The sequence below is a fragment of the Dipteris shenzhenensis genome, chromosome 22 (genome assembly GCF_047967505.1).
Source record: "Dipteris shenzhenensis isolate YYH24624 ecotype China chromosome 22, Dip_SZ_1.0, whole genome shotgun sequence".
Classification (NCBI taxonomy): domain Eukaryota; kingdom Viridiplantae; phylum Streptophyta; class Polypodiopsida; order Gleicheniales; family Dipteridaceae; genus Dipteris; species Dipteris shenzhenensis.
The window spans coordinates 17983157-18055245 of record NC_141617.1 but is presented as its reverse complement, the minus strand read 5'-3'; the positions used below and the strand labels follow the sequence as shown (position 1 = coordinate 18055245).

Here is a 72089-nt window from a genome sequence, read left to right as displayed (position 1 = left end):
ATCCACCATTTATAGGCCTTGTTTTCAAGGGAAAGACTTGCTTCGACGACTTAATTTTCAGGAGGGGTATTCCTGAGTCGATGGAGGTCTTGCCACTTTTGCAAGAACGTATTAATTGCATCTTTATTGTGCTCTTTTTCTTCCCCATTGAAAATTGGTGGTTTCTAGTCCTTAAGAATGTTAGAGATTTCTCTAAGTTGAGAGGTAGCCTCTCAACTTGATTAGGAGAAGTCGGTGATTTTTTCAGAGGAGTTACTGATTGAGAATTAGCTAACTTGGTTATGGGTTTAGCTAGGATTTTCAATGTATCACTAATAGTTCCTAACTGTGTTTCCATATTTTGCGTTCAAGTTTCAAGTTTAGTGAATTCCGTATACAAAAATTCGATAATTACCATAGTCTATGTCCTCTATTTCCATGTTATCCTCCTCAGTTTCATTTTGTACTTCCTCATGTATTTCCTCTCCAGCTATAGCTTTTCCTTTTCTAGCCCTTTCCTCGCTCTCCCTAACCATTTCATCCCTTTCTAGAGTTGTGAGTTTTCTAGATGTTTATAAACTAGAAAGCTTTATTGAGAGAAAAATATGATTGCCACTTCCCTGGAATTTGCTAGATGGCCTTGGATTTGCCTTTGAAGTCGATGCGTCCTTTTACTTTGCAAGTGATCTTCACTTTCGATCCTGCTCTTTGCCAAGATACCATGTGTCAAACTTCTTGCTTTGATTTTTGAACTTCGTCTTTGAATTCGGGGAGGTTAAGAATGTTGGAAAGGACAAGGGGTAGAAAGAACTTTGAAACCTTAGGGAAAAGAGGGGTAAAAAGAACAAAGATGATGTGCCTTTTTAAAAGGTTCATGGACCTTTATATGACATGGAATTTGTAGTAATTCCTTCCATTGCTCTCTTTGCCGATGACAAATTGGCTTTCGTTCTTCATTTCACTAGTCTACTGCTCTCTTGAAATCTATTTGCAGTTGTTAGGGATACTGAGCTCAATTCTTGCTTTGTAAACTATGAGGTTGTAGATGGATGGGATGGCATTCGTGAGAGCTAGTCAACTAATAATAGTAAGCAAAACGCACAAACAGTAGGCTGTCAGGACTCAGGGAGGCTGAGGCATGAACCGTGAGGTCATGACTCCCAATAAAAAAGAGGCAAGGGCCTTAGAACATCAATTAAGAAGCTTGCTATCATATCTCATCGATTCACAGGCTACTGCAGCACCATCTCTAGTGAGCAATTACTTTTGGGAGGGGAGATAGGCTAGTCGGATGTTGACCAATGACGTTCCTTACTTGGCAGAACTCATCTGAGCAGGCTTCTACAATTGGATGATGATGCAAACAAAGGTAAAAGCCCTTCACGCTCCTATCTACTAATAATGGTGTAAGCAACATGCATATGACAAAATATGAAGAGGGGAGAGGAGAAGAGTGGAGATGAGGAGAGAGGGCAGAGCTAGAGAGCACACCACAAATGACTAATTGTACACTAGATTTAGTTGAAAAAATAGAATATATACAAACCCTTTTAGGGTTAGGGTTAGGGCATCTAACCCTTTCCTTTATAGCACTCTATAAGGTTAGTGCTATGCACATATGATCACGTGATGGTACTATGCACACATGATCACATGATGTTGAGCGTGAACTCTCAACATCTTCCCTCAAGATCAACATCATGAAGTAGGCCTTCCCTCAAGATGATGATTCTAGGGAATCAAAGAAGGACTGAGCATTACATTCCATCACACCCCTTTAATGGGAATGTCCTTCCTCTGCATCAAACCAAGAGCTAGTCGGTGTTTCTCAAATAGCTCTTTACCGAGTGGTTTGGTAAAGATGTCTGCAACATTTTCGTTGCTATCACAATGTTGCAGTGTGACATCAGTAAGTAATACTCTTTCTCTAATGAAGTGCTCTCTGACATCAATGTGCTTTGTCCTGGAGTGATATACTGGATTTTTGGCCAATGCTTGAGCCAATTGGTTATCACAATATATTGTTGTTGGCTTGACTCTGGCTTAGACTCATCAAAGTAATATGTTTCTGACAATAGTCTTCTGAGCCATATAGCCTCACATGCACCTGTAGTGAGTGCTCTATATTCTGCTTCAGTCAAAGACAAAGAAACAGTTAGCTGTTTGTTTGACAACAATGATATAGCACCTTGACCAAGGAAAAATGCATATCCCTATGTCGATCTCCTGGTCTCATGATCTCCAGCATAGTCACTATCATAGTATCCCATGCAACCATGGATGACTTTCTCTATATTCTATCCCAAACTGTCTTGTACCTCTTATGTATCTCGAGACTCTTTTGGCTGCATTCTAGTGAGACTATTTTGGATTTGCCATAAACTATGCTAGTGAGCTTATTGCATAACAAATATCTAGCCATGTGATTGTCAGATATATAAGAGATCCAATGAGCTACCTGTAGTATCTGTCATTGACTGTAGGCTTTTCTGAATCTTTAGTAAGTTTCAAACTCTATTCCATGGGAGTGCCTGCAATCTTGCAATCTGCCATATGAAACTTCTTCAAGAGACTGTCAACATACTTGAGCTGACTCATGAATGTGCTATTTGAATCTCTCCAGAGCTCAATTCCAAGACAATAGCGCATAAGTCCAAGATCTTTCATGTCGAACTCTACAGATAAGTCTTGTTTCAGTTTTTTGATGAATCTATCCTTGCTTCCTATCATAATGAAATCATCTACGTATAACAGTGCAATAGTAATGTCTTCCCCTTGAACTTTGTAGTAGAGAGTATGATCTGCATTGGACTTTATGTATCCCAGAGCAGCAAAATACTTGTCGATTCTAGTATACCAACTTCTGGGTGCTTGTTTTAAACCGGAGTCTTTTCTTGAGATGGCAAACCTTATTCTCCTTGCCTGGTTCAACATAACTTGCTGGTTGTTGCATGTAGACTTCCTCGTCTAGATAACCATTAAGAAATGCATTCTTGACATCGAGCTGATACACATTCCATTTGTTGAGTGTCGCTAGTGATATCAAGAACCATATGGAATCCATCTTTGCTACTAGAGCATAAGTCTCACCATAGTCCTAACCATATTGTTGTGCGAATCCTTTTGCAACTAGTCTGGCTTTGTATCTCTGAATACTACCATCTGGATTGTACTTCACTTTGTATACCCATTTGTTTGCTATGGCCTTCTTTCCTGCTAGAAGGTCACATAATTCCCAAGTATTATTCTTATACAAAGCATCCATTTCTTCATTCATAGCAGTTTGCCATTCTAGCTTGTCTACTGCATCTTCGAAGTACACTGGCTCTTCTGTAGCCATGATGGTAGTCATAAGAGCATAATTGGTGGTTTCCACCTGAATTGCTTTGCCTTTCTGAGCATATGTCAATCTGGCTGGTGGTCTGCTTTCCCTATCTACTTTCCCTAGTAGACCGTCTGACCTACTGTGGCTCTGCTTGGGGTGTTGTTGGCAATTCTTACTCTTCTTCATCAACCTGTTCTGTAGATGACTGTGAAGCTGATGCTTCCATCTCCTGTATAGGTGAGGTTTTCCATTCTGATTCCTCATCAAAGATTACAACTCTAGAGATAATAACCTTACAGTTGATGGGATCATACAATTTGTATGCTTTGCTTTCTTCATTATAGCCAACCATGATGCATTTGCGTGACTTCACATCCAATTTCCTACGATGATCATCATGTATGTGGGCATATGCTATGCACCAAATATGCAAAGATGCCCAATGTGTGGCTTGTGTCCAGTGAATGCTTCATGAGGAGTCATACCCTGTATCGGTTCGGTAGGAAGTCGATTAAGCAAATAGTTTGCAATGGCTATTGCTTCTGCCCAATACTGATTCAAAAGATGCTTTTCACTAAGCATTCTCTAGCACTATCTGCTAAAGTCCCATTCTTCCTTTTAGCTCTTGCATTCTGCTGAGAAGTATCTGCACATGTGAATTGTCTTTGAATGCCGTGATTTTTGCAAAAGTTCATGAATGCTGAAGACATGTATTCACCTCCTCTATCTGAAATCATGACCTTGATCTTTCTGCCTGTCTGGTTTTCTACCATGGCTTTGAATTCTTGAAATGTGGAAAACACTTCAGATTTCTCTATCAGAAAGTAGACCCAACAATATCTGCTGTAGTCGTCGATGAAAGTCAAGTAATAAAGTGAACCATTGATGCTACAGGTCTGGACATAACCCCATACATCTGTATGTATCAAATCAAGAATACCTCATGCACGAGAGGTACTTCTAACAAAGTTGGTTCCCTTTTGTTTGCCAAAGCAGCATGCTTCACAAACTTTTCCAAGAAACTGTAGCTTCAGAATCCCAATTGCCATATTCTGATTCCTGAGATCTAACAAGTGCTTGAATTTGACATGACCATATCTCTTGTGCCATTTTGTAGATAGTGCCATCTATTGCGGTTGAGCTGACATGGCATGCTTATCTAGTACTATAGAAACATTCTATATAAGCATTCTTCCTTGACACCTTTTGCTACTAGTTGACATCTTTTGGATTTGTCTTTGCTAGTGCAAAAACTATTTGTGTAGATGTAGATCTCGTTGTAGATCCCATTGCTAATGACAACAGATGGAGTAGAGCTACTGGTGGCTGGATTATCCAATGGTCTAGGTGTAGACCCATCGACATACTCCCATTTGTCCTAAAGTACAAGAATGGTCTCCATTCGGTATTTCCATGTACCATAATTGGAGTTGTCTAACTTAGCAGATGCCTCCAGATTGAGGTTGATAGTCGTAGACATGGTGCAAGAAATGTACTCAAAAGTGTCATGAAAATCTCTGTATGAATCAACTGCAAATACATTGACTATGCCAAGTGAAATCTTTGAACCATCGGCGGTGAAGATAGAACTGCAATATATAAAATCTAATCTGTATTACAAGGCTTGTGGCAATGATGTCGGGAATAGCCAAGAGGCTTTACAAGGCTGAAATGACGTGCACGATGCCGTGAGATAGCCGTATAGGCTTTACAATGGTGGCATGTGTGTGTGAAATCAAATGCTATCTGCCCACTGAAACAATCTACAATGCCTCTGAACTCTGAAGTCTGCTCACTGAATTGATGAATGTAAGGTTTCAGGTAATGTAATGGTGTGAAACTGTATGTGAGCGTATGCACTGACTCCGAGTAGGTACTAGTCGGGAATTTCGAGCATGGCTTAGATTGGCAACTTGGGGAAATTCAAAGCGTCCACTCTATGGTGATCTAGTCTACTCTGATCTAGATCTATACCAACTGTTGATCAATGAAAGAATAGCAAATAATTCCTTTTCTTTTGTTCTTTTTAAGTGCTGGGTTAGATGCGTCGATGTAGAGGAAAATGTGCGTGAAGGAAGTGGTTTTGTCGATGAGGCTCAAATGTGAGTGTAACTTGTGCTGAAATGTGCACGTGATGTGATGTGCGTAGAGCACAAAAATATGAGTGACTTTCCTTTTGGAGCACCCTCAAATTCTTCCTAGATCAAGAGATATGACTTGATCTAGGTGGAGGGGCAAAGGGAGTGCAAATGTGCTCAATGATTATGTGTCACTATGGGTCACATGCAGTGATGATGTGGCACTGTGCTAGCAAGAGATATGCCAGTGGAGCCTATGCTCATGTGGCAGGAGTGGTCACATGAAGTGACTATGCAGCACTGTGTGTGCCTGTAGAGGTCAGTGTTGATTGGACAGCTGAGGTGGCACTACTAACGTGGCACAAATGATGATGTCAACAAATCACATGGCACTAATGATGCAGTAGATGATGTGGCATTGATGATGTGTCCTTGATGATGTGGCAAGTGATGTGTCACTGGTGATGTGGTAGGTGACGTGTCCCTGATGACATGGCTAGTAGCTTCGCGTCGCTGGTGTGGAGAAGTTGGCTGTAGGACTTCGCTGTCATTGGAGTGCGCTATAGTTGTTGCACTAGTCATGGCTGAGCTCTGTGGAGCTACTTTTGCAGTAGGGTGTAGGAGCCTTGTGCACGGGCTGTTGTTGAGAGGTCGCGCTACTAGGGAGCCGATTAAAAGAGCCATCGGTGGGCTGCCTTAGAGGTGTTGCAAGGCCTTTGCTATCATCTATTTTCCATTGAAGGAGAAGGCCCGTGAGTACGTGGGCTCATAGAAGGCCGCTTGGAAGGCGAGAGCTGTTGAGGTTTGTTTGATGCTTTGGAGCTTTGTAGAGGTCGCTGCTGTAGTCGGAGGTGCTGCTGAAGCTTGGGCTTCAAAGGATATACCATCATGAACTTTGGAGCGGGCTAGAGGAGATACCGTCCTGAAGGCGTTGCTTGCTACCTAGTGGCCAGCCATTGTAGAAGGGTAGAGCTTGGCTATGGATGAAGCCTATCATTGGTAGTTCAGTATGTAGTACCTGTTTGGAGAGTGTTGGCTATTGGAGCTAGCTGTGGAGAGCTCTCATGGGCTTTGAAGACTAGTCCATAGCTGAATCAGTGCTTTGAAGGCTCGAGGAGGTGCACAGTGTATTGCTTGGAGTAGGAATCATAGATGCTAGAGGTCGTAGTGCAGGATAGTACTTGCAAAGAGACTCTCTGTCTCTATCTCAAAGACTCTCTCAAAGTGAAGTCTCTCTCTCACAGTAGAAATCTCTCAAGAATCTTTCAATCTCGAAGAATGTTATATCTCACAAACACTCAAGAAGTGAAGAAGAAATACTCTCTTTCACACACATAATATGTCTCTCAAAGAAGGAAACCTTTCAATCTCACACGAATGGAAATATCTCTCAAACGGATAGATTTTCTTTATCACTCTACGGAAGTGAAAGGATGGAAACGCTCGATCTCTCTCGATCTCTTACACTCTCAAGAATCGCAATGCCTCAGCAAAAGGAAAGGGAGCTTTGATACCATGACAAAACATGAAGAGGGGAGAGGAGAAGAGTGGAGATGAGGAGAGAGGGCACAGCTAGAGAGCACACCACAAATGACTAACTGTACACTAGATTTAGTTGAAAAAATAGAATATATACAAACCCTTTTAGGGTTAGGGTTAGGGGATCTAACCCTTTCCTTTATAGCACTCTATAAGGTTAGTGCTATGCACATATGATCACATGATGGTGCTATGCACACATGATCACATGATGTTGAGCGTGAACTCTCAACAGCATAGACAGCAGGCTGTCAAGACTCAGGAAGGTTGAGGCATGAACTGTGAGGTCACAACTCCCAATAAAAAAGAGGCAAGGTCCTTAGAACATCAATTAAGAAGCTTGCTATCATATCTCATCGATTCGTAGGCTACTGCAGCACCATCTCTAGTGTGCAATTACTTTTGGGAGGGGAGATAGGCTGGTCGGATGTTGACCAATGACGTTGCTTACTTGGTAGAACTCGTCTGAGCAGGCCTCTATAGTTGGACGACGATGCAAACAAAGGTAAAAGCTCTTGACACTCCTATCTATTTCTGATAGCTTTGAATTCCAATTAGTATGCACGTACCATGACGAAATCAATTTGATTTGGCTCTGATACCAATGTTACGACTCTGACAACAAAGAAGGAGGGCTCTGCTCCATTAAGCACCCTGCCACAAATTCCAACCTGAGCCTACTTGCCTCCCTCTAGCCTTCTTGTATCAGCTTCCTTCAAGCTCCCTCTAGAATCCTCCCTCCAAGCCTAGCAATTGCCACTTGTAACCTACCTAAGTGACATGTGTCCATAATGTTCCTTAGTGTTTCTATGCCCCCCTTTGGGCCTTCACATTGCACTCCATACTATTGCATCTGTTGTCGAGCCCTTTGGTTTTCACTTCACCATAACCAATCCTAAGACTTTTGTGATTATGGTTGACGTAACACTATGTGCTTGCCTTTTCATAGCTCACCTATGTTCCTTTTCCCTATCTGGGTAAGATGATTGTATCCTTTCATTTTTTTCACTCCCCTTACGTATTTCAAGACAAGAATTGCCTCCTTGATAAATTTAAAAATTAATGTTCTTGGAGCTTTTACTAACATATTTTCTACCTAAGTAGCTCTTATGATAGTTTCATTAACAAAACCATTCATAAAGTTAGGTGCATAGATACTTGAAATCTATTGAAGCTACACCATCACTCTATCATTGAAATGTGTTTCATCCTTTGCCTACCATTGATGGCATTATCTATTTAGAATCCATGAAGTGCCTACCAATGAAAAATATAAAAATGGACATTCGTGGTGTATTACTATGAATGATTTTATACCTAAATAGATCTTAAAATAGTTTTACCAATAACCATCCATGAAGCTAGGTGTATAAAAAGTTGAAAATTCATCAAGATTCCTCCTTTGTCATTGAAATTTGTTGTTGGTTTTCTTTTCAAATGCTCCTTCTCTTGACTTGTATTGCCTTCCCTATCTATAAGTCAAGAAAAGCCTGCTTGACAAACATAAAGAAAGAAGCTTATCTCTTTGTTTAATTGTCAACAATTTTCTACCTAAGTAGCTCCTAGGACAATTTCATCAATAGAACCATCTATGACGCTAAGTGCAGAGATAATTGAAATTTGTAGCTCAAATAATGGCTTATGATCAATTTTGATTGTGAACAACTATTACCTTGATTGTAGCAATATTGATGCATATTTGAGCATGACTATTCAAAATTAGGATACTTTAGATATAAGGATCCTTTTTAATCTACCAAAGAAAAATTTTACATTTTTAAGCCCAACAAAATTTAATGTCATCCTTGAGCACGTATTGTAGTGGATGAAAAATGTGTAGCTAGTAATCTACCTAGAAATTAAGATGCAAAATTTTGCCACCTAAGTTTCTCTCATCATACTTCCATCTTGTGCAAGAAGCTCCAAGCACAGTTCTATAAATATAACTATGAGATGGAAGTATGCAATTAAATGTTCTATAAGAAGCCTTCATTAATTTTATCAATCAAACAAAAAGTCAAATATATTTCATTGATCATGAGGAAAAAATGAGGTGCTTAAGATAGAATGTAAGCAAACATTGACCAGAACATGCAATTTCAAGACACATCACAAATTGATTGGTTTCATTGAACATATCAGCTTGGTTCATTGACCATACATAGCACATCAATTGATATCCCCTGTAGGACTACCAACACTATGTTGGCATAGTCCTTATTTTTTAGCATTAGCAGGTTCTTTTTTGGCAAAGAAAATTTGATTATATTCTAATCATATAATTTGTACAATGGTGTCAAATCTTAACAAAATGTTCTCCTCTAGAGGGGAATAACTACATACAAGAAAAGCACTATCTAGTAGTGGGAAAAATAAAAACCAATAAAATATACTCAAGAGTTGATGTGCTTGTTGAAGGTAGGCTATGCCACGTACTATGATCCCAAGCTGCATCCTTGACTATCCAAGAAATTATTGTGCTACAATGAACTGCATGTTCCAAGAAAAAGTTGTTGTTCTAGCAGCCATCATAGTAGCAACATTCACGAGTGTAATGGGCCCATACACAAAAGATCAATAGCAGGGAAACAATAGCCAGTGGAGGTACTCTAGTCTGTAGGTTTTGATTTGACTAGAAAGAGTGAAGGGAGGAGTTGAGCTTGCATGTGCACTCTTAAGTTGGAGCATTTCCCTACCTCTTGCATGTGCTCTTCCAGTTTTGCTTGAAGTTGAGATAATGGTCATTGTAATTATGATATTCTTGGTCCAAAAGAAACTTAGCCTGAACCACAACAAATAGTGATCAGTTAGTAAGAGCATAGCATTCATACCATTTAACAAAGTGTTGTTCAGCATGCATGACCTCATCATTGAATTGAAAAGCATTTTTGGATATCCATATAAACCATAGTGCATATGCTCTGATGTGTGTCCATGTAGCATAAGGTATTTTGCGAGCATCACCCAATAGAAAAGACTTCCAATTTATAGGTTCCCCTATTCTTACTTGAACATATTTCCAAAATTTTCTTGCTCTGGGGCAAGCTATGAAGAGATAGAAGATGTCTTCCTAAGTACTCACATAGCATTTGCATGTGCCATCTCCCTTACCAATGTTGAGACTTCTATAGTTGATCCAGACTGCCTTATGTAAAGTTAACCATAAAAGTGTAGCCATTTTCTCAGGGATTCTTCTATCCCATATCAGCTCAAATCGGATTGTCCATTTTCTTTCATTATTAGAGCCATCCCACCTAGAGTTTAGTTTGGCAACAATCTCCTCTATACCTTTAGATGGTGTGGGTATAGGTAGGAGAGTTGAGCTGCCAACCCATCCAAACTCTCTAGAGAAATTAAGAATTCTACCCCCCTTCCAAGTGATGTCCCCATCCCATAGCTGGATTCTGCCCATAATCAACTCTTGGTCTACATTAAGCTGTTTGAATTCTCTTCTTATCTCTAGCCAATTCTTCCATCTGAGGTTAGTCTTGTCCCATAAGTCCCCCCAACAAGAAAGCACCTTCTTCACCAAGTGCCATGCTCTCAGAAAGTCATTGTCACTTAGTTGTTGTTTTGTGAAAAAAGTAGAAACCCATATGGAATATAAGGTCATAAAGCTTCCTTTCCCAAAGAGAGTAATGTGGCATTTTATCTGTTCAAAGGCCCCCCACAAAGATTTCCACAGCTGGCTTGATGGAAAAACAGTAAGAGATCAACAAATGAAGCAAAGAGAGTTTATTCAAGAGAGGAGAGGCCCTTATAAGGGAAACTGATACAATGCATGTGCCCCAAAGGAGAGCATCTCCAGATCCACAAATCACTCCACTGATCTCTCAATCAAGCCCATGAATCTCTCAATCACACCTAATAGAACCTTCTACCACAAAACCTGGTCACACTAACCAACAAACAACCCTTGTACCCCTTGGTACACCCCATTACATCAATTTGTCCTTCATTCCCCCCCACAAATTGATGACCTCATCCCTCAGCAGTAGTACATGGGATGCTCCATGGCTTGCCCACCATCATGTGGCAACACACATGGCCCCAACCTGTGACTCACTCCTAGGACTCTTGGTTTACAACTGGAGGATTGGACAATGACCATGTATGGAAATATCTATGGGTCCAACAAGGTAAAAACTCAAACAAAGGACTAACTATGATTTAAGGATGGACTATCCATGGTAGAGAACCATTAGTGACACACACATACAAAAAAATCTACTTTGAAGATGTGGGGAAATTCCCCCCTTTGATGGCATATCTTCTCCTTTTCCTTCTTCTCTTCCAAGCTACCATAGTGTGAGGTACATTGTCATTGAAGAGTAGCCCTTTGTCACTTTTCCTTCTTGAATTTCATCAATGTGAATCATCAAGCAATCTTTCTTCTTGTGATTCTTCATAATTCCCTTGGAATGTCCTATCTTCTTGTACATTTTTTCATGTTTAACTCAAGGAAAATATTCATGGAGAAGAGGGTCTTACCACTTGTCATTGCAAGGGTAGTGTCTACTCTTATACAATGATAAAGGATATTATCAAGACAATGCTCATATGCAAAGAGCATATACCACTTCAAAATGATAAATGAAACTCAAAGAAAAAGTGAAAAGATTTCCATACTAAAGTTTTTCAAAATGCCAAAATGTCATAAGCATCAAATGCTACAACTCTAATAGCATAAACTCCAAAATCTCTCAAAATTTGTTGCAAAAAAGTTCTAAACTTGGAGCACTCATATCTCCCCAACCATGGATCCAAATAAGGGGCTTTTTGAACCAAATTGAAGCTTATATATATATTACTACTCACACAACAAAGGGTTGGCACAATTCCGCATCAGAACGTCAGAGAGAGATGCGCCATTTTCAATTGGTTTTTTCGCATTTTCTCCTTGCTTAGTGGACCATATCAGCTCAAATTTGAACTATGGATTGCTATTGGTGTCTCCCAACCTACTCTAAGAGGAATTACATAATCTTGACTCCAATAGGTCGCATTGCTCGAAATGGTGTAGACTGTAGATAGTGTTGGCACGGGTAGAGGAAGCAACTGTTCCCTAATTCCTCCTAGCCAGGGATTTTCCCTAACATGGAGATGCTTGACCTCAAAGGGCATTGGCAATGGCTCAGAGAATGAGAAGAACAAGAATAAGGAAAAAATGTGGAAAGAGGGAAGAAATTCTTCATTTTGAAGAAGATGATGACATGGCACTCAAAGAGGGCTCAAGGAGGGTGAACATGGCTTTGATACCACATGATGGAACAATAGCAAGAGATCAACAAATGAAGCAAAGAGAGTGTTTATTCAAGAGAGGAGAGGCCCTTATAAGGGAAACTAATACAATGAATGTACCCCAAAGGAGAGCATCTTTAAATCCACAAATCACTCCAATGATCTCTCAATCAAGCCCATGAATCTCTCAATCACAGCTAATAGAACCTTCTACCACCAAACCTCATCACACTAACCAACACACAACCCTTGTACCCCTTGGTACACCCCATTACATCAATTTTTCCTTAATGGCTCCCTTTGGTAGTGCAAGGTTCTGGGTTCCCAATGGTTGCTAAAAGGGGATAGTCCTTCCATCTAGGAGCTCTGAGAGGTCTGACATGCTTGAAGTTCCTAAGAAGGAGGTTAGCCCAATCACTTTCAAGATTAGTGATGGCTTTAATTATCCACATAGCTGCTTGTTGGGGTAAAGGGCAGTGTGCCCACCCACTTGTATAGTGCCCATGTATACTCATATATATATATGATAGAGGAATAAGCTGGAGTAGCTTTTGCTCCACCACTTTTGGTGTCTCCCTATCCCTTTGTGTGTGCTCTCCTCTCCCACAACTGGTATCAGAGCAGGTCGTGGTGTTTGATCTGCGGGGATCTTCGCGAGGGCTTGTGGTGTGTGTGAATCGAGCATTGAAGGAGCTTTAGATCGATGTCTCTCGTGGAGAAGACGGGGCAGCCATAGCTATGCTGATCTGCTGATCTGAGCTCCGGGAGCTTGAGGAGAAGAGCCTGAGGAGAGAGTTCAATGGAGTCATCGAAGCTGCAGAAGTGGGCGTTGAAGAAGGAGTTGTGAGCCTAGAGTGCTAGAGCTTAGGCTTTGCAGGCCGCGGAGGGCGTTGGAAAGAGGCATTGGCCTTTTTTGGAGCTGCACTGTGGAGGTGTCATTAGAGAGGCTCCCGTGAGCTATAGAGTGAGTCTTGAAGGTGGCTGGAGCAAGCAGTCGTTGGAAGCTCTCGTATGAGTCTTAGAGACAGCTTGTGTCTTGGAGCTCAGTCGTAAAAGCACCATTTAGGCTTGCTGCTACTGCTAAGGCTGGAGCTTTGAGCAATGCACTCTTGAGGCTGAGCCTTCATTGGAGAGCGTTGTTTGGAGAGGACTGTAGGGAAGCTCTTTGGCATGTATGCACGCAAGCACTTGGCTCCAACTTGTGGGTTTTAGAGGTCTTTAGACACTCTCGATTGTTTACTAAGAAATAATAAAAAAGAAATGCTTTGAGGACTCACAGGATCCATTAGGCTTTGCCAAGGTTCTATAGTTATTTGCATGCTCTCACACTGAGTGCAAAGCCATTGCCTTTTATTTTTTTAAAACTATAATTTAAAACTAAAAGGTAAATAGGTGATATTTTTTCTTGAAGGTTTTACGAATGATACATGTGCAAAGTTTTGATGTCAACTTTTTTTTGGGGGGGGGGGTTGCTTTAATTTTTTAAATAAATTCGGAAGGCATAAAGCCTTTCAACAGGAAAATGTATTTTTAAAACAGGAGAACTTGCTTTTCTGGCAAACGGCTTTTTGGATAGCAATTTTTTTTTTCAAGCAATGGCTTCAGCAGCAGTTAATAGGTGAATCGGCTTTAGCGCCTTGCTCACAAACAAACACGTGAGACCTAGATGAGCGACCAAAAAGCTTGAAGTGACTTGAAGACTTGTAGTTCGAGGAAGCCAAGGAAATCGTTCTAGGGAGAGCTCAAGCATAGAGGGAGAATGGAGCCCCTGAATTGATTTATAGCCATGTTGGAAGGGGTAAAAAGCACACACAAGCTAAAAGTTGAAAAGCCAATAGCCATCTAAATTTTAGAAATCCTTAATAAAAATTCCAAAAAAACTAAGAATAATCACAAAAATCCCACTCAACTCAATCCTAAAGCATTGTTTCTAGGAGAGCCAGTGCTAATAAATGTAGCCTATACTATATAGGCATCTTAGCATGAATGCAAATGGGGAGTGTGCTTTCTTTAGCAATATGCATCCTACAGGCAGTGAGGTGAGAATTGATTCAAATGGAATTATTGAGTTTGTAGTGCATCTTGGGTGCATCTCTACTCTATTTTGCTCATATAGTAATGTCCATTCACAGAGCCATAGTTAGTTGATAAGCAAATGATTGTCATAGTATGATACATTCTTTGTTGGTGTGAGTCTTTCTTACACCTTGAAGTGTGTTTTTGCATTTTATTTTTCTAGTTAGAGTAGAATATCTAACATATGGTGCAATCCAAGAACAAATTATTTTTCTAGGTAGGCCATGCATTACCTAATGGTGAGCCTTTTGAAACTCAATGCTACCACCACTTGAACAACTTTGAAGATGGACTTAAATATGCTTGTGATGTTAGATGATCAATCGTGGAATTTTGCTCTCACTTGATGTATACCACTTGCACATGACAAAACTTGACAATGAGCCAAAAAGTGGTAAATACCTTACCATGCAATTCAATGCTTATCATTTGTCTTGGACCTACCAGATAATAAGATGGAATCTCCTAGTATCTTCAATCTTGAGATCCCTATCTAGAGCACCAAATGCAATCCAACTATGAGTGCCTTCCATTCAATTGATCATGTTGGTGATGTAGCCCTAGCCTAATAGGACCCAACCATGAAGTTTCCACTCTTTGTGAGCAAAACCATGCCTATCAAACCATTGTTCTCAGACCTCAAGAAGCATCATCAAATGTAAGGATGGACTCGTATTGTTTCATCATCATCAAGTCATCATAGAACAGGGACATCAGTTTCATCTTTATCATTACATGGCATGCTTTTGCTTATGCATTTAAATTGGGAATGAAACATGAAAATAAAAAAACATGACTAAAACAAGGACTGCACACACATAGTTTTGGGGGAAAGATGTTGAAAATGTCTCAACAAATGAGAAGCCATGGTTTGAGAAATAAGAGAAAGATTGATTATTTGAATATTGTTTTATGCATTGTTAAACTCATGTTTCTTTAAGTTCAAAACAAAGAGTAATTCAAGTCAATTAAAATGCTAGTCACAGGGTGATGACTATGTCTCGAGTGGGACCTACCACTATGAGAGTTTCATGTGATACAATATTCTTCATTTGAAAATCTTCTAACCCCAAGAAAGATGTTAGACTTAGAATAAGTGGGAGGACTAGTGCAATTGTGAGTGGATAGTCTAGTGCTAATTATTGCGCTTGATGGCAAATTTCAAGCTAAGATAAGAACTTATAGGAAGTTGTCTCGCATGTATTCAACACGTTGTCATTTCCAAGTACCAAAACTCTGTCAAAATCTCTCTAGCTCCCTTTGCAATGAAAACCCTCTCTTCTCAAATTACCTCTTTTGCTCAATATGGTGGCCAAGACCTAAGCAAACTTCACATTGAAGGAGCTTTTAGTTGATGCATTTCCTCACCTTATTGAGAAAATTATGAAAATTTTAATGATGTGGATAGGATATCAGATATTTCACTCTATCGCGTTCACCTAGTGAGTTGTATCTATGGTGCAAAGCAATATCACATCTATAATGTTTTCGTCTCCTACATGTTAGGAAGCAACACCTAGAGCATTACCATGTCTAGCACAAGTCATCAAAGATATAGCGAGGCCAGGAAGCATTGGAAGCCAACATGAAATACTATGATAATGGACTCACTACTCTACAGAGGATCACCTCTCGGATATTAGGTGGGGGTATGAGGTGCAAATTATTTGGGTGCAAATTGACTACAAGACTTGTAGGAAATCCCCAAGGGATTCACAAGAACTTCCTTATGGTACCATGTGAAAAACATGAGGGGGATTTTTTAGAGGGGGCACAATCCCCATTTAATTTTCATCCTAAATTTATATATAAGTTTTTTGTCCTAAACTTATATATAACCCCCTTTTAATTTTATCCTAAACTTATATACAATTATGTAAGTGGGTTTTGAGGAAAAAGGGATTTGGTGTCATCATGGTACAAGGGGTCCATAGGAGGTATATAAACTAGAAAGCATGTTCAATATAGGGGTATAAAAACTAATAATGATTTACATAATAAAATTAACCTTAGGAACAAAGGGGAATTTAATAAACATAGACCTAAGCCATTAGATAACCCTTGCACATTTAAAGAAGGGTGAATAAAAGCCTAAAAAAGAATGGAGATTTAAGGAAAGGGGGTTATAAGCTACTGTAGGGGTGTTTTATTATGATCACAAGGAATGTAGACTCGGGGTTTTCTTGAGGATTATGCGCATAGGTGATGTTCTCTCTTTCCTAGGATAAACCGTTGGGAAAAAACCTTTCTAAAGTCAGAGAGCAAGAATCATGATGCAAAGGATCTTGCCATTTTGCTATAGCAGTCTGAAAGACAATGGTAATGTGCAGGGCTATGTTGGTTATTGAGAACATGGTGCTTTTTATTAGTTGAAGGAAAAGGAAATCTTAAGGTGTGTATTTGGTCTCAACTAAGGATTATTAGAAATTGAGCGCTTGTATGTGAGCAAGGTATGGACTGAGTGAAGACTTTTGTAAAATTTCACCTTACAATCTAATTATTTATGTTCCAAGTATATCATCACTATTTCATGTTAGGGTTAATGTCCTACCCATGATGTTTTTGAATATCAAAGACTTCAAGTATACACATGTGAACTATTAGTGTTCTTAGATACAAAAAATGATAGTGAACTTAAAGGCTAGAAACCCTGTTGAGAGACCACGCTCAACATCCTGTGATTACATGTGCATAGCACTAACACATATAGAGTGCTATAAAGGAAAGGGTTAGATGCCCTTATATGAGTTTGTATATATTCTACATTTTCAACTAAATCTAGTGTACAGTTAGTCATTTGTGGTGTGCTGCGCCATCCTTGTGAGAGAGATTGAGCGATTGAGAGATTGAGAGCTTCTCGAGTGTTCTTGTGAGAGTTCACTTCCGTAGAGAAAAGTTTCCATTCATTTTGAAAGAGAGAATTTCCATCTATTCATTTGAGAAATTTCCGTCGATTTGTTTGAGAGATTTCATTGTGTGAGAGAAAGATAGGCTTCATTGAGAGCAAGTTATCTTGAGAAAGAGATCCCTTAATTGTGAGAGGGAAATAGAGAGAGTTATTCTTTGCAAAAATTTGAAGTTGGAGACCTTCATCTCAGCAAGCCCTACAAGCTATCTACAAGCTGTAATAGCAGGGGCTGCTGACTCCAGCAAGCCACCCTCTATCAATGAAGGCCCTCTCCGACTGTCGACCAGTGCTCCTTCCTTTGAGCCATCCGATTATGAGCTCCACCATCAACTATGCGGCTGACCAAAGGCACATAAAGACCCCAGCTCCAACTACGCATCCAACAACCAGCCCCACACTCTAGTGCCTCGCCCAAAACGCTCAATGTAGCACTCCACCAATGTGCTCTTTGCAGCGCCTCTCCAATAGTCCAGCTTCAATGCGGCTCCATCAACCAATGCAATGAAGGACTCCAGCAATGCACCCGACCACCACAGCGAGCTTCAACAAAGGTTCTCTGCCATCAATGAGGACAACATCTACCAGGGAGCTCATTGGTTGCCCGTGCACAGTGGTCTCCAGCAACATTTGGAGGTGTGGAAGAGCGAGCCACCCTTTGGAGTGTCATCTGTGGAGTCCAAGGTACCAACAACCAAAGCATCTCAACACCTCTCCATCATCTATGATGCCCAAGCAACCAAACTCAAGCAAAGGCAATGCTAAAGAAGCAACAAAGCAGTGTGCCATTTTTAGCCCACGGCCACGGTAGCCTCTTAACCAGCAAGACTCCACAACGATAGACCTCAATGCCACCGTAAATGTGAGCCAGAGCTCCCACTACTCTGCAAGCGATGCTCCATTTGAAGGAACTCCTAACAATGGACTTGCTGCAGTTCTCTAGCCATGCAAGCTTTTGGGTCCAACGAGCAACTCCATCCAGCAATGTCCTCAGCATAGGTGACTTCCTCAATGACCCAACCCCCTCATCAACAATGAGCGCATGCAACGAATGACCAAGCTCCATCGACCTCCATGACCATTGCTCTAGACAACAAGCCTTCTACTCCAGCATGCTTCATTGATGGAATCTTTGATAGAATTTTCCTACGTTGATGAAATCTTTGACAGATTCCATCGGATCTCCCAAGGCTCTACCCTTGCGACACATGGTAGATAAGGGGTTAGCCTTATCCCCTGGTTTACCACACATGGCCACGTGGTAGCCTTATCTGCCACATCACCTAGGGTTTTTGCCACAGTGCTTGCATGGATTAACTTTGAAGCAGTCCTTTGAAAAGTGATTTGTCTTTCCACAGTGATTGCAAGGAGTATACTTGCCCTTCTGGAATTTCATAACATAAGCAGTGTCATTGCCTTTCCTTAGCTCCATATGCCTTTCTTCTTCTTGGAGAGTTGAGATAATGCCTTCAAGGTTAGGATTGGGAAGATTCTTCAAAGTGCTACAATGTGATCAAAACTTTCAGGCATACTCTTAAGTAACACTGCCATAGCATCATCAGGGGTGATAGGAGAGTTGATAGAAGCTAATTGAGTCATAAGACTCCTCATATAGCTGACATGAGCAGCTAAAGTAGTATCACTTGCCATCTTTAATTCAAAGAAAGAAATTTTAAGTGATAGTTTAGAGATGTGAGAGCTTGCACCAAAAATCATGTCTAGCTTCTGCCAAGCTTCCGAAGGAGACTCCAAGTCAGAGATATGATGTATGTAATCATCACCCAAAGCTAAAGCAATTATACCATATGCTTTTTCTTCTCTTGCTGGATCCCTTGCCGGTCGTGTCGGAGTTAAGATTGTCCAGCATTGGAGGCCGTAGAAGAAGCGGTAGGAGTAGGTTTGACAAGTCCCCATAAGTTCTCCCGCATCAATGCAAATTTCACCTTCATTTGCCATGTATGGAAGCCCTTTCCATTGAACTTCTCAAGATTATATAAGGTAGCCATGAGAAGGTCTAACCCAGATATTGGGCAGTGTCTATCTCTCTTACAAGGCAAAAATAACTGAAATACTTCCAAAGTATGAGCACTTGATGTAGCAAATAGTAGTGACTAGATTTCAAACAATGATGCTTCTTTTTACATGCTTCATAGAAGTGGATGAAATAAACACTTTCCAATCAAAACCAGGTCTAGCAAGTCAAAACAAAACTGAAGCAACACTTGTAGTGAAGTTATTGAAAACTTCAAAAGACCAGAAATGCTAGAGTAGCATTTTATGTAGCATCATTTTCAAAAGCATGTCAAAACTGTCAAAACTAGAGAGCTGAACTTGGAGGGCTCATAGCACACTCTTCAAAGCAAAAGAAAGGGGGCTTTCTGAGGCAAAAGAAAGCTGGTATACCACAGTAGATCCTCTGGGAAGAAGAGGCGAAAAAATGCGTCAGGTCGCCTTCACCTTCTTCAACAAAGACGACTGGTTTTTCTCTGTTTTCTCCTTCAATATGCAGCCATTGCTGCTCAGATTTTAGCACAAGGTAGCTCTAAGTATGGAGAAGCTTTCCCTGAAAGGAATTAGACAAAGACGGAGCAGGCGTAGAGAAAACGCAGGAAGAAGATTCGACGAACTTCGTGCAATGGCAACCAGCAGAGCTTGCATTTCTTCAATTCCTTGCAGCCCGAAATTCGCCCCAACAAGAGGGATCTCCAGCAGGAAGGGCATGGGAAATGGGTGAGAATCGGAGGAGAACAAGCTCAAGCAAATTTTTGGAAGAAGAGGGAGAGATGGTGAAGAAGAAGAAGAGGAAGAAGATGATGATGTGGCAGAAATGGGCTCAAGGGGGATCAAATGGCTCTGATACCATGTTGGAACACTGAAAGGAAAGAGTAGAGTGGACACAAAATCAGAATACTTGCTTATCGAATGAAGAAAAGAGAGGTCCTTAAGTAGGCACCTCATACAAGGTCACTGACATCACTGATGACCTCAAAGCTCCACAATCATCTCCTCAATCTGCTCCTAGATTCACTCAATCATCCTATGTGGCTTTTCCACCACCTAATTGTGCTTGTGGGCACCTAACTGTGCCTCTAGCACTCACACATAGAAACATAAGGTGTGCCTGAGGCATACACCTTGAGATATCCCAACAATTAGTAGTAGTCACACATCTGCCACATCATCATCCTATCTACCACATCATCTGCCACAATGGCATGCCATGTCATCATTATTGACATCAACATCTGCCACATCAGCAGTCCAGTTATCAGTGCCATATCACCAGCCACTTCAGCATCCACATCATCTGCCACATCACCATTGACCAGTCAAACATTGGGTTACTCAACCTAACTAAGGTTGGGTCAACATGACCGTGGGTTAAGTCAGTCAGTAGTGCTATGTGGCAGTTCCCTGTTAGGCACAATTACCTCCTGCAAGGCACACACATTCACTGCATGTGCACCACATTGCCACATCATCATTGCTCCACTAGCACATCCCTTGACAGGCACACCTCTGCATGTGACCCTGAGTGCCACATCATCATTGAGCAATTTGCACTCCTTTTGCCCCTCCACCTAGATCGTCATATCTCTTGATCTAGGATGAATTGGAGGGTGCTTTAAAAAGGAAAATCACTAATTTTTTGTGCTCTATGCGCTCGTCACATCATGTGCACATTTTGGCACAAGTATCACTCACTTTTGAACCTCCCGACAAATCCACTTCCTACATGCACATCAGCCTCTACATTGACGCATCTGACCCAGCACATAAAAAGAATCGAAGAAAAAGAAATGATTTGCTATTCTTTCATCGATCGATGGTTGGTATAGATCTAGATCAGAGTAGACTAGATCGCCATAGAGGAGATGATTTGAATTTCTCCAACTTGCCAATCTAAGCCATGCCCAGAATTCCCAACTAGTTTCTACTCAGAGTCAGTCCCTATGCTCACATACGGTTTCACATCATCACATTACCTGAAACCTTACGTTCATCAATTCATTGAGCAGACTTCAGAGTGTTCAGAGGCATTGACTGATTGATTAGTGGGCAGATAGCACATGATTTGATTTCACACACACATGCCATCATTGTAAAGCCTATATTTTCACGGCATTGTGCACTTTATTCCACCCTTGTAAGGCCTCTTGGCTATTCCCGGCATTATTTGCCACAAGCCTTGTAACAGATCAGATCATATATATTGCAGCTCTACCTTTATCGACAGTTCATATTTTACTTGCTACAGTCATTCTTTTGCAGTTGATTCAGACTGATTCAGACTGTGGTTTTCACAACACTTTGAGTACATTTCTTGCACCATGTCTACGACTAGCAACCTCAATCTGGAGGCATCTGCTAAGCTAGAAAACTCCAATTATGGCACATGGAAATACCAAATGGAGACCATTCTTGTACTTTAAGAAAAATGGGAGTATGTCGATGGATCTACACCTAGACCATTGGACGATCCAGCCAGCAATAGCTCTACTCCACCTGTTGTCTCACAGCATCAGTAGCGAGATCTCCAGCTACACCATCAATTTCTACACCTGTAGCAGATCCTGCCATTGCCCGAGCACAAGTAGAATGGGACAAGAAAGATAAGTATGCATATCATATGATCAAGCAGAATGTGCAAGATGTCATGCTAGGATAGCTCAACACTGTCAAGACATCCAAAGAAGCATGGGGTATGTTTGCAGCTCTCTACGAGTCCAAGAATACTTCCAAGATTCTCACATTGAGAAACCAAATCAACCAGAGTTTCAACGGCAAATTCTGACACTGGAAGAACTTTAGTTAAGTTTACTTGGTGAAGAACTCAGGACTTAGGCCATTCATGCATGCAGAGGTCATTGCAATGATTAGACATTCACAGCTTCAGATAGAAGCAAAGGCAGAGGTAGAGGCAAAGATAGATCATTCCATCGAAGTGGTCATCATCAACAACAACAAAATCATCAACAAAGTTAGAATCGGCATCAGCATTCATCCTCAGCAACATCAGAATCAGCAAAGAGGAAATCATTCCAATCGAGGAAGATTCCAAGGACGAGGGAATGCATCCACCAACCTGTCAAACATTCTTTGCAACTATTGTCATAAGTTTGGACTGATGGGATATCTCAAGGTGTATGCCCCAGGCACACCTTGGGTTCTATGTGTGTGTGCTAGAGGCACAGTTAGGTGCCCATAAGCACTGTTAGGTGGTGGTAGATGCCACATAGTATGATTGAGAGATTCTAGGAGCTGATTGAGGAGATGATTGTGGAGCTTCGTGGCTCATGTAGAGGTGCCTACATATGGACCTCACCCTTCTTCATTCTATGAGCATTCCCTTGTTTCATGTTCAGCTTCATGCTTTCCTTTCACTTCTTCAACATGGTATTAGAGCACTATGATCCTCCTTGAGCCCATTTATGCCATGTCTTCTTCTTCACCTTCCTCTCCATTTTGCCCCTTTCTACCCAACCACTTGGAGGGCTGATTTCTCCTCCTACAAGCAACCTCTTCTAGAGTCCTTCTGGCTAGAGAGACCCTTATAGGTGGCCTTCCATGTCAGAGTAATTAGGGAATGGTGCCCTCAGACCCGCACAACAGCCGCTTTCTTCCTGACGCCATTTCGTGCAATACGACTTGTTGGAGCAACCACTTCAAAATTCCTTTGAGCCACAATTGCACAACAACATGAGCTAGCCCCTCTCCAAATTTGAAGTGAAATGGTCCACCGAGGAGGGAGAAAACACAACAAAACTAGTCGAAAATCAAGCTCTTGGCTATGGCGATGTGATGTGCCATTTCGCCTTTCCTCTTCAGTGGCTCTTCTCTGGCATACCAGCTTTATTTCTACCTAGGAAGCCCTCTTTTCTTTGCCTTGAAGAGTGAGATACAAGCCCTCCAAGATTAGGCCTCTGTTTTGGACAGTTTTGACATTGTTGTGAATTTGGTGCTACATTAGATGCTACTTTGGCATTTCTGATACTTTAAAGTGTTGAATAGCATCAGTAAAATTGTGGCTACAACTTTCCTTTAGGTTGCTATACCTGGATTTGCTTGGAATACTTTCATTTAGCCACCTATATGAAGCATGCAAGTTGAAGTATCATTTCCATTATGATTTTTATTATGGAATTTAGTTACAAGTCTTTGCTACACCAAATGCTTGTACTTTGAAGCTTTTCAGCTTTTTCTAGCCTTGTAAGAGAGTAGACACTGCCCATTTTGGCTTAGACCCTCTCATGGCTACCTTCTTGAATATTGATAAGTTCAATGGTAAAGGCTTTCACACATTGTAGATGAAAGTTAAGTTTGCATTGATGAGGGAAAACCTCTTGGGGCTTGTCAAACCTACTTCAACTTCTTCTTCAATAGCCTCTAATGTTGGAGAATCCTCAGTTCCTACACGCCCGGCATGAGATCCTGCTAGAGAGGAGAAAGCCTATGGCATTATTGCTCTTGGCTTAGCAGATGACTATATTCATCACATTTCTGATATGGAGTCTCCTTCTGAAGCTTGGCAAAAGCTTGATATTCTTTTTGGTGCTAGCTCTCACATCTCAAAATTGTCACTTAAGATTGATTTCTTTAAACTGAAGATGGCTAGCGGCACTCCCTTGGCTGCCCATGTCAATCACATGCAGAGTCTCATGACTCAACTTGCTTCTATCAACTCTCCAATCACTACAGATGATGCAATGGCAGTATTGCTCAAAAGTATGCCTGAAGATTATGATCATGTTGTTACCACATTAAAAAATCTTCCTAATCCTACTCTTGAAGGACTTATTACTGCCCTTCAAGAAGAAGAAAGGCACAAGGAACTCCAGAGAGGCAATGACAGCCTATGCCATAAAAACTCAAATGGGCAAGTTTCAACCTTGCAAACATTGTGGGAAGACTAATCACCTCTCAAAAGACTGCTTCAAGATCAATCCTTGCAAATATTGTGGCAAAAACAATCACCATGAAAAGTTTTGTAAGGCCAAAAAGGAAGCAACTACAAAACCAGAAACTGCCAATTTACTTTTAGTTGATGTGCCTCCACAAGGTGAGGCCTTTTATGATGATTATGCTTTTTGAACCAGCTCCACATATGCTCCAGATCTCTCTTTTATGTTGAGTCAAGGTACTCTGCCTAGATAGTCCTCCAAAATGAATGGAATAAACTATTGTGTTCTTTGTAAACACCTCTGGTCACCATATGATGTAGGCCATGTGTATGTGTTTAGCTCCATGGTACCTCGTGTAGACATTGTGTGCATGTACATGCAGGGGAGATAACCATTGGAGGGTCTTATGTATCCCTTTGTTTGACTTCACCCCCTTGGGAACCCTTGCTAGCATGAGATCCTAGCCATAGATTTATCCTTGACCACCATGAGATGGCTTGAGACACTATGTGACTAGATGTATCCTTGACATAGCATCCCCTTGAGGGGGGGTTTGATGGGATATCTCAAGGTGTATGCCCCAAGCACACCTCGGGTTCTATGTGTGTGAGCTAGAGGCACAGTTAGGTGCCCATAAGCACTGTTAGGTGGTGGTAGATGCCACATAGGATGATTGAGAGATTCTAGGAGCTGATTAAGGAGATGATTGTGGAGCTTGGTGGCTCATGTAGAGGTGCCTACATATGGACCTCACCCTTCTTCATTCTATGAGCATTCTCTTGTTTCGTGTTCGGCTTCATGCTTTCCTTTCACTTCTTCAACATGGACACTATGAAAGAGATTTTTGCAAGAAGCAGTACAACCAAGGTGGTTAGTCCAGTAGCAATTAAGGGAATTTTCACGGAAGAGGAAATCATCATGGTGGACCTTCTAGTCACAGTCATTATGCAAATGAACATGGGAATATGTTTCTTGCAAATGAAGAAATGCAGAAGACTGATACAGTGTATCTAGACACTGATTGCAATCCAAAAGAGGATTTTAGTTATCAAGTCAACCAAGCAGATCAGGATCGTTGGTACATCGACACCAGTGCATCATCACATATGACAAATCATCAGGAATGGTTTACAGAGATGAGACCATTAGAAGGTCAAAAGAATGTCATCCACACGACAAATAATACACCGAATCCAGTTAAAGGGACAGGCATTATCCCTATGAACAATTTCATTGGTACGAAAGGATTGGTGAAAGATGTACTCTATGTTCCGAAGCTCAATAAGAACCTCTTGTCAGTAGGTCAAATGACGGAAGACAACTACCGAGTCATGTTCGATAGAGATGAATGCACTATCAGAGACAAATCCAGAAGATTTCAGCAAGTAGGAAAAGGATTCAAGGAAGGATGCTTGTACAAAATGCTAGCTGTAGTACCAGATCTGCATGCCATGTCAGCTCAACCGCAACAGATGCCACTATCTGCAAAATGGCACAAGAGATATGGTCATGTCGATTTCAAGAGCTTCCTAGATCTCAAGAATCAGAATATGGCAATTGGGATTCCTAGGCTACAATTTCTTGGAAAAGTTTGCGAAGCATGCTGCTTCGACAAACAAAAGTGAACCAACTTTGGTAGAAGCACCTCACAAGCACAAGGTATTCTTGATTTGATTCACACAGATGTATGGGGTTACGCCCAAACCCGCGACATCAATGGTTCACTTTACTACTTGACTTTCATCAACGAGTAGAGCAGATATTGTTGGGTCTACTTTCTAAAAGAGAAATCTGAAGTGTTTTCCAAATTTCACAATTCAAAGCCATGGTAGAAAACCAAACAGGCAGAAAGATCAAAGTCATGAGATCAGATAGAGGAGGTGAATACATGTCTTTAGCATTCATGAACTTTTGCAGAAGTCACGACATTCGAAGACAATTCACTTGTGCAGATACTCCTCAACAGAATGCAAATGCTGAAAGGAAGAATGGTACTTTAGCAGATAATGCTAGAGCAATGTTGAGTGAGAAGCATCTTCCGAATCAGTATTGGGTAGAAGTAATAGCCATGGCAAACTACTTGCTTAATCGGCTTCCGACAGAATCGATTTAGGGTATGACACCTTATGAAGCATTCACTGGACACAAGCCATGCATTGGGCATCTCCGCATATTTGGTTGCATAGCATATGCCCACATACATGATGATCATTGCAGGAAATTAGATGTGAAGTCACGCAAATGCTTCATGGTTGGCTATATTGAAGAAAGCAAAGCATACAAGTTGTATGATCCCATCAACTGCAAGGTCATTATCTCCAGAGATGTAATCTTTGATGAGGAATCAGAATGGAAAACCTCAAACACACAGGAGATAGACGCACCGATTTCACAATCATCTATAGAAAAGGTTGATGAAAAAGAGCAAGAATTGCTAGAAACACACCAAGCAAAGCCATAGCAACTCAGACAGTCTACTAGGGAAAGCAGACCTCCAACCAGATTCACATATGCTTAGAAAGGCAAAGCAATTCAGGTGGAAACCACCAACTATGCTCTTATGACTACCATCGTGGCAACAAAAGAGCCAGTGTACTTCGAAGATGCAGTAGACAAGCTAGAATGGCAAACTACTATGAATAAAGAAATGGAAGCTTTGTACGAGAATAATACTTGGGAATTATGCGACCTTCCACCAAGAAAGAAGGCCATAGCAAACAAATGGGTATACAAAGTGAAGTATACTCCACATGGAAGTATTCAAAGATACAAAGCCAGACTAGTTGCAAAAGGATTTGCATAGCAATATGGTCAGGATTATGATGAGACTTATGCTCCAATAGTAGCAAAGATGGATTCCATATGGTTCTTGATATCAGTAGTGACACTTAGCAGATGGAATGTGTACTAGCTTGATGTCAAGAATGCATTTCTCAATGGTTACCTAGACGGGGAAGTCTACATGCAATAACCAGCAGGTTATGTTGAACCAGGAAAAGAGAATCACGTTCACTACAGGTGCATGTGAGGCTATATGGCTCAAAAGACTATTGTGAGAAAAATATTATTTTGATGAATCAAAGCCAACAACAATATACTATGATAATCAATCGTCGGCTCAAGCATTGGCCAAGAATCCAATATATCATTCCAGAACAAAGCACATTGATGTTAGAGAGCACTTCATCAGAGAAAGAGTGTTACTTGGTGACATCACACTGCAGCATTGTAATAGCAAAGAGAATGTTGCAGACATATTTACCAAACCACTTAGTAAAGAGCTTTTCGAGAAACACTGACAAGCTCTTGGTTTGACGCAGAGGAAGGACAGTCCCATTAAAGGGGTGTGATGGAATGTAATGTTCAGTCCTTCTTCAATTCCCCAGAATCATCATCTTGAGGAAAGGCCTACTTCATGATGTTGATCTTGAGGGAAGGTGTTGAGAGACCATGCTTAACATGCTATGATTACATGTGCATAGCACTAACACATATAGAGTGCTATAAAGGAAAGGGTTAGATGCCCTAACCCTAACCCTAAATGGGTTTGTATATATTCTACATTTTCAACTAAATCTAGTGTACAATTAGTCATTTGTGGTGTGCTCTCTAGCTATGCCCTCTCTCCTCATCTCCACTCTTCTCCTCTCCCCTCTTCATATTTTGTTAAACTCAAATACATACTAGCATATAAATCAAGAGGAATATATACAAAACAATTCATTCTACTCAAATTGTTCCAACTTTCAAACTTAGCTAATATGTGAATACGAAAAATTTTAGGTTTTTAAGGTCAAAATATAATAAAACATGAAAAGCTTTATGGATTTTTGAAATTGCCAAAATAAATCTCATATGTAAATTTTAAAATTTGCAAACACTTCTGTGTGTGTGTGTGTGTGTGTGTGTGTATGTGACACACAGACACACACACATGCGCGCATGCGCTCGCAGACACATACACTAGGTGCATGTGGCTGTGGACACTCCGCACATGGCGTAAAATGCCAAAATCTACACTATATATAATTGGCATTGTTCTCTCTCTAGAAGGCGATGCGCTCTCTATTTCCACACGTCATCTTCACGGAGCTCCCAAAAATGAGGTTTAAAAAAAAAGGAAGCAACAAAGCAAGAAGTGGCATGAAGGACTTACTAAGTGACACCCTCTCCATCCTCCCCACAAGCCTTGCCCAACATGCTCCCACCCCTCACCCACCACTCCCGCCCCTTTTTGAATTCTAGAAAAGCTTTTGAGAAATTCCGGAGAAGGTGCAATGGTGACACAAGAATGTGTAATGCACATGGTTTTGTTACTGCTTCCAAGTCCATTGCTTTCCAAGAACCAAGTACAATCATGTTGTGCCGCCGCAGCAGCAACAATGTGGGGGTCCCCTACTAGTATAACTAAGCCTATTTATAGACCACGACCCAACAAGTGCCCACAAACCCTTTACACACACACCGCTTGCCGAACCTGCATAAAAAAAGTGAATTGCCCATTGGGCATTTGGCTTGCATGTGGTGTGTAATGGGTTGGCCACCTGCTGGCAAGCTTGGCATTGTTGGAGGTACCGTGGATCAACTTATGATTGGCTAGTTTACTCTGTGTCCATTGTTGGGCAACTAACCTTGGCACCCCACGGAAGGGTGCTCCATGAAGTGGCAGCACATAAGAAAGAAGCTTTAGCTAGCTACGCGCTGTGGAAACCCCGCTCTCCCATTGGTTAGAATGGGCCCCTAATGACTGGCACCATTCAGTCTGTAAACAACCTAAAGTTAGATGGAAATTTGAAATCGTCAAAATAAATATCATATGTAAAATTCAAAATTTGGAGTCACTCCCCACAACCCTCGACAGTGCATATGACCGTGAAGTTTGAAGTTGGTGGAGATCAATCTCCACTGTTCGATCAAGCAACATTCCCTATTTTCGATGCACCAATAAGTGTTGAATGTATCTTAGATCCAATGGTCCAAAAATGGTGCTACACGCATGCACATTGTCAGATGAGGGACTAGATCACGATGGTCACACTCTTTGTTCTATGACACCCTTCTCAATGATCCTACATGTACATGTGGCACACTGACACCTCCCCACGGCCCTCTGTGTGGGAGAATGGGCCCTGGTCGACCTTTTTGGGTCATGAAGTGCCCGAAAAGTGGCTCGCGAACCGCTCATGTGGCTCGCAAAAAGTGGTTCCTAGAAAGGCCTCCATTGGCCCATTCCCCAATACGTGAACACTCCACACACACACACACACACACACAAAACATTCTCCGACTGCTCGCCACTTTCAGGGCATTTTTTTTCTTGGAAAGGCCTCCCATAGGCCATTCCCCAATAAGAGAACATGCGACACACACATGCTGCTACTTTCCTTCCCCGAAGCACTACACTTTTTGGTTGAAAACGGAAACAACACACACACACACACACACACACACACATTTTTTGGCGATGGGTTATTCCTGCGCTTCTTGTTTTTGTCTTATGCGCCAAGCTCTCTCTCCCAAAAACACAGCTGGAAAGTGCATTGCACAATTGTGCAAAAGAGTTTCGAGATCGTGATTGAACCCTCCACCTTGAGCCTGTGAGCTTGTTGCATTGCCACTGCACCATGTAGGTGCTTGTGCACGTATGTGTGCAAAGTGTAGCACATATGTGGAAATGCATGCGCACTTGCACCCCCAACGTCGGAAAGCTGGCTCCGACTGGCTGGGGTTCGCTGCGCTTGTAGAGGACAAAACTAAGAAATATGGGTGAAAATACACACAACACACAAAAGAAAACACACACACACACAAAAAAAAAAAGGGTATTCTTTGGCTCTCTACACACACACACAACACGGCATTCTTTGGGGCGCATGCGCGTGCGTGCACACACACAAAACACGGCATTCTTTGGCATGCTTGCACGTGCACGCGCACACACACACAACACGGCATTCTTTGGCTCTCTACACACACACACACACCCCCCCATACACACACACACACACACACACGCACACAGAAAACACACAGCGGATTAAGCTACACTGTGTGAGAGAGAATTTACAGCCATGGCCGATGCTCCAAACTCCAAGCTCAGACAGCCCACCTTCATCAAGGTGGAGGAGCTGCGCCCAGGCACCTCCGGCCACACCATCGTTGTGAAAATCGTCAGCTCCAAGATGGTCCTGCAGAAGGCTCGCCCAGACCTCCCCCAGCAACGCCATGTCCGAATTGCTGAATGTATCGTAGGGGATGAGACTGGCGTCATCGTTTTCACTGCGCGCAACGATCAAGGTATGCTCTTGACGTGTAATCCGGCAGATTTGATAACCGATGCTGCCAATCATGAAGCTAGAGTAAGCTGTTTGATTGCTTCTGCTGTAAAAGGCTGAGCGAGCGTAAATGGTAACCGATCTTGTCAATAACTGTTTGGATTAAAGGTTGCTGTAAGCCTGTATGCATCGGTACATGATTCCCATTCATGATCTACTCAGGGTTGCAGATGCGAATGCTCAGCTGTCAAATAAGCTCTTAGCCAAGCGGTTGTGGCTCGCAGCCTTGTCAAGTGCACCTGAAACCGTTGTCGTACGCCAGGATCTAGTTTTTGGAACTGCATCTAATGTCGGCATTGCATACAGTATCTTCGTTGAGTCCTGCAACTTTAAACCCGAGTTCCCCCTTGTCACCGAAGTCACCTTAATAGCATAGAATGACCACAGTGGCAGAAGCAGCATTACATGAATGCAACGGCGCTGCACATATCCTTGTGAAATGGGCTTACATTCTCTGTACTGTTGGAAAACATACCGACCCTAGCAAAGCTAAACACAACATGTAAATATAACAATGCCCTTTAATGCGGGAGATTTGCCAGAGTACTCAGTGAACTTGCTTATAGACTTGTGCAGATAGAAGAACAGATAGAGAACGCTTTCGGATCTAAGAGAGAATATGCAGATGTACAGCCACAATAGATCTCATCTATAGAATAGAAAATCTTACACAAAATATGTACCACCACCTGCAGCAAACATACACCGAGGTCTGGCTACAACAAGAGCTCTGTTTTCTGAACCTCTGCAGGAAAACTCCTTTTGGATTACCACGCGCCTCTTTACAAGATAGAGGCTGAGGGCTGCTCCTGCATGAACTTGGAATAGCCCCCACAATGGGGCCTTTTATAGGGGAAAAACCTCTTCTGGACTACCGACTGGCCAGTCTGTCAGCCCAACCTGTCTAGGGTTAGGCTGACCTGACCTAGGGCAAAATGGCCCCTCCTGCTGCCGGGTAGTCTGTATGACTGCTGCTGACCAGCCAGCTTTCCTGGCTCTATAATAGGCCATGTACTAGCACAATCTTCTGGTCTTTTCTGGCCCTGCACCAGCCCACCAATCTGCCCTTCCTCCAGAGTCCAGAGCCTATGGCAGCACCTGTCCCGCCCTCCACAGCAGCCAACCTGGCAACAGATCTTCCGTCCATGTGACTCCCCCAGGAAGACCCGTGATTTTTGCCTATTGAACCCCCTGAACAAGAGCTTCAACAAAGCAAAGAAGCGGGTGGAGTGAATGCGGTACGATGTGGCCCATTTGCTGACGTGTGAGTCATCTAGACTGATCTGAAGTAAGGAGCCCGAATTACGTCGAACCTAACAGAAGATACCTGAAGGAATCACACCACACATTTTGGCCAAAGTCCAGCACAAGCCTCGGGAGAATCTCCACAACGGTGGAAGAAGGTGAGGCGCTGTGGCGTGGAGTGCATGCCAAGTTGTAAGGGCGGGGAGTATTTAAGGAGGAATAGACCACTGTAAAAGGGTGTTCCACTAGTTCAGGGTTCTGCGTTGCAATTCCATGAGTTGTCACAGTTGTAGTTCCGAGTCTCAGAGTTAAGTAGTGATTTTGTGGTGTATGGAGTCTAGGCGTTCAGTACTAAGCCAATTATGAGTTGAGAGTGAGTCTTTGAAGGGTTCAGGTGTGTGGAGTTCGGCTTATCAATCTTGGATTAGAGCTCACTTGTGCAGGTATTCTGCTACAGCAAGGTTAGACAGGTTCATGTACCCTATTTGTTTCACTTCTCACTAGATGGCATTATTGAGATGGTTAGGTTCTCTTGGAGTGGGGCTGCCCAGTCCCAGGCCTCCTACTCCCTCCAAGTGCAGATTATTTGCCTTATAGAGAGTGGATAGATTCCATGTCTCCCATTTTGCATGCCACTCGTGTGTCAGGCTCCTACTCAAAATGCTTCATTTTAATATGTAGATTTTATTCCAATTCAACTTTGATAGTAATAATTTTAATCTAGAGTATGATGTGGCCAAGAGTTGAGATAATGAACAGAACACCCGTTTCTTCAAGTATTGTTATATTCTCTGAGCAAGTGGTACATTCTGCAATCACATTTCATTTCACATTTGTGCATTATTTCTCCTTTGCCTATGTACAAAGGTGCACATAGAGTCCATCTTTCACTAAGCAATGCTTCCTTGGGCAAATAAAATAGATATATTACCTCCGCAAAGACCTAGAGCACGGACACTCTGTACGAATGCACATTCCAGCAGAAGCAGTCTGCCTGTTAGCAACATTTCACGATTCTAATTCAAGTAGTCTACATGTTAGCAGCGATGTTTCTGGAGCAGCAGCAATACCTCTTTCTCTTCCACCTATCTTGGAGCAGCAGCAGCACTCTCTCTCCATGCCATGACTTAACTCTGAGGCTTTCTCTCTGCTCCCTGCATCACTTTTTCTGAGTTTTTCTCTCTCCAGCCCCAAGATCTCATCCATCCAAGCAAGAGGGGCTGCAATTGCACCAAGGGCTCCATAACCAAGGGAGCACAAGTGGAAGGGGAGTTTGCATATGTGGTTTGCTTATTTGCAGTACATTGTTCGCATTGAAATTTTCTCTTTTTCCAGAGATCTAGTGCTTGCAACTAATGTGGGATGAAGTTGTGATTATGTAGGCATCTTCCTTGCGGATTGAGGTGCCCATGGAGTCCAGTTCCTATTAGTTCAGCTTTTGAGTCATTCCTTGTGTAGCTCAGCCTGAGCACTCTCGTCCTACAGTTGTGAACAAGACCTTTGGTCTATGTCCAAGTCGAGAGTTTCGAGTCCAAGTTTGTAAGGTGCATTGCACCATGGTCTTGTATCTCCATTTCAAGAAATAAAAAGAGCTTGAATGGGGGGAAGGGGGGGGGGGGGGGGGTGTGTCCTAGCCCCTCAAAAACCAAGTGCAAATTCAAATGGGTTCTGCAAATACCAAATTGTGTATATCTCTTGGTTGTTACTCTCAATTGAGCAAGTTGTCTTAGTACCTCACATTTTGATGTTGACACTCCTACTCTAATCTACAGCTTCCTCTTTCCCCCTTCCTCTCACTCCTTTCTGCTATTCTGTCCCCCTTCTCTAAATGTGCCCCCATCCCTTTTCTGCATTCCGGATTCCATACTGTCAGTCCACTTGCTTTGTTGCTGTCCAGCCCATGACAGCTTTGCTGTATTTCCATTCCATTGAAACTTCCATTCTAACTGAGCAGTAAAGATGCCCTATTCACGCCCAGCCAATCCATGAAAACACTCATGTGACGTGTCTATCACTTTTGTCCTTGAGAGCTTATTGTAAGAAGATCCTCCATGGTTTTTGATCTTCTAACAAAAATAGGTCTGGCTCAGAGTTCCTGTTCCTTTTGCAATGGACGAAATATCTTTTTGCATTTTACTTCAAAAAACTCTCATGGCATAGACCACGCTCTATCCTCTAGTAATGTAGCAATTATGAATTCAAGTTCCTGGGTCCCAATTATTAACCTTCCACTATTATATTATATCCATTCAAATTTCCTCTGTTATATTATATTCATTCAAATTTTCTCTGTTGTATGGATGTTCCAACCAATAGGACATCCTTGCTTATTATCCTTTGTATCCATATATGTATGGATATCAATTTTGAAGAAGACACATATAAGATGGTGTTTCTTTTGAGAACTTTGGCCTTGTTTTTCTTGGGTGGCCTGCTTTAGTAGATGTGAAATGTAACCAACCAGAGGGTAGGCCACAGCGGAAGACTGATAGAGCGTCCCAAAATTACACGAGGAAGTGTTTATGGAATCCAAAACTTCTTTACTTGTGTTTACTCAACAACCATGTGTCTGTGTGCAAGCCAGTAAAGAGATTGTGATCCAAGAGAGATATAGCACCAACAAAAGATATATTTCCGTCCTCAAATGGACAAAACACAAAAGAGAGATTGAGAATCCTACCAAACCATGGTCCTCTGATATGGCACCTCTATATCCCTGAACTCGTGTGTTCCTTCCCGCGCTTCTGTAGACTTAGTCTCCATGTTGTGATCTCACCTTATCTCCGTGCCATGATCTCTCCACCTTGCTGCCCTGGATGTCAAGCCTAGGTGGGCAGCTTCTTGTGAGCTATGTCTGCAGGTCTTGTGCCACCTCTCTTGGACTTGTGGAAGCCCTTCTGGCTGGCCTTTCTCCTGCTCCAGTCTGTTCAAGACTTATGATGAATAAGGAGGCCCAATTTATAGGGGTTGGTAGCTCCCCATTCAGACTGCCAACCTCGTGGGGGGATTTGGGCCGACCCAAACAGTCCCCCCCCCCCCCCCTGCCGACCTCCTGGTCTGTAGATTTCCCCCTGCTGGGGGCACATTCTTTGAGGGCTGGCTGGCCCTGCCACGTGGCAGGCTGCCACTGGTCCTGCTGTTTCGCCTTCTGTCAGGCCTTTTCCACCCCACGAAGCTCCTGCAAGTATTTTCGTACATGCTGATGAAAGTTTCTGTACTGCTGCTGACATCAGCACCAGGTCAGCGTTATGATTCCAAGCTCTATTCTCTGTGCAATCAGGCCCTCTCCAGTCGTGGACAGCCGCATGGCATAGCCGTGCCAGATCTGCCCTCCAGGAGATGCTCCATCTGCCAAGTACTACTCTCTCTGAGCCGCCCACATGGCAGCCCATGTGGCAGTCACATCATCCTATGGTCCACCCCCCCTTTAATCTCCTCATTTGGGGGCTTACAGATGGGAGGTGACCAACCCTATACCAACACCCCTTCACACCAACACATCCTTGATGCCGACCCATTGATGAAGATGCTCCAAAAGCTCCCATGTTGTAGACCTCTGGATCATTGCGGTGTCGATGTCTTTTCCTGGCTTTTCATCCAGTAGCTCCTGCTCCGCCAGCTCCGGTTCCACATAAGCACATTTACCTGAGAGGGGGAAGAGGAGTGGAAAGGGAGCAAGAGAGTGAGAGTGAGAGAGACACAATAGTGCGGGTGTGAAGTAATGAATGAGCCACACCACAAACTCACTTAAGTTTTATTAGGATTAGGTTTACCCTATGACTGTCTTAAGACAGTCATAGGTGTCCTAACTTTTAATTCTTTAATTAAGGGTAGGCAATGTGCCTTTACCCCAACAACCTCCCACCTAAAGGCCAATGTGCCTAAAGGGGAGAAAAGAATAAAAATTACAGCAATATACAGTTACTGTATACAAGACCATAAAGTAAGAATGGTCTCATCCTAATCCCATGATGTGGCGGCAATGTGCAAACCGCTCTGTAGGCAAGCTCTTAGTGAGCAAATCTGCAGGATTATCATCAGTATGTACTTTCACAAGCTCAAGACGCTTGTCTTCCAGTACCTCCCTGATGAAATGATATTTCACTTCTATGTGCTTGGTCTTCTGATGAAAGACCGGATTCTTTGCCAACATGATAGCACTCTGACTATCACAATGCAAAACTGGCATATCTCCTGTAATGCCCAAATCTCCCACCAGCCGAGTAAGCCATATTGCTTCCTTGCAAGCCTCAGTGGCTGCAACATATTCAGCTTCTGTGGTTGACAGTGCAACGCATTTCTGCAACCGAGACACCCATGAGATAGCACCTCCTGCAAATGTGAAAATATAACCGGTAGTAGATTTCCGGTTATCTGCATTCCCTGCATAGTCTGAATCTGTAAAACCATGCACCAATGCATCCCTCCTACCATAGCATATGCACAAGTCTTTGGTACCTTTGAGATACCTCAAGACACCTTTCACTGCTTCCCAATGCCGCTTGCCTGGATTTGCCATATACCTGCTGATGACTCCCACCGCAAAAGCAATATCCGGACGAGTGGCAACCATGGCATACATCAAAGATCCAACTGCAGATGCATACGGAACCTTGGCCATTTCAGCCTTATCATCATCTGATCTGGGGCTGTCCTTACTGCTGAGTTTTAAATGTGGAGGCAACGGGGTACTAATGGACTTCCCCCCCTCCATTTTAAACCTCTGCAGTACTTTGTCAATATACTCTTTTTGTGACAGAAACAAAAATCCCTTGGACCTGTCACGAGTAATACGCATCCCAAGAATATGATTTGCATCACCCAAGTCTTTCATGTCAAAAGACTTATGCAGTTGTTTCTTCAAGGCAGTAATCTCATGCTGAGATTTACTGGCAATAAGCATGTCATCCACATATAGAATGAGTAGCATCAAACTGCCATCCTTTGCCCGTTTGGTGTACAAGCAATGATCGGTCTCACACCTATGATACCCTTGGGACTGCATGAATGCATCAAACTTCTTGTACCATTCTCTTGGCGCCTGCTTGAGTCCATACAAGCTCCTTTTGAGCTTACACACAAGCTGCTCTTTCCCTTTAACAGCATATCCCTCTAGCTGACTCATATAGATCTCATCATGGAGATCTCCGTGAAGAAAAGCTGTCTTCACATCCATCTGACATAAATCCATGTCAGCATGAGCAACAAGAGCCAACACTGCTCTCAAAGTAGTCATCTTGACTACAGGGGAAAAGATCTCATCAAAATCAATGCCCTTCTCCTGCTTAAATCCCTTGGCAACCAATCTGGCCTTATACCGAGGTAAAGCATTTGAATCCACTTTGACTTTGTAAACCCACTTGCATGGCAAAACCTTTCTGCCTGCAGGTAACTGCACCAAGTCCCATGTATCATTCTGAAGTAGGGAGTCCATTTCTGATTGCATGGCTTTCTCCCACTTCTTTTTCTCTGCTCTTCCCATAGCTTCCTTGAAGCTGGAAGGCTCACCACAATCTGTCAACATGATAAAATCAGCCACATTATTGGCTCCTGGAACAAACCTGACAGGAGGCCGTTGTGCACGGGAGCTCCTCCTAACAAAATGTTCCGGATTAGACTGCTGTCCAGCCTGTTCTTCATGAATGACAGGTGGCTGTACCACCCTATCTGGCTGTGCTACAGCTTCATCTGCTGGCATATCCAGTGGTACATCATTGGCAAAATCATCTGGCTGATTTCCAGCCTGTATACCCTCTTGAACAGGGTGATCTGCAGCAGGCTGCTGCTGCATATAAATGGGCATTCTTTGCTGTCCAACATCATCATAAATAACCCTCCTGTATTCCACAGGTTGCACGGGTTCCTTGTGTACACTATCTTCTTTAAAGATGACATCATTGCTGCGTATAATCTTCCGTTTAACGGGATCCCATAACCTGTACCCCATTTCACCTTCATCACCATATCCCATAAAGATGCATCTGATAGACTTTGGATCCAGCTTGGTGCGTAGATCTTTGCGTACATGAGCAAAGCACTCGCAGCCAAATACCCGTAAGTGCTTATATGAGGGTGGCTTGCCAGACCACACCTCCTCTGGCACTTTCAACTCCAAAGCCTTATTTGGTGACCTGTTAATAATGTGAATTGCTGTTTGCACGGCTTCTGCCCAAAAGCCATGGGGTAATGCAGCATAAGACAACATACATCGAACCTTCTCCTGAACAGTTCGATTCATCCGCTCACTTGCACCATTATGAGATGCATTATGAGGGGCTGTGAGTTCCTGTTTGATGCCCTTAGCTTGGCAAAACTGCACAAAAGCATGTGACACATACTCACCCCCATTATCGGATCTGAGGCATTTCAGCCTACGACCTGTCCGATTCTCCACCTGAGCGACAAATCTCTTGAAAGCATCTAGGGCATCTCCCTTATGCTTCAAGAAATAGACCCACACCTTACGTGTGGCATCATCAATGAAAGTAATAAAATATTTGGCACCCCCTAGTGATAACTGTGGCATCTCACACAAATCAGTGTGCACTAGATCAAGTGGTGCTCTATTCTGGGGAGTTCTCCTCTTATGAGGAGTCACAGAATGCTTGCCAAAAATACAATGATCACAAGTAGGCAAATCTGAAAAAGAGAGAGGCGGCAGATAACCCAAACGTGACAGTTCTTGCATTCCCTTAACAGACATGTGTCCCAACCGGCTATGCCACAATGAAACCTTTGGCAGCTCGGTTATGGCAACAACATGATTACCCACACTGGAAACATAAAGAGGGTACAAGGTATCACTCTTAAAACCCTCAGCCACTACAGTATGGCCATCAGTAATCACCCATTTGGAATCTCCAAATGTGGTGTGGTAACCACTGTCATCCAATAAGCCAGTGCTAATCAGATTTTTCTTGATTTGCGGCACATGGCGAACACCATCAAGCATAAATGACTGTCCATCAGGAAGTACTATCTGTATACTGCCAATCCCTGCAATCTGACATGCATAGTTGTTCCCAAGATGAACAACTCCATGAGTACCTGTGTAGGAAGTAAACCACTCCCTATGAGGTGTAACATGAAAAGAGGCACCTGAATCCAAGAGCCAGGTGTGCATGTCATGGCCATCAATAACCAAAGCATGTGCTATTACAGCAGAAGAGCATAAAACATCATGTATGTCACTGTCACTGTCCTCTGCTGCAACATTCACTGCATCCAAGTCAACTATCTTGGCCTTGCCTTTGCCTTTGCTTGCATTTCCTGCATCTTGTATTTCAGCCTTCTTGGCTTTCTGATCCCGTATGAACTTGAAGCACTTCGACTTCACATGTCCCTTCTTGCCACAATAAAAGCATTCAATGTCCTTTTTGCCACGGGACTGACTACGGGATTTGGACTTACTAGCAGATCTCCCCTTCTGCTGAGTCCTGCCTCTGTCCTGTACCTGCAAAGCACTTGAAGACTTGCTGCCCGCATTATTCTTCCTGCTCATCTCCTCCATAAGGAGAGAGCTCTCTACATCAGCATAAATAAGAGTGGCATTTGAGTTTGACAGGGTGGTTTTGAAAGTGTCCCAACTCTCAGGAAGAGTACACAACAAGAAAGTAGCCTTGAACTCCTCATCAAGGTTCAACCCCTGTGCAATCAGCTGTGTAAAGATAGCATTGAACTCACTCAAGTGTGAGGTCATAGCTGTACCTTCCTTCATGCGAAGATCGACCAGTTTCTTCAGCCAATAAACCTTACTGGCTGAGCTCTTTTGGGCATACAGTTCTTCTAGTCTTTGCCATAGACCATAAGAGGTCTTTTCAGCCTGTACATTGAACACAAGAGTGTCTGAAATAGTGAGCATGATAGCTGCCCTCGCAGACAGATCAAGCTCTTCCCAATCATCAGCTGCCATGTCAGATGGCTTGACACCCTTTACCCTTATGGGCTTAGCAATCTTCTTTAACAGAAGAACATTCAAGCACTGTTCTGCCCATAATGCATAGTTATGTGCTCCTTCCAGTTTCTTTATGTTCAGAATTGAAGAATCACCTCCTCCTGATGCCATATCAGATGAGGAAAGTACCTGACTCCCTGGAAGTAAAAAGACTGAATAAAAAAGTTCTGATTTCTCAGAAAAGCCTGCTCTATTCAAGAGCCAGAAGCACTCTCAAAGGTGCTGTTTTTACTGTTAGTAAAATCTGCAGCAAAACAGTAAATGTCCCTGCAAATACTGTACCTTCTGACAAACTGTTCTGAGCTCAAAAAGCCATAAAAACAGTTATTTCAGACTGCTGCTGCTGCTCAACAAGAGCTTAACAGTGCATACTTATCTGACAAAACCACCAACACTGCTGTAAACACTGCTGTACTGACTGTACTGATCACTTCTCCCACCTCAGATGAGGTATGTCACTGACTCAAATTGCAGAAATCACTTGACAAACACCCAAAAAACAGTAAATGACCCTTCAGCCTGTCACAAAACCTGCAACAGGAAATGGGATAAATCCCAAGCAATCACCCTTATACCAAGGGGAGAAAATGCATCTGAAGATCTCTGTAGGTAACCCAAGTGCTGTCAAACAAAGTCTGGGCAAAAGCCCCTTGATCTGACACCTGAACCAAGTGGAGAACACCTCAACACTGAGGTAGCATGCAATATGAAAATCTCTCTGACAAAATCATCCACCAGTGTAATGCATATACTGCCCTGTGTAGAAATGACACACACAGATCCCAACGTACAAACACTCAATGAGGAACCTTTTGAGCACTGTCAACGATGGACAGTTAGGGACCGAGTAAACTCGATGCGCCCTGGCCAAGCGTGGCTCAACTGAGGTTCTCTGAGTGTTGCACAAGAAATGTGATCTGCAAGAAAATGTCTCCTCAACACTGCGAAAATCAAGACAAAAGTGTGCTCTCTGGCACCACACTGCCTCAAGGCATACAATGCATCACCTTCCGGGCAAAAGCCCTATGATAAGATCACCCAAAAAGTGAGAATTTCACTCAGAAAAAGCATAGAAGCTCCTGCTGTCCTGCTGTACTTCTGTCCTTGCAGCAGGTACACTTCCCCCCAAAAAACAAAAAATTTCGACCTGCTGTAGGCACACTTCCCAAAAAAAAACGAGTCTCTGCCTGGCTCCCTACGCGCGCACACGCACGTCGAAGGAGATCCAGCTTCCTGGGTGAAGAACTGTCGTCCGTACAGTTGTACGGCAGTCCGTACGACTGTACGGACAGCCCGTACGGTTGTAGTAGGACTAGCTGCACACAGCAGCTAGGCAGCTGCCTGATGCAGCGTCGCGGTGTACAGCAGCTGCTGTACAGCTGTAGCAGCTGTTGTGCAGCTGCCTTTGGTGCAGCTCCGCCCTAGCTGCGAAATGCGCCGCCGCCACCCGTGCCCTAGCTGCGAAGTGCGCCGCCGCCACCCGTGAAGCCCTCGAAAACGCGCCGCTCTGATGCCCTGACGATGCCCGCGCAGATCTGGCCGCCCTGCAGTTCGCGACCGCCGTACGGCTCTGCGCCCTGGTCCGTACGGTCGTACGGACGAAGTACGGCAGTACGGAACTGTCCGTACGTCCGTACGGTACGGGTTAGGTCGAGGTAGAGGGGGCTGGGTAGGGAAGGGGGGAGCAAAGTAGGCTCTGATACCAGTTGAGAGGGGGAAGAGGAGTGGAAAGGGAGCAAGAGAGTGAGAGTGAGAGAGACACAATAGTGCGGGTGTGAAGTAATGAATGAGCCACACCACAAACTCACTTAAGTTTTATTAGGATTAGGTTTACCCTATGACTGTCTTAAGACAGTCATAGGTGTCCTAACTTTTAATTCTTTAATTAAGGGTAGGCAATGTGCCTTTACCCCAACATTACCTGGTACACAGGTCCATCCTTGGTAGCACCGGATGGCACCACCACCTTCAGTCACGAATGCACCTTTGTGGGTGTACAACTTGAAGTCCTCCAGGCACCATGTTCTCTAGGTCTGTTTCAACCCTTCCTCCCTTTAGCAAGGTCTGCAACCAAATAACATAGTCAGGAAATCAAGTCCCAAGCATACCCCCATACTCCCAGGCGATTAGTATCCATGTCTAGTCCTGGTGTACAGCCTGAAGTCCTCCAGGCACCATGCTCTCAAGGTCTGTTTCAACCCTTCCTCCATCTGGCAAGGTGTGCAACCAAATAACATACTCAGGAAATCAAATCCCAAGCATACATCCACACTCTTGGACGATTAGTATCGATGTGTAGTCCTGTGATGTCCCCCTCTTAAGTCACAAGATCCATTTGGCTCTGAGTCCACAGGTCTTGACAAAGAAGCCTTCTCTGTGTCAGTAATACCGGCCAAGCACCCAGATGGCTCCAGGCACTCATCACTGTCCACCTTCACAAAGTTTTTGGCTCTTGTTTTAACCATATCTCAATGTCATATATCCGCACCAAAACACTAGGTTCTGCATACTTGTCATGTGCATGGATTGGTATCCGACGTGTACTGGGTACACAAGACTAGCTCAGGTAGCTTGGGGAGGCTTAGAGCTAGGCAGGCTTGATTCTTGGGTTGAGTGGCAAGGGTACGAACTAGTTTGAGGTCTTCGCTATTTTTGGCGCTTGGGGCCCGAGTCTATATAAGGGGCCCAGAGGTTCAGTTCTCAGAGAGCCGATGGGAGCAAGTTTCATTCCCAGGTGCTAGGTTTGATCCTGGATTGAGACGCGGACGCGCGCCTGCATCATAGCGCCGGAGTGCGCCATAGGCTGGAGCAGTTCGTTCGCAGCCAAGGGGTGAGATGTGGGGTGCGCCATGGATGGGAGCAGGTCGCAGGCAAGGCTGTGCTAATTCGGGGGAGGGGGGGGGGGGGGGGGCTGGATGCTAAGAAAAGCACCACCCCTCCAACTTAGGAGGGTGGGCTTTTTGGCTAAAAAAAGCAGCACCCCTCCAACTTAGGAGGGTGAGCTTTTTTGCTTTAAAAAACACCACCCCTCCAACTTAGGAGCGTGGGTTTTTTTTTGGCAGCTGAACTCTCTAAGAGTTGCGCCCATCTATTCTAGAGCATAGCGCAGCAGCAGCTCCTCCCCTTATCATGACCCGTGCGCAAGTCTCTACCCCTCTCCGCCTCTCTTGACGATTCCACTCTCAGGTACCGCCTGCTGTAGATTTCCGTGCAGGCCAGCAAGGAGCTCGGCTCCTGGATTGACAGCCTCCGCCAGCCCCTTCTTCTTTCGACCAGCTAGCCTCTTTCTCTCATCCCCCTCTGTTTCGTCAGATTTTTCTCTCTGGTCCAGTCTCCTAGTTTCGAGCCCACCTGTCCCTTCTCTTCTCTCCGCCTATTTTCTTCTTTTCAGATCAGATTTCAGTCATGGCTGATTCTGTAGACCCTGAGCTTGCGATGGGAGACCAGGATATGAACTACCATGTGGAGGATGACCAGGGTCTCTACGATGATCTGATTACGAAAAAAGCCTTCAGTGAATTCACCACTGCTTTTGATGGAAAGTTTGAGCAAGTTAACACGAATCAAACGGGGTTGACATAGCAACTCCAAGGGATTCAAACTACACTCACACTTTTGGCTAGCACTGTTGAGGCGCTCACGCATGTGGATGCCATGGCTTCAGTGTTAGGTCCAAACATCACTGTAGATCCTTTTCCCGGAGATCAAAAGTCTCGTACCAAGGAGGTTATTGACACTTGGTTGCACAAGTGGCAAGTATTCACCCTTACCCAGATGACAAGAAATTACAGCTTGCAGCCGGATTTATGTCAGGAAAGGCTTTATTGTGGTGGAAGGAACTCCAACCCAAGCCTGGAACATGGATAGAATTCGAAGGGGCAGGAAAGAGTTTCTGAAGAAGGAGGAAGATTACGATATTGTAGGCAAGCTCAAAGCCCTCGATATGTCCAAGCTGAATTTGACTTTTGAGGTTTATCTTCAGAGGTTTCGGGATTTGCAGACTAGAGCTACAAAGATGGATCTAGTGACCTTATTAGGTTTCTTTGTGGACGGTTTCTCGTACAAGTTACAGATCAAGAACAACAAGTGTACCACGTTGCAAGAGGCCATGAATTACATGCGCATTTATGATGATACCATGGCCAGTGCAAAGGGAACCACGGTTGCCGATACGGTTGGGAAGAACAAGAGGAAGTTCTTCCAGTCTACCACTGGTACCGGGGAGTCGAAGTCTATAGACAACGCCTCCAAGAAACATTTGACTCAGGCGAAGAATGGTTGTGCCCGTTTTCTTCGTACCTTGAAGCTAAAGAAAGAGGGACGTTGCTTCATCTGCGAGGAGCGGGGCCACACTAGGAATGAATGTCCTAAGCGTAAGAACCAGAAGCAAGCGCCGGGACCGAAGCTCCAGGCAGGTCCGGGTACCAAAGCTAAGGGAGCTAATCAAGTTTCGATGACAGGTATTTTTGTAAATGTCATTACCTGCCGACTTTCTTGTAATTGCACTTTTAATACTTCGTTACGATCACACCTAAGAGGTGCAGCTTCCAGTTGGGAAGCAGTTTTGGGATCGCAAGATTGGAGCGCTTTCTATTCGGATTCAAGAATACACAGCGGCTCTTACGTGCTATGTCATGCACTTGGAGTATGTGGACTTGTTAATCGGAATAGAGTGGTTTAAAACCCACGATATTCGGATTGGATGGAAGGAACATACTCTTTCTTTTTTGAATAAGGACACCCAATTTTGTATTCAGTGTGATAATATTCCCTCTTCTCAGGGACCTATTGTATCTGCGATGCAGCTTCAGAATATATTAAACAATTCTCATTATGATGTCTATCAGTGTGTTTTGATTCTGCTTTCTTCATTTGTTGTCTCTGTTAATAACAAGAATGATTTAAGTGTGTTTGAACACCGTGAATTGAGAACGTTGTTAGATGATTTCATGGATGTATTCCCTGCTCAATTGCCGGAAGGTTTACCTTCAGAACGGGCAGTAGACCATCGCATAGATTTAGTACCTGGGGCTCAACCTCTTAGTGTTCCACCTTATAGGATGAGCCAGCTTGAGGAGGATGAGTTAGCTTCATAGCTACATGGTTATCTGAATATGGGCTATATTCGCCCAAGTAAATCACCTTGGGGAGCAGCTATTCTCTTAAGAAAGAAGAAAGATACTTCATGGAGAATGTGTATAGATTATAAACGATTGAATAAAGTGACAATTAAGAATCGATATACTCTACCTCGTTCCAATGATCTAATAGACCGTTTGGTCGGAGCGAAGTATTTCACTAAGATTGATTTGCGTACGGGTTATCACCAAATCTGTATCTATGCTAAACACATAGATAGAACCGCATTCCGAACTAGGTATGGCCACTATGAGTTTCTTGTATTACCTTTTGGTTTGACCAATGTTCCTGCCACCTTCCAGCAAATGATGAACGATTTGTTCCGAGATTTTCCGAGCAAATTTGTTGTAGTGTTCTTAGATGACATCTTGGTATATAGCTGAACGCTAGAGGATCACATAGGACACCTCCGGATGTCTTAGTTATTCTAAGACAGCATAAGCTCTATGCCAAGATAAGTAAATGTGACTTCTTTATGAAGGAGATCATTTACTAAGGACACAAGATTTCTTCTGAAGGTATTAGCATTGATCTGGATTGTATCAAGAAGGTTTTAGAATGGCCTATCCCTCAGACTATGAAACAACTTCGTTCTTTCCTAGGATTTACAGTATTTCTACGGAAGTCTGTGCGTGATTATTCACACATCACGGCACCCTTGACAAACATATTGAAGGGTCGCGAATGCAGGTCTACTCAGCCGATCTCTTGGAATGATGCATTGAACAAGGCTTTTGAAACCTTGAAGTTAGCGATCAAGGAAGCACCCGTTCTTGCATTACCCGATCCTACCCGGCCTTATGTTTTAGAGGCCGATGCGAGTGATTTTGCGATTGGGGTAGCTTTATTCCAAGAGGGCAGACCTGTAGCTTTTGAGAGTAAGAAGCTAGACGATACCCAATATCGTTGGCCCACACTAGAAAAAGAACTCTATGCAGTCGTGTATGCCCTGAAGGTTTGGAGACACTACTTGTATGGTTCGAAGTTTCTTGTATTGACCGATCATCAGTCAATCAAGTATGTGTGTGATGGGTCTGAATGAGGGGACGGAAAGCTAGATGGGCATAATTAATGCAAGATTTTGATTTTGAAATACGTTATCGCAAGGGTTCGTTGAATAATGTGGCGGATGCCTTAAGTCGAGTCAAGTTTGTAAATGCTATGTCATTTATAGAAATATCCTCAGACCTATTTCAATCCTTGAGAGGGCTTTGTGCAACTGATAGTTATTTCAGTTCTTATTGGCAGAAAGTCCAGGATGGGAGCTCCATGGTTGACCAAGACTCAGGGATTGTGCCCCCTACAGTACAGGTGGCGCGAGGTCAGTGGATGATTAGGAACGGCTTGCTGTTTCGGAATGGAAAGATTTGTGTGCTAGATGTTCTGGAACTTCGATTCAAGATTCTCTGGGAGTGTCATGATGCTTCTAGTGTTGGACATCCGGGTATACATCGGACTCTGTCTCTTGTGAATTGGCCTCGTGCATTTATTGAAAACTATGTGGTAGGTTGCTGGGGGTTGTCAGGTTACTAAGGCATAACGCCTTAAAAGCGGGGGTTTATTACAGCCATTGTAAATTCCAGGCAATAAATGGGAAAGTATTTCCATGGATTTTATTACTAGTTTGCCTCGAACGCGCAAGGCTCCATTTGGGTCAGAGTCGACCATTTGACAAAAATGGCTCGATTCTTACCTACTAGAACAACTATTTCAGCAGTTCAGCTGGCTCACGAGTTTGTGGACCATTTGTTTAAGCTGTATGGTTTGTCCTCTGACATAGTCACGGAAAGTTTACAAGTACCTTTTGGACACTTGTTTTTGAGAAGTTAGAAACTACTCTAAGTCTGAGTTCCTCAAATCATGCACAATTCAATGGTAGTACAGAGAAGGTCAACCAATTGGTTGAAGATATGCTTCGGGCATATGTTTCTAAGAGACAGTCTTCATGGGAAGATTATCTACCTAAGATAGAATTCGCTTATAACAGTGCAAAGCATTCAAGTACTGGTTACAGTCCTTTTATGCTTATGTACGGGTTTCAACCTAAGTCACCAGTTATGATTGGGTTAGAGGGAATTCAAAATGATGCTGCAAAGACGACCTTGCTAGACATGCAGGAAATGTTGCAGTTTGCCAAAGAGTCTATTAGAAATGCCCAAGATCGGAACGGATTTTATGCTAATAGACATTGTTCACCTAGTCCCGAATTTTATGCTAATAGACATTGTTCACCTAGAGAGTTCTATGAAGGAACGATGGTATATTTGCGAATTCCCAAGAATCCAAGAGCTTGAGTACTGGTTTGGTTCCGAAATTATCCCCCAGATTTGTGGTCGGTTCAAGGTTATTAAAAGAATTGGACCAATTGCATATCGACTAGAATTGCCTCCTGATGTTAAAGTACATCCAGTATTTCATGTCGCTAGACTAAAAGAAATATTGGGTGCGGATGATGAACTTGTTTCTCCTCAAGAAATAATAGAAGTTATAGATTTGACTTTTATTCCACACACGAACCTGAGTGTATTCTTGAATTTCGTGACAGACAGATTCGTAATAGAACTATCACGGAATACAAGATCAAGTGGAAGGATCATGTTGAGGAGGATGCAACATGGGAGACATTACAAAACCTCCAGAGGACATTCCCGGGTTTTTTAACGAACTTAGGAGTGAGTTCTTAGAGGAGGGGAAGTATGTCATGTGCACGGATTGGTATCCGACGTGTAGTGGGTACACAAGACTAGCTCAGGTAGCCTGGGGAGGCTTAGAGCTAGGCAGGCTTGATTCTCGGGTTGAGTGGCAAGGATACGAACCAGTTTGAGGTCTTCACTATTTTTGGCGCTTGGGGCCCGAGTCTATATAAGGGGCCCAGAGGTTCAGTTCTGAGAGAGCCGATGGGAGCAAGTTTCGTTTCCAGGTGCTAGGTCTGATCCTGGATTGAGACGTGGACGCGCGCCTGCATCATAGGAATCTTCATATGTCTCAGGTAATGCGAGATTGGAAGGAATGGGCCTTCTTCGAAGGCAGAAGGGGAAGTGTGGGTGCTTCTTCAAATCTCGGACACAGATTGTTGGAAGGTGGTGGACAAGGTGTACTGAAGCCAGAAGAGTACTTGCTTCAGAGCTCGGTGAGAGTTCTTGGTCCAGGTTATCTTGAGATATTCATTTGTTGCGGACCTTGCCAAATGAAGATTGGGTTAAAACAGACCATCAGAGCATGGTGCCTGGAAGACTCCAAGCTGTTCACTCATTATGAGGGGGACAATTGGAAGATCGTGGTGGCTGGATTGCTTGAGTTCGAAGGCGGGAACATGACTGAAGGTGGTGGTGCTAGGAGGTGCTATTAGAGATGGACCTGTGTACCAGGACGGTGTGCGCAAGCGGAACCACACCCGGTGGAGCAAGAGCCACTGGCTGAAAAGCCAGGAAAAGATTTCGACATCAAAATGTTCCAGAGGACTACAACCAAGGAGTTACTGGAGCATCGTCATTGACGTCTTGGCATTGGGCCAAGATGTGTCAGTGAGAGGTGGTGTTGGAAAGGTCACCTCCCCATTTGTAAGCCCCCATATGAGGAGAGCATGGGGGAGGTAGACCAGGGGATATTGGGGCTGCCACATGGGCAGCACACAGTCTGTCATGTGGGCAGCTGTCAAAGCAGGATCCATGGGCCTGCAAAAGAGGGTGGTGGCATGGGCAGGTTGGAGGCGCCTGCGTGGCGGGCTGCCTGGCAGAGGAGCATAGTTACCATCCGAAACGGAAACGGAAGAAACGGAGTTTCCAGCCCCTTGCAAAACGGAAACGGAAGAAACGGCAATATGATACAATTTATGTATAAAAATTTATTTTTTATACATAATATAATTATCAATAGAGTGCAAATCATACATAATACAATTATCTATACTTGAAGCTTCAAGCATCAATGCATCATTCATGCCTCTATGATTCTAAATTCTTGAATGATGCTTCAATAATATGAAATCAACATGTATCATGACTAACAAGTTTGGCATTACAAGAATCTGAAATTTAGGAGTTTGAAGTACTTTAAACTTAGCACACAAGTTGAAACTTGAAACTTACCACATGCACCACATGCTCAACACCTATCTCCATAATGGCTGTGTGTAAATGCTCCCAAATATACAACCCTGTAATCACTGTACCTGCAGTGGAAGCGTCTATGGCTCTCAAGAACATGGTTTCCTTGCAAGAAGACACTAAAATATTGTACACATTCCTCCTGCGTGCATTTGACCATCCATCGCATAAGAGTGTGCATCCATATTTTTTCCAAGTCTCTTTCAAGGGCTTCATTTGGTCTTCCACACATTCCGTCTCTCTTCTTAGCTCTCTTGTCCGCAAGGCCTCATATGTAGGCCCTTCCCATTCATACCCAATGCGGCTTACGGCTCTCATGGCCTTCCTCCATCGTGTAGTCTTCGCCACATGAAAGGATATTGCACACTGTATGAAGAGCTTTGTGAGCTCACTAGTGGCCTCCTTCACTGCTTGCTTTTGCAAGCGTGCTTGAATGCTAGACCTTTGCAATGATCCTCTTTTTCCCGCACTAGCATCCACACTAATTGATCCATGTGGCAAGGGTGTTCTTGTAGCACTAGGACCCGTGCTCGATGTAGTTGATGCCCCTCTACTTCTCTTTGCAGAGCCCAATGTGCTGGCATCATCCAATGGCTCAGTGTCAGTAGCCTCTTCTTCATCTTGCAGCCCTTGCCCTCCACTTTTTGCAGCCAAGGCTGCCATACGCACATGCTTCCATTCTGTTAGGCCACCTTTCACTGGAGTAGGCATGAACTCACAAGGTCCTACATCCTTGCTGGGAACACCTGCTAGATGGTCTTTCACCCGTGTGACAGACCCCGTTTTGCTTATGCCGCAATAGTTGCATCTCCACTTCTTGGAGCCACCGCCTCCTTTATAACTATCCAGGAGGGAGACATGGACCCAATAAGCATCTCTCGGCATTGAGGAGGATGGAGAGGTGAGAAGGAGGATGGAGAGGTCACAAGTGCGAAAGGATGGAGAGGTAGAAGGAGGATGGAGAGCTCAGAGGTAACAGGAATGATCGGGGAGGAGGGTATGAAGGAAGAAAGAGGGGTGAAAAGATGGAACACAAGGCTGAGAGGATTGAAGAGAATTCTTCCTTCGACCTCTGCGAAGCTGGTCTCCACACAATCCACTACTTCGATCTGAAAACACCCTTCAAAGTAAATGCCCTTCTTTTTACTCCAAAAAACAGCCCGTACCTTCTCAACCTCCGCTTTGAACAGCTCCCAAAATGCCTCTGTAGCTTGCTGGTTCCAGGTCCTCTGCACCGCACAGGTTTTTGTAGCCAACCTTTGGCTCTGATACCATGTGAGAAGTGCAGCGGTGCTGAGCAATAATGGAGAGAAGACAGCAAACAACTTTTAGAGCAGATTTGAAAACAGAGAAAACCAAGACTTGCACAAGGATCTCCTGAAAATACTTCCGTACATGCTGACACAGGTGTCTGTACTGCTCCTGATGTCAGCACCAGGTCAGCACAATGATTCCAGGCTCTATTCCCTGCACAATCAGGCCGTCTTTAGTTGTGGACAGCCACATGGCATAGCATACCGGATCTGCCGTCCAGAAGATGCTCCATCTGCCAGGTACTCCTCCGAGCTGCCCACATGGCAGCCCACGTACTGCCCATGTGGCAGCCTCATCTTTCTGTGTTTTGTTGTGAACATGCTGCCTATACGGCAGTCGAACTTCTGCCCATGTGGCAGCTGCATGATCCTATGGTCCACCCCCCTTTGCTCTATTATTTGGGGGCTTATAGATGGGGAGCTGACCAACCTTATTCCAACATGAGAGCCACATGGAAATTCACAAACATGGGGGAAATTTTTTAAGGAAGAACTATGAATAATTTTTTGTGAGCTCATTTTTCTTCTCTTCGTTTTCTCTTTTATTTTCATTGTAGAAGTTTGGACTTCAGAAAAACAAAAATTTGAATTTGTATGACTGGTTATATTCTTGTCTTACAAAGGTATATATAAAAATTATGAAGAGGAGACATGAGAGGTTAATTGACCTGCTTGAAGGGATAAAATATTGCTATTTTGATCAAATAGTTGCTAATTGATTTATCTTCTTTGTCTGTCAATGTCCAAAGGCATGGTAGTCTCTAGCTTAAAACTAAGGCTAGGTGAAATCTGATTGCAGAAGTTGAGTTCTGCCTCGGCTGATGTGTGTTTTTTGGTGTCTACTGTGGCCAGTGGATGTGATGGTGGAGGGAGAAACTGTAATTTTGCGCAATGCAAAGATTGACATGTACAAAGGTTCTATGCGCCTTGCTGTAGATAAGTGGGGAAGAATCGAGGTGACGGAGCCTGCAACTTTCACGGTTAAGACAGACAACAATCTGTCTCTGATTGAGTTTGAATTAATAGTTGTGGATGAATGATATCTACCTGACATCAAACAACTCTGCTGTAAATTAAATACAGTGGCGAGAGCCACAATTTGGGCCCCAATGATTGGCGGATTCTAAAATTGACATGCAAAGAGAAGATGCTCTTTAATTTTGAGCAGGGTAAAATTTGCTTTCCTCAGCTTACTGAATAGAATGAGTATCACTTTTTGTGTGTTTCACAATCAGCTACATTAAGCACTTTTTCTGGAAGTATCTCAATTGAGTGTAAAAAACTCAAATAAATGGTTGACATGGGAGGATTTTAGAGGTTCCTATCCTTTATAGCATTGTCCACGTGGAGTAGGCCCTGAATTTGTTTTGTGTCTTGACATAAAATAGAAAGTGAAGGCAGAACGTAAAGGCAGCGTCAAATATATGACTGCAAGATGCAAGCTGCCAAAGAGGAGTGTCATGGCTTGTGTCCATGTATAACCACAGTGATGTTTATTCTTGGAAGCTTTTGAAGTGTATTCTTGTGAACTAAATTACATTAATTCGACTTTCACTGTCATGCTACGTTGAGAATTGATTCCTCCTTCTCATGATGTATTTACTGCTCATAACATGATGTTAGATTTGATGTCCCAGATTTTTGCAGGCTTAGGATATGAAGTCCAAAAAATGGTAAATTTTAGTGAGATTTATTTGAAGGTCTTCACATCCTAGTAAATGCTATTTGCCTTCTCTTCCTAATCAAGTGTTGAGTTGTTCAAGACATGGATGGATTTTATGTGATGACTAGTCTCTGCCAATAAGTATGGCTAGGGGGAGAGCAAGCACAAATCTAACTCTTTGGAGCAATGCGTAGCGGTTGCTTTGCTTGATGGAGATTATTGATTTGTCAATGACGTAAAAATTGCACTCAGTGTGGTGTCTATCTGATACATGATCCAATATCTGCATGATGCTTGAGTATCATCAAGCCAACATTATCAAGGCAACATTTCAGTGACTATGGCTTTGATGAAAATTAACACCAACATCCATACTATAGAACTGGTGTCAGGTCAGGTGTTTCCGGGCATGTAAACTGAGTGTTCATCTTGGCTCCAACCCCAATCAAGGTTCCTGCCTTATAGTTCCACATTCTGAATCTCCGTAGAACGCCAAGACCACTTCTGTTGAGATTTGTAGATCTTGTCCGATTCTTGCCAAAACCGACCCTTGACATATTTCTCATGCTTCTTTGCTCTTGTGACCCGACCACCAAGATTATGAGGACATGGAGGATGATGGTTCCCCGTATTCCAGAATTTTATCTCAACATCATGTTTATATTGTGCATAGCACTAACACAAAAGAGTGCCAAAAATGCCCGAGTGTTGGAAATCTTAAATTTAACGGTTTGTATATATTTTTTCAAGTAATATGATGCATAGTTAGTCATTTGTGGTGTGCTCTCCAGTTGTGCCCTCTCACCTTAGCTCCAATCTTCTCCTTTCCCTCTCGATATTTATTCATGGTATCAGAGCATCTTGGCCTTTTGTTGAGGCATTGTGATCCCTTGTGAGAGTGAAAGATTCATTGTATTTCTTGTGATTGATAGCGGAGTTGTGAGGTCTTGAGAGAGAAAGAGAGAGTTCCTTGGTTCTTTCAATCAAACTCCTATTGAGAGAGAGAGAGAGAGAGAGAGAGAGAGAGATGTATTAACATTTGCAAAAAGACCTCACAGGTCCCATAGAGAGAGAGAGAGAGAGAGAGAGAGAGAGAGAGAGAGAGATGTATTAACATTTGCAAAAAGACCTCATAGGTCTATGGGACAAAATTCAAACACCAAAGAGTGGCCTACATTTGGACTAGAGAATCCGGGGAGTGGACAAAGCTCATCTTCTCTCGGGTTATTAAAGGCCAAAACTACATTCTTAAACTATCATAAAGCGGCATTAGTTTTAAGACTAAAGAGTCTTTGGATTTGGATTTGAACTCCCTAGTTAGTGCTTGTGCATCAAGGTAAACTCCCCATCCTTGCTTTGCGTGCTTCCTTTACTTTAGTGAGTTAACTATTTCTTCATTTGAGTTGAATCGGAGTGAGCTCCTCAGATATCCAAATCTATGTACCCTCCAACTTACGTGTTTGTCTGAGGATCTTAACTCTTCTTAATTTAATTTTCCTCCCAACCACGGACTCTGTAAGCTCCCCTTTTGCCTTCGTGAACTGTGTCCTCCAGTTCCCTCCTCCCTGTGGAGTTCTCCTTCCAAAATCCTCCCCCTTGCTCAACACTTGCTGATTGGCCTCTAGCTTTGGTGCCACATGTCCCATAAGGGACTCCTCTCTTTTTAGCCCTCTCTAGGACTCCTTATGCACCTCCTCAAAAATGCCTAGGTTTAGGGCATGACCCTAGACCCAAGCCCTCTAGGTCCCACTAATGCAAGTGCTACCAAGCCCTCTGGCTTCCTGCCTTATACCGTGGTCACGGTATTATAGTTGACGTAGCATTCCCCTCAAGAAATGTTTACTTCCTCAACCCATCACTTTGTGGATGATCCGCGGTGCTCATATTCAATGAAGTTTCTAACCTCTTAAGCATAGCCCTCCAAAAATGGCTGTTAAATTTGCTATCCCGATCACTTGCAATACCGGCTGGTAGCCCATACAATCTATAGATATGCTTCACAAATAGCCTACCTAATTCTGGAGTTTTAACATCTTCATTAACTGGAATAAAATGAGCCATCTTGGTCAACCGATCCACAATTACCCACACAGAGTTGTGCCCACTCTGCATCCTAGGTAATCCCACAATAAAATCCATGGACATGCTTATCCATTTGCTAGATGGAATCTCCACTGGGTGTAGGAGACCTCCTACCTTAAGGCGTTCAACCTTATTGACTTGGCATTTTTGGCACTTCAATACATAATCTTGGACGTCTACCTATTCATTGCCTTTTCAGAAGCGCGCATGTCTTTTGAATTCCCAGGTTTCTAGACATGAAAGTTTAGCGTGGAGCAAGAAGGTGTACTGCATGAGTGGAAGGGTATAGTGTTAAAGGAGAATGCAAGATTGCATGCAGATTTTAAGGCTGCTACTGCAACTGAGGGCGAAGCCCTCACAAAAGTTGAATCAATTGTACATACACTTAGCTGGGTGCATAGTAAAGTGGACAATTTATTACATGGTAGTGTACTAAAGGACGAGTTCTTGAAGGATGTAGCAAAACTTGAGGTAGAACTGGATGCAGCAAAAGTAATATTTGAATCAGCAAAAAGGCAACAAATCAGTGTTGGAGAGTATTATCAAGCAAGCTCAAGTTGTTTTAACAACATATAGCATCTGATTCAGAAGCTCCCAAGTCAGGGTCCCAGAGTTCTGAATCTAGCACCAACTCACCATCCCATAGGCTCTGTCTGCAGCAGCGACTATGAACGTGAATGTTGAATGGTGAGATTCTTAACTTCCCTGTACAAATCGATGTTTTAATTTTTAGAGTTGGGTCCTCCTACAAGTAGTGTGTACTTACCCTCTTACAAGTAGTGGGTACAAGTAGGCTTTGATTTTCTCAAGAAACTATTGATGTGCTTTTTGCACCATGCTTGCACACATACCACATCATGTGTGCAACATTCCATTTTTATGAGAACTTGCAATGTATTCATTCGTCCTGCAATGTATTGGTGTCAAATGCATGGTTGGCTGCCATGGGCTTTGACAAAGCAGGTATATTTTCTTCACTCCTTTTTTCTTATTACTTATTACTCAATAGAGTAATATAATATTGTACATGCTGAACATTTGAAGTCAGTTATTTAGTACTAAATAGTACAGTTTATGTGATTTAGCAATATTTAGGATTTAGAACTATTTGGCATTTAGCAATGTTTAACATTTTGCGCTATCTAGACTTTAGTACTATTTAGCATTTAGTAGTATTCAACACTATTTAGCATTTAGTAGTACTATTTAGCTTTTAGTACTATTTAGCACTATCTACTAGCACTGCTAATACTGTGTGTTTCAGCACTATTTAGCATTTAACACTATTTGACATTAAGTAGTATTTATCATTTAGTACTATTCAACACTATTTAGCATCATTTACTATTTAGCATTTAGGACTGTTCAACATTTAGTAATATTAGCACTACCTAGCATTTAGTACTATTTAGCATTTAGTACTATTTGGCACTATCTAGCACTGCTAGTACTGTGTATATAGTACTAAAAGGATAGCTAAAAATGTTAAACACTACTAAGCATTTAGTACTATTTAGCACTATCTAGCACTGCTAGTACTGTGTGTTTCAACACTATTTAACATACACTATTTGGCATTTAGTAGTATTTGGCATGTAGTACTATTCAACACTATTTAGCATTTAGTACTATTTAGCATTTAAGACTGTTTAACATTTAGTAATATTAGCACCACCTAGCATGTAGTACTATATATCAGTTAGTACTAAAAGGATAGCCTAAAAGGCTAAATACTACTAAGCATTTAGTACCATTTAGCACTATCTAGCATTTAGTACTATTTAGTATTTAGTACTATTCAATTTTTAGAACTATAATTTAGTATTTAGTACTATTCATCATTTAGTACTATTCAGCATTCAGTACTATTTAGCATTTAATACTATTTATTATCTACTATTCAGCACTCTAAGTTAGCAGTTAGTACTATTTAATATGTAGCATTTAGTACTATTTAATAGTATCAATAGTATTTAGTAGTATTTAGTAGTATTTAGTACTACTATAGCATTTAGTACTATTTAGTATCAGTAGTGTTTAGCAATATTTAGTATCAATAGTATTTAGTAGTATTTAGCACTTAGTACTATTTAGTATTAGTAGCATTTAGTACCTTAGTTAGCACTTAGTATTATCTAGCAATATTAGGATTAGCATTAGTATTATTTAGTACTTAGCAGTACTAGTAGTATTTAGTACTATGTAGCAGTACTTAGTAGTATTAGTAGTATTTAGCACTATTAGTAGCACTTAGCACTTAGTACTATTTAGTACCAATCATATCTTGACTCCAACACAACCAATGGAAATATGGCCCTTGGGGGGTCCCCTTTAGGGGCAAGGGCTATGTTGGAATATGTCCCTTGTCCCTAAAGGGGACACCTCAAGGGCCATATTTCCTTCAAGTTTAAATACTACTATTTTTTTGATTATTGTCTATCTTTAAATAATCTATTTGCCTTTTGAAATCAGTTTCAAATAATTGTTCTTTTCCTTACACAAACAGGTAAAGTCACTGAAATACCATGTCCAAAAAAGTTGAAGACTGGTACAAAGCAAGCTAAAGCTGTTGAAAATGAGAAATGCGAAACTCCTAACATTTCAAATGTGTTCATAGACACTGAGAAAGAACAACAGGTAGAGGGGCATGCCTCGTGTGGAAAAGAAGACAATGAACAACTATTCGATGGAAGTCAGTTGGAAGATGACAACTCCTTGGAGGATGTTGGGGATTAGGAATATGACGAGGATGAAATGTTGGACGAAGTAAAAAAACAACAAGCAGTGGCACAGGGGGATCTGAAAGTTGCAGAGGAGAGAGGTAGGACTATATTTTTTTCCTATGTGGCCAAAAGAGGATATTTATTTTTATAAGTTCCTGTTTTATCTATTTCATTTATTCCTGTTTTATATATTGCATCTATCCAGGTATTATATATTGTTCAACAGATGAAAGTTTGCCAGTTAAGGAAGCTCTTACTAAGATGAAGCGCCACATACAACATAAGAAGAAATCTGCTGTGCGGTCATTGTACAGAAGCAAGAATATAGAGGAAAAGGAGGGTATGCATTTTTTTGTGAAGATGCACATTCATAGTCATCTCTGTACAACACCTCAAACGAATTTCTGATCTGAGTTTATTTCTTTGTAGACAATCTAACTGGAGGCATCGAAGACGATCAACACTTGGATGAAGATGATCTACTGAACTTGGATGAAGAAAATTTGCAGCAATCAGACAGGATTATAGAGGAAGCAATAGCAAGATTGGACATGCAGGACTTGCCAAGAAACTAGAGCAAGGATGAAGACATAGGTGGCGGTGGGGAGTTGACTGGAAAGAACAGCAAGGGTAAACCACGGATAGTGGTGAAAAGCTCGACACAGATAGTGACAGTGAGAGGGTCACTGAGGAAGCTGAGATTATATTAGGGCTAAAGCCTAAACTGTCTAACAGCTCTGATGGAGAGCAAATGGAGGATGACATAGTACTAGGTAGCCTTCTCCCTGCAGGGACAAAGAAGAGAAAATTTAGTCAAACAGTTACTAAGTCGTATTTGATTGATCCTAGTAAATGCCCAACCCCAAATGTTAGGACTAGATCGTCTATGAAATGACATTGTATGAGAGCTGGTCTCGAAAGTTTTAAAAGAAACTCTTTTCGCAATTTATCTTCTTGTTTTTTGAATGAAATTATTTTTGCAATTTATCTTCCTTGTTTTTTTAATGAAATTCTTTTTGCAATTTATCTTCTTGTAAGTTGATATGAAATTCTTTTTGCAATTCATCAACTCAAGTATGATGGATTTGTATATGTGTTATTATTGCTTCTAGGTGACTCCGGAGATGTTTAGCCTCAAAAAAAGTTGTTAATCTTTGATTTGAATGGAATATTGTTAAAGAAGTGGTGGCGGACTGCTCCTGAGATGGCTCAAGGTGGTGATGTTCATAAATTAGGCAACCATGTCGTCTCTTTGCGGCCACAGTTGATCAATTTCATGAAATCTTTGTAGGAGCATTTTGAGATCACTACATGGAGTAGTATGACAAGGAGAAATGTCAGTCCCATAGTGTCTTTGATAGAAAGTAAATTGGGATATGATGGGTTTAGGGAGTTCAAGTTCCTGTTCAACTTTGCATAGGAGGATTGTTGTATAAGGAAAGAATTCTACCACCCAACACGGCTGGATGAGATGTGTCTGCAAGCCATTTAGTGCATTGGCTGCACATGACATTGACTATGATCCCATGAACACACTCCTGGTTGACGACACTCCTTTGAAAGCAGCATTAAATCCACTTGGTTCCTACATAACTCCTTTTGCCTATGATGGAGATCCTAATGATGATGAGCTATCAAATCAGTTGCTCCCATACTTATTGGATTTAGCAAATGCCAGAGAAAGTGTTCCTACATTTACAATGATATAACCTTATGAAGGCCATGTGATTGACCGCATTGCTTGTTCCCTGTGGTGAGCATCCAGCCAAATTATTCGTTGAAGTCTTCTCGACAGATTATGCTGACATGGGGTGTGTTGATGCTGTCGTTTCATTGTTAACTAAAGATCCAAAGTCCACGGACTGGTTTATCATCCAACAAAGAATAGCAAACCTTCCACATGAGATGTGCCAACATAATCTTAGGCATAATCCTTATGTAAACTAATACCCACCATACACTAGGCCTTGAAGGCCAGATTGTAAAGGACTTGTACATTGATGAATATAGATGTTGTTACTTTCTAAATACAGACTTTGCTGATAAAATTAAATTATGGTGAGCTGATTAATGTATTGGTGTTCTTACATGGTATTGGTTCTATTAAATGGTACTGGTGTTTGCTATGATAAAAGTACTATGTGAGCCATTGTTTTAACCAGTGCATAAATAGCCAATGTCAATGCAATAAAATATATGGTCCTTTTTTATATGTTATTTGTTATGGCATTTTTTGCTCAACCATACAGTACCAATTTTGGTTCTAGATAAAATGATTATAACTGTTAGTCAGGTCTAAGCTAAGGAATCATGTGTCATGTTTGTTATGGTGCTCATACAGTTGGCTGTTTTTGACTGGCATTACAGATCCATCAATGCGTAATAGAGCTGTACACTCTTCTACTGTAGAGCTATAGGATGGAATTGCAAAAAGGGCTGATAACATCTTCAGAGACCTTATAGATGCAGGGTACGGCCTAGAAGAAATAGCAACTTCGGATGTCCGAGATGATAGTCCCTCAGGTTAGCTACTATAACGAGGATGATGAGGAAGAAGGGCCAAAAACTCCTACATTCTAGGGTCATTCCTTCCTAGAACATAATATATTGGGGCATGTGGAGTGCAGTGCTGCAGAGCTTATGTATGTATCCAAGCCTGACTGGGTTGTATATTGGGGTGTGTGGAGTGTAGCACAAAGCTATTGTATCCAAGCCATTTGGGCTCCGTAATGTCATATGACTGATTCTATATGTCTCATTATGATTTTATATGGCGCCTTCTGATTTTGTATGGCTCATTCAAAATTATAAAAGCAATATATTAAAAAGAGGAACAACATTATAAAAATATGATATGACAGTAGAACGATGGTTCTCTCTCTCTCTCTCTCTCTCTCTGTCTCTTTCTCTCTCAATTGACAGTAGATGTGGTAATTAAGATAGTACTACATAGTATCACATAGTACAAACCAAATAGTACTAAGTAGTATGATATGACAGTAGTACAATGGTTCCCTCTCTCTCTCTCTCTCTCAATCTCTCTCTCTCTCAATCAATAGCAGCAGATGAGTTACTTAAGATAGTAGTACATAGTACTAAATAGTACTAACCAAATAGTAATAAGTAGTATGATATGACAGTAGAACAAACTTAATATGAACTACAAAAATTACTACAATAGTACACAATCACTAAAAAATAGGGCTAATAATATGAAATGATAGAGTATCTAAACTGTAATAATATAATAGTACACAATTAAAACTAATAGTACTAAAAACTGTTAAAGTTCCTCATTGCGGAGCATCCTCGAGAGAATATTTGTCATGTCATGAAAAGATTTGTTTGCTAGCTCCACTATCACTACACTTGCACAAATTTTGGATTCCTTTTCTTTACCAGTAGATGCATATTCATTTGTCCCATTTAAACACTTGATTTTAAACATTTGTCCCATTTGTCCCATATTCACTTGGCATGGAAACACTCCCATTTAATTGATGTACTGAAAAAAACACACTTAACTTTTCAATTTTTTTTTTGTGAAGAAAAGATGCCTTTGTATTACAAAAAGCAACCCCCAAAGGGGCAGCTAAAAATACAAAACACGCACCAAAATATGTAAGGGCCATTGCAAAAATACATGCTCAGCAATAGTGCTTATAGAGAAAATTTTGCCAAGATTCATTCGTGCACTTCCTGGGGTACATGATACACTGTTCTCTGGCCTTTAACCTTATGCTTTGCTTGCAACATTTGGAACTTTATTGCCAACACTACATCAGCATGCACTATAGCAGGAGGTTGCATCTTTTAGTAATGCATAACTGCTTTTGCATTTTGGGATTTTTGCATAAAAGAATCTAGAAATCACTTGATCCCCAATGTTGAAAACATTACCCCAGCCATCCTCTATAAGGACTGTTTTTGATTTTGAGCACAGCACCACATAATAATCCTCATTATCTTTGTTTGTAGGGGACTGTAGTACTGCAAAATGGTCACCCATTTGAAGCATGTCAGCCAGATGGTCTCTATCCATCGCATATGTTATAGATTCCTTCTCCATATCTGATGCAGTCTATCCATTGATGGGCTCCAACCTATTCAAGGTCCATGGACTTGCATGAGATAAATTGGTGTGCTTATCCCATGTTTCATCCATGCAGAATGAACAAAATCATGACAAATGTCTAAACAAGGCTTGTGTGGGATCTTTGTTACTAAAACCCAATATTATGCAGTGTGTTGAACGACTTCCTTTGATGGTCTGGCATTTCCATGCTTTAGACTTGTCAACATCACCAACCTTTACTTCTATGAAGAGCCTTTGTTTAGAATCATCTCCCATATTCCATGCCAACCATTTCTCAACATCGTGTGCATTTTGTAGCTTTGCATCATTTACATCCAATTGCTCACTGGTTAGTGCACGCTTTATGACTGCACCAGCCCCATCATGTTCTCACTTGCCATGACCGTTTCCAAAAAAGTTCCACATCATCCGAATGCCACTCAAAGAGCAATACCTAGCATAACAAACAACATATATATTGCATTCTAAAATATGCAACATCTTCAGCGTGATGTAGAAAATAAGGGGGCAGTGTCCAATGTCTTACCTTGCAACAAAGTAAAATGGGGGAGTGGCCTTGAACTGAGATGCTACCCCATCTGACCAAAGCCAGTGTCTTTTAAACTTCAAGCCTTTAGACACTAACCATTGATGGTGGAGCATAAAGCAATGCTACATAAATAGCGTGTCATATTCTTTGTCATCTGAAATGTAAAAGATGGATTGCTTTTTTATCTTGCTCGTCTCCTTCCAATAGCAAATATGAACCAAGATGGTCACTTGGTCATTATGCCAATGCATTGATTGAACCTCATTTTGCACTTTGAATGTATAGTTATTTGCAAAGTCAACAATTGAAAGCACCACATCATCATGAAAATTTGTGGTGCACTCTTTGAATTGAGAGTGTTGCTAGTCATTATAGAAGTTGAGTGATAAACACATTTAAGTGTTGCAAGTATTGAGGGATGATGATGGATGGAGGAGTTTTCTTGTATAAGAATTTTATTATTTTCTTTGCATCACCTTTTCCCATATCCTTGGTGACATATTCATATGTATTCCATCGTATCAATGCACCATTTGCATCATCCAACTCACATGGGCAAAACAACACTTGTGGATACTTGTCACATTTGCGTAATAAGCATTAAAGCTTGTGCCATTCAACATCCTCTACCTTTGGACATACTGCCGAATGCCACATTTTAGACACAGAAGAGCAACTGCTAGTGTGGGCAACACACGTGTCCTCCCCTTGGGGCCTACAAACCTTGCATAAGCAATCACACATATCTCCATGCAACAATGTGCTATTTTGCCTCATGCACTGCTAGTCGGAACAAGTCTATTCTTGTATGGTAAATACAACAAGTATTCCTTTCCTTCAGTTTTTTAATGAAATAGGGCTTTGGATTCTAAAAATAACGGAAACCAATATCTATGGAAGGATGCTCCTCCTTGAAATTAAGGAAGAATTCTTTCTGCAAAATCAATCATCAACAATCAGTATTATTTAAACCTAGACAACAAATTAAAAAACTATAAGTTATTTAGAGTGCAATCATTATTTTTCCAAGTTCTATCACTCAATTACCAAGTCTTAACTGCTACTAGTAGTGCCAAATATCAGTAAGTGCTAGATAGTACTAAATGCTAAATAGTACTAGGTGCTTGTGTAAATTCTAGATAGTACTAAATAGTAAATGCTAGATAGTACTAAATATGTTTACATAGTACTAAGTGCTAAATATTTTACTAAATGCTAGAATTACGTGCGAATATTACTAACTGCTAGTTTAGTACTATAAGTAAGTGCTAATATTAGTACTATAAGTAAGTGCTAGAGACTACTATTAGTAAGTGCTATATAGTACTAAGTGCTAGATAGTACTATTAGTACTAAATATTAAGTAATAATATTAGTAACTGCTAATATTACCAGTGTTGGATAGTACTAAACAGCAAGTGCTAGATAGTACTAAATAGGAAGTGTTAATATTAGTAAGTGATGGATAGCAAGTGCTAATATTACTAAATAGTAAATGCTTGATCTGTAGTACTATTAATACTAAATAGCAAGTGCTACATCGGAAGTGTGATATTACTAGGTGCTATATAGTACTATTAGTATTGAATAGTAAGTGCTAATATTACTAAGTGCTAGATAGTATTAAAGAGTACTTACTAAGTGCTAATATTACTAAGCGCTAAGAATTATTGAGTCCTAAATAGTACTTAGTAAATAGTACTTACTCAGTGCTAAATGTTACTAAGTGCAACATAGTACTAAATAGTACTAAAATACTACAAAATAGTACTAAATAGAACTAATAGTAGTAATAGCAGAGTTAAGGCAAGGAAGAGGACAATATCTAAACAATACTATATAGAGTACTAGTAGCAGGGTTAGTGCAAGGGATAGTACTAGATAGTACTAAATAGAACTAGTAGCAGGGTTACTGCAAGGAGAGAATGATTATGCTCGAAGTCCAAATGCATCCTTATGACAAAGAGGTTCCTCATTGCAGAATGTAGGAATCAAACCTACATGAGGCACATTGGCATCCATTTGTTTTTTACCAACTTAAGGAATCCTGTCTATGCTTTCGACCTCCATCTGCCCATTTGAAGGAAGCTTGTTTTATGTCCACGGATGTTTCTTTAGATTCCGTGCTTGAATTCCAAGGGCTTTAGCTACTTTGCTATCAAAATATTTTTTAAATGCTGAAGTGTTAGCAATCATGTGGAGAGCTGCTCTCTTCGCAGCTAACTTATCAGCACTTTCTACTCTTTTCACAAGACTCAATGATGTCTTTAGATTATCCACTTTTGCCATTGATATGGATTGGCTTTGAAAATTTGTCTCATCGACAACCTCTTGCATATCTAGATGTTTTATAACCTTAGACAAAATGCCAGCCTTCGTTCTCAAGTCCAAGTTCTTTGTGGTATGCTTGAAATGTCGCACAATTGTTAATGTCAAGTGTTTCATGTTCCTTTCGGAGCAATGTTGTGGTAGTGCATTGAGTGAGTTCCCTTCATGGTGTGGCACTTCTAGTGCAGAGTTCTCCATCCTGTGCACAGTCCTGTGCACAGTCTATATTTTTCATTTGAGTTTCAAGTTTAGTGAACTCCGTATACGGAATTCCATAATCACCATAATTTATATCCTCCATTTCCATATTATCCTCTTGAGTTTCATTTTGTACCTCCTGATGTATTTCCTCTCTAGCTACAGCTTTTCCTTTCCTTGCCCTTTCCTCAGCCTCTCTAACCATATCATGGATGTGTTGCCCCAAAATGTGTTTAAGATGGGGGGAAAAAACTGAGAACGTGTGCTGCCAAAACCAACCCATTGGGTGCCAATTGCTACAAGAGATGGCTTCCTTAGGACAAGCTATTGACGCTCAACTTAGAGGGGAGTGCCCAATAGACCAATCCTGCTTCTCCAAGGTTCAAAAGCAGAAACATGTTCCATACTAGGTAGCAAATCACTCGACTTGATTGCAACACCTTCCATCGGTTTGGAAGGCTTCTTCCTTCAACGACCTCATTGCTGTTTTCATTGGGAACTTGTGCGGTCCTAGAGGGAGAGGCTGGAGATTGGGTGGGGGTAGTAGAAGGAGGTGAGGAAGAGCCACATGGTTGCACCCATGAACTTGCACATGAGAAGAGAGGTTGGGATACCACCATGGCTATGAGAGCTGGGATTGGGACACCATTTGGGCTAGGGACAAGCATACGCTTGCCAAAAATTGATTGTGGAACACCAAGCAACATTGGACATCTATCGGATCCAACTAAAGGGAATTGCGATTTGGATTGAGCTCCAAGCTTTCCATCCACAAGTATTTAATCTTGGTGCACATCTTGGCCTTCTTCTTTGTCAACTAGAAAACCTAATTCATAGTGGACACGTTTTGACCTTGCCCCTGGGTCTAGGACTTTAGAGGGGTCAGAACTGGTGCTGGAGGTGGGGTAGAAGGAAACGTCTTTGGAATGGCCAGACCCACAATAACTGGAGGGTCGGGGTTGGGGTGTGTCAGAGTCAAATCTTGGTGCCTTCTCCACCACATGCGTAGTGCATTGAGCTATTGATCTAGGGTCTAGATCCCCAAGAGGTAGTCCTCCTGCTACCCATACCACTCTTTACTTTCTGCACCAAAATGTAGATGCACTACTTTGAGCTCTTCCTTGGACATGTTTAGTTTTGCTGAAGGACGACAATGTGCTCTTTTAGAATGGTAGATTTTGGGGATTCAATGGATGTTCCCTAAGGTAGGTCCACCAAAAGTGTGAGGGCATCTGACATCTCTATCAAGGGTACCTTTCCCTTCTATTGTGCCATGGTGTGTTGCACCATGGGCATGTTTTGTGTGGTGATATGGTTCATGACAAGTTGGGTGGTGCCCATTGTGGCCTCCATCTAGACCTTGTTGCCCTTCATAGTTAGACCACTAATTTAAATGGTCTACTAAGGGGGAGATGGCACTACATTGCTCCTGTCATTGTCTGGCTCTAGCTTGTTTTGGAGCACTGCCATAGATTTGCAACTAGGCTGGAGGATTAGTTGCAGTTGCTTGATGTAGTACTGCCATAGGGATGTGTGTTCGCTATTCAAGATCCCTGTGATCTCTTGAATCCCATGCACATCCAGTCAGATATCTATGTGTGTCTATTGGGTTGGTGGCTAGCCTCATTTGAGATTTGAAGAGCAACGCATAGGTTTGGAATGACTTGTGCTAGATTCTGAGGCGTTCCATCATCTCAAGATGCTTGGAGCTAGCAATTTCCTATGCGCTACAGAGAATGGTGACTTTTGAGCTAAGCGGCTTGATGTGCTCCTTTAGATGATCCCTTTGATGTGATACTTGTTGGATATTGAGGTCCTAGTGTGAATGTGCTAGAGTGTGCTAAGTGTGTCCTACAATTGTTGGGCATGGAGAGTCCCAAGGTCACTTGTCCAAGTGGACCTAGTCCTAGATTAGATTTGATTCCATTGTGTATATGACATCATCAGCGAGGTCAGGGAGACTCCCTCCTCTGGTCTCACCTGTGATGGAGTGTAAGGCCTAGCCTAGTGTACAAATGAGGCACTATACCTACTTGATATCTATCAATCTATCACATCATTCTATTGCCTCAATCTTGTGTCCCATTATGTGACCGCCGTTGTCCACCTTTCTTTGTGACTATGATTCCAAACATGGTATAAGAGTAGGGGCATTTGACCTGAGCTTCACCTCGCTTCTCTCATTCAGCCATGGCTTCCTTCAAACTTGTGTTACTTGTACAGTAGCTAGCTACATTCTTCTCAACTTGCCCAACTTTGCTGCCTTGAATGTCAACCTACAGTTGTCCATAGCATGCTTTTCAAGCCTAGAAGATTTTATCAAGTCGATACTTCTATTTTGAATCTTCTGCGCCACCTTGGGGTATCACCCCTATTTATATCATGATGAACTATGACTTCCAAACTGACTACTCTATCTAAAGGATTTTAATCTGGTTTTGTTCTGCTACTCTATGTAAGGCAACAAGCGAACATGGACAGACAAGCACACATCGAGTAATGACAAAACAAGCTAGCATTAGAGCAACGCAATGCTAGAGTAACATTAGAGTGAAGTAAGGAAAATAAGCAAAAAGCAATAGTCAAAGCATTCCTCAGCTACTATTATATCATCCTCTACACATCATCTTTCTAGTTGCTATTCTGAGAGAAGAAGATCATGCTCTCCATTAGTCGTTGCTGTAAGTGGTGGTTGTTCTCTGTGGTTTTGATCAGATGAGTTGATTCTTCCATATCTACTGGTAGATTATAAGGCTTGGGAATCAACACATGCACCCACAAAATATTCTTGCATTTTCCTATTGCTCTCAATCTCCAGAGACATACTATGGATCTGTTGATGGACTCTTGCTTGTTTCTCTTCATGTAATCATCAATAACTTTAAGTAAGAGAAACAATTTCATAGGGCCTAGCATTCCCTTCAATCTGGGTAATTGTTTCATCTAGCAACTTTGCATTTGTACCGTCTGATTAAGCCAGTGTGGCTCCCTTCGCATTTGTATGATCACTAATGGGACTCCATGAATATTTCTTTTTCTATGCATTTGGTTTGATTCAAGCTCCCATAGAGCTCTCGAAGATCCTATTTTATCTTGTGCATGAACCTTGCCATAGCTAGCCATACCCTTTGTTCATTACCATCAGTAGTATTTTGGATCACCCGCATATCACCTTTCTGAAGCTTGTCACATGGATCTTATCCTATGTAGTTCCTTCGCCACTCCAAGAAATACTCTTCATTACTTATTGTGGTCGCTATGTATCGAGGGCTGTACTTGGGGATTTTAAGCCTATAACCATGGACAATTTCATTTAGGACCTTTTAACCAAATTTCTAAAACTTTTCTTTAAGTCAATATAAGGTTGGGAAAAACTTTCCCAAGAACTACATGAAGGAATTGAACATATTGACAAATTTTGAAAGACTTTGATTATCTTCATGGATTTCAAGATCCTCACTCTCTTGGAAAAGGAACAAGTTTTGGCATGGGAAGCGCACTAATCTTAAAAGAGAGGAATTGCATTTCATCATAGTAGGTCCCATAACACCTATGTGAGGAGTTGAATTTTCTTATTATGAGGAAGGTCTACCAAGTCTTGCTTATCATCAATCTAGTACAATGGTCATGAAGGACCACAAGGTGGATTGCATAGAAAGGGTGGTGAGCCAAGTTGGGCCCAATGTTGAAGCCCCAATGGGTGACATGTGACAACATTCTAGCATGAGAATATGAGAGTTTCTCCAAATAATAATGACATCTATAAAAAGAGGATATGATGTAAGCAATGGGATGAGCACATCATACACATGCTTGATACAATGTAGGTCAGTGGGGTAACCTAAACTAGCCTGGTGCTTGTTTGTGATTAATTTTTGGAATGGTTTAATTGTTTAATTTCTAAACTGACCTAGTTTGGAATAATGTGCTTGTTCTTAACCAGAATGGTGGTTGGAACATCATGCAATATATCTGATTTAGGTCAAACACTAGTTATGTGATTGTCCTAAAACATAGTGGTTGAACATCAAAATATTTTGCAAAACAGAAAGAAACAACAATATATTGTTATTGTCTAATTGATAACCAGCCGAGTGGTTGAAATTACTCTATTTCCTAGTAGAATAGTAGTTAAGTTTGATTCTTGGGCTATTGGTTTGGATCATATACCAATTAATTCTTGGATTGGACTTAATGCGATTGCCCTAAACCAACCCAATGGTTGGAACATCATGCAATATATCACTGAGCTAGTTTAGGTCAAACAGGAGTTATGTGATTTTCCTAGATGAGTGTGGTTGAACAAAAATAAATAGAAATATATTTTGCAATAGAAATAAGTGATGAATAGCTTGATGGTTAGTTGAAATTGCTATGTTTCCTAGTAGTTAAATTATTTAAATTTAATTTTTGGGCTAGTTCGGGTCATATACTAGTCAACTTCTAAATTGGGTTAACTTGGACTTGTGTGATTGTGCTATACCAGCTTGGTAGTTGGAACATCATGCAATATATTACCAAGATGGTTCAGGTTAAACATGACTTATGTGATTGTCCTAAACCAGCATGGTTAAAAAAAAAATAAACTGAAATATATTTAGCAACAACCAGAATGATTGAAGACCTATGGTTGAAATTTATGTGTTTCCTAGTAGCTCAATTAGTTAATTTTACTAGAGTTAAATTAGTTTATTTTAATTTTTGGGCTGATTCGGATCATAAATGAGTTGGCTTGGATTGTGATTGTCCAAAACCAATCTAGTGGTTGGAACAACAATATATAATTTAGTTGGTTAATGTGATTGTCATTTTTTTAATTTTTGGGCTAGTTCAAGTCATGTGATTGCCCTAAATTAGCCAAGTGGTTGGAAAAACAATATATCACAAAGCTGGTATAGGCCAAACACTAGTTATGTGACTGCCCTAAGATAGCCATATGAAATTATTTTGTTTTGTAGTAGTGAAATTGTTTTGTTTTCTAGTAGCTCGATGCATAGTCTTTGGCAATGACTCATGTGTTGTGGGGATCTTGGAGGAATGTCGTTGATGCCTCTACTCTAAAACAACTCCTTGTGGGAGCTCCATGTGCGTGAGCCATCACTACAAGGCACATGCCATTTTTTGACGAAAATATCGACCTTTTTTACACAAGGTTTTTTTTTGATGAGCACAAAAGTCGCTATTTATGTCACTATTAACATCGAAAAAGAAATGTCGCTATATAAGCATCGCTATATATTGACTCTGGTAAATGTCGCTATATAGAGACACTGTTAATAAGCATCGCTATATATCGACTCTAGTAAATGTCGCTATATAGAGACACTGTTGAAGCGTCACTATATAGCGACCCTTAACAGAGCTTTTAAAAAAACATTAGTGGGGCTAAACAGGGCCACAACAAGCCCTGTTTCGCCCCATTAATGTTTTTTTTTTTTGCATTACAAAAGAATGTTTACAAGCACATAGGGGAGATAAAACTCTCAAACCTTGTTTGTTACAAAATTCTCCTTGTGAAAGGGGTGATACAAAATCGCTCAAACTACCCGAGAGATAGAAGCATATACATGCCAAAGTATATACAACTTTGTTTGTTACCAAATTTCCCTGTCGAAAAGGTAAATACAAAATCGCTCAAATGAGCCGACATACAAAAGCATATACATGCCGAAGTATATATAAACTACTACTACTATTGCTCATCCGAATCATCGTGGTCGTGGTCACGCTGGCCTGATCCCTGGCCCTCGTGAGCTACACCTGATCCCTGGCCCTTGTCGAAGTCGTGGGGTTCTTTCGGGGAATTGATGGCGCAAGCCAAATCCCTCGAGAGTTTGCTCCTCATCGTCACACTACTCACCTCTGCTGATGGGATGCTTGAGCTTGCACCCTAAGAGTGAAACCATATTAATTGAAAATTAGATTGGAACTTAAAGAATAAAATAATTTAAAAAGTGAGATTACAAGTAGGAGTAGACTTATACCATGCGAGTAGCCACCTCAACCCAATCGACTATCACTTCCACCACCTCCATCTCAATAAACCACGACTTCACTCCTATGCAGAATGCGTGTCTTGTCTCTTTGTTTCTGGGAAGGCGATGACCCATTGCAGCTTATTATGGGCCCAATTTAGGAGTGTTAGATAAAGTGCATGCAATATGTAATGAAACAAATAGAATAATAAATTAAATGAGAAGAAGTACACTTACCACCCATGCCTCCAATGCTAACTATCTGCCTACACCAAAGGCGAAGCACCTATGATGTCCAACCATCTCCTTGTAGCCCTACTTTGACAGTCAAACTTTTGGGGTTGGTCCCTATACTCCTTCAAAAACTTCCAGTCAACTTTGTTTGCCCAGCTGGGTTTAGCCTTCCCCTTTGTGATGGAAGCTCACAAGTTTGACCTACGATGCTTCAAGATAGTTACATGCGCTCTTGCATGAACTCCTAATTTGGAGGGTTAGGGTATTGTCTTTTCAATCCCTTGATGAATGCCTTCTTCTTTTCATCATCTTGGGACTGCCAGTCAGTAGCTATGCCACTCTTGAATCAACCGCCTCATGGTGGCCCACATTTTTAAGCCCTTTTTATTTTCTATTATCTCTCCACCCCTACTGATTTCATAGTATAGGTCCTCGAGTGGGAAAAGAGGAGTCATAGGAGTGGTAGGGCTAGAGAAAGGGGTGATGCTGTGGGTGCTTGTAGAGCGAGGAGTAGCAGAGGGAGTGGGAGAGGGCAAGGGACCTGACTGGTAGTGGGTCTCATGACCAAGTGGAGACGTGTAGGGATGTGAGTGTGTTGACTCATCTACATCTCCCGAGTCACCACAGTAGCCTCGACCCTTCCTACTCTTCCTTCCCTTACGATGGGTATGCCTAGGGATGACCCCTCGGTTGAAGGGGCTAGAGGGGACAACTGTCAAGTAAATCCAGCCATTGGTGTGGGAGAGGGAATAGCTGAGGTCCTCTAGGATAGTAGAGAGAAGAATCTTGCTGCCTCTGCATCACTCATTCATGCAACAAACTCATCGATGAGAGTGCTCTCAATGAAAGCAAGAATAGAAGAGGGAGAGAGAGAAATAGAGAGCCACACAAGTTTTGGTGGGTGCAGTACACCATAATCTTCTTTTTCATTCATTTATATATGTGTTTGAGTATTGTACATAACCGAGGTAAAGGCACAGTGACCTTTAACCCCCACAACCTCCCACTTAAAGGACAATGTGCCTTTAAGGGAGAACAACTAGGAAGCATACTATCCAATGCCCATCAATACACGACAATACTCAAACCACCAACTAGGTAGACTCTTCGTCAGCATATCTACAGGGTTATCATTGGTATGAACCTTGAAAAGCTCTATGCGCTTGTTCTCAAGTACCTCCCTGATGAAATGGTACCTGACCTCAATGTGTTTGGTCTTTGCATGAAAGACCGGATTTCGTACTAGCTGAATAGCACTCATGGAATGACTATGCAATGTTGGTACACCTGTATGAATCCCCAAATCTCCCACTAGCCGATCAAGCCATATAGTCTCCTTGCAACCCTCTGTGGCTGCAACAACATACTCAGCCTCTGTGGTAGACAAAGCAATGCACTTCTGTGCACGAGACATCCATGACACTTCACCACCTGCAAAGGTGAACACATAACCAGAAGTGGATGTCCTACTATCCACATGCCATGCATAGTCTAAATCTGTGTACCCAAGTACATGCATGTCTCCTCTACCAAAGCATATGCACATCTCCTTGGTACCCTTCATGTACCTCAAGATGCACTTAACTGCCTCCCAATGCCTCTTTCCTAGATTAGCCATATATTGGCTAACAACTCCCATTGCAAATGCAATGTCTGGTCTAGTAGCTATCATAGCATACATAAGACTCCGAACACTAATGCATAAGGAACCTTGGCCATCATGGCCCTCTCCTCATCTGATTTGGGACTATCTATATGAATCAGTTTCACATATGGAGGCAATGGAGTACTCACTGCCTTCCCCCTCTCCATATTGAAATGCTGCAATATTTTTGTAACGTATTCCTTCTATAAAAGCCAAAGGAGCTTCCTAGTCCGATCATGCGTGATGCGCATACCAAGAATATGACATGCAAGTCCCAAATCCTTCATATCAAAGGCCTCATGCAACTTGGCCTTTAATGCATCTAGCTCATAAGTATTCTTAGCATATCATCCACATATAGTGCTAGGATTATCAAGCTATTATCCTTAGCAATTTTAATGTAGAGGCAGTGATCAATTTCACTCCTTCTAAAACCATGGGATCGAATGAAAGCATCAAACTTTTGATACCATTCTCTA

The 72089-nt window shown here is 41.9% G+C and overlaps 1 protein-coding gene across 1 annotated transcript; it reads left to right on the top strand.

Annotated features, from left to right (window-relative positions):
* The first annotated feature begins 30069 nt into the window (after positions 1–30069).
* Positions 30070–51635, top strand: LOC147887823 (uncharacterized protein At4g28440-like). Its single transcript, XM_087393386.1, has 2 exons — positions 30070–30342; positions 50990–51635. The coding sequence occupies exons 1-2, from the start codon at positions 30117–30119 to the stop codon at positions 51175–51177; spliced, it is 414 nt and encodes a 137-aa protein (XP_087249512.1). The 5' UTR covers positions 30070–30116; the 3' UTR covers positions 51178–51635.
* Positions 51636–72089: the final 20454 nt, after the last annotated feature.

Coding starts and splice junctions, on each gene's coding strand:
- LOC147887823 (XM_087393386.1), top strand. CDS start 30,117: ATGGCCGATGCTCCAAACTCCAAGCTCAGACAGCCCACCTTCATCAAG. Junction 30,343..50,989: donor CACTGCGCGCAACGATCAAG/GTATGCTCTTGA, acceptor TACTGTGGCCAG/TGGATGTGATGGTGGAGGGA.